Raw genomic sequence first — 56326 nt, 5'->3', positions numbered from 1 at the left:
AAAATACTATAAATCATGATAATTGACAACATAAAATATTTCAAAAATGTTGTATGTGAGTAGTCTTATTGTGCCTTGAATAGCGTCAAAGAAAGTACAGGTTTGTGATAAAAAAACTTATTCCTTTATCCACGCAAACAATCGCTTCAAAAACTCCGTTATTAGCCCCAAAACATACCATTCATATTATTGGGCCCGTGCATAGCACGGGCAACATTATCTAGTAAGTAAATAAATGAGAGATACTCTAAAATTGACATATTCAATAAAGTGAAATCTTACTTTTATATTTAAAAACACTTTTAGAATAATTTTGATAGTTCATGTAACAACTAATTCTATTGAAAAAAAATTCAAAACTATAATCAATAAGAGAGATTTAAACATTTGTGTTGTTAGGTAACGTACAATAATTTGTATATGCTTATATTATCAACTGAAAAATAAAAAATAATTATTAAATTATAATCAATTATAATATATTTTTTTAAAATTTATGAGAGTAATATGTATATATATATATAATTTATATTTTTTAATCCAAAATCAATATAACAAAAGTATTTAAATAGTCTGCAGTACATGGGGCCTATTTGATCAGATGAAATGGCCCATTATTGGGCACAAATTGGGGATAAAACATAAAAATACATTTTCAAATCTGGTTATATATATATTGAAATTTCAAATTGAAGCATTAATTTTTGAAAATCAACTCTGCAGATGAAGACGAACAACAAATTAATTCATTTCTGCTCTTTTTTCTAAATCTTGGCGCTTTAGATCACCTATTCACAAACACATAAATTCCAAAAGATTTTATATCTTTAAATTGCAAAAGGGGTTTCGAGGAAACTCATTATCATCTATTTTTTTTACATGAAAAGATCTTTATAAACAAATAAACATAAAAACCATCACAAATGTTTTGGAAACAAGACTATTTTTATAAAGAAACAAACCTAAAACCCATCTTAAATGCTTTGAAAAAAGGATTTAGGAGTCGTCTTCTTTAACAATAAATGAGCAAATAAATAAATAATTTGTGACAAGCTAAATAGTAATTATAGTCCAACAAATAAATATTCTGATTAAACTGTTTCATTCGATAAATCATTTTCACCATCAAACAGAACATGAAAAGCAAAAAAAGAAAAAACTTTACGTGACAAAATGCAGCTAAAAGATAACAAATATTTCAATAAAAGGAGGAACAGAATCGGAACATGGAAAGCAAAAAAAGAAAAAAATCTACGTGACAAAATGCAGCTAAAAGATAACAAACATTTCAATAAAAGGAGGAAAAGAATCAGAGAGTCGAGAGAGAACTACTTTGAGGGTCTAAAACCTAGAACTTGTCAAGTGGTGTTAATTTCATTTTAGTATGACAGTGTAGCTATTTTATTTTCTCTATTTTAAACTTAGATATTTGTTTGGTATGGAAAATAAATCAACCATAAATAAAATCGGAAGAAACAAAAATATTTTATTGATAAATCAATATGGATACAATTATGTTCTTCCCTTGACTATTCTCTCTTAAGATTTATCGATGATTTGAGGGCAGTTAGTGGCGTATTTCTCAACTTTGATGATTTGGACTTTGATCTTCATAATTCAAGGACCGTTAGTAGCATATTTCACGAATTAAGATGATTTGGATTTGATCTCTTTATAAATATTCCATGAATTTGTGAAATATTTGAGATGTCTTTTCAAGGGAATATAGTACCCTTTATATATGCATGAACCAGGGTTTAGGGTTGAGTAGCCTCCAAGAATCATTATTTGAATTGAATACACCTTGTAGAGTCCCAACTCGAATTCAACATGTCTTGTAGATTCCTACAAATTTTCAATGTCTACAAATGCCCTCGTTTCAAGGCTTATCGGCGTGTAGACTTTTTGAAACTCAAAAACGAGGCTTGAAGTACTCATTCTTCCACCTTTGTGGTTTTGTGACTTCAGATTTGCAGATTTGATATGTGAGAGAAGAGATGAAGTGCAGATTTGGTCCCACTGGGCGTGCCAATTTGTTTGCAACAAATTTTAAACATATAGAAAATAAATCAACCATAAATAAATCTGAAGAAACAAGAATATTTTATTGATAAATCAATGAGTACAATTTTGTTCCTCCATTGATTATTCTTTTTCTTAAGATTTATCGATGATTTGAGGATTGTTAATGGTGTATTTCTCAAACTTCGATGATTTGAACTTGATTTTCATAATTTCAGGGCCATTAGTGGCGTATTTCCCGAACTATGATGGTTTGGACTTGATTTTCATAATTCGAGGGGCGGACCTAGGTTGTGTTTAGGGGATTCACCCAAAAATTATGTTATATATATAGGGCAAGATTCTGATTTTATGTGTACATATATTAAAATGAACCCCCTGAAAATAAGTGAGAAGCTTTAGCTCAATGGATAAGGGGTTCAACAGTGGCTTATACGTCGTGGGTTCGAATCCCATGCGCAACAATTCCTCTTTTTTTTTAACCCTTTTTAATGCATGGAATTGTGCTCAACTTTTGGGCTTGGATCATCTTCTCTTTTTCATTATCTTTTCTCTTTTATGTCATTTTTTTCTAATTTGTTTTTGTTTAAATTTATTAGACACATTTTTTTTTCTTCTTATATCTATTTGTCATTTTATTTCAACATAATTTTATATACAACTCTTTAAAAATGATGAATTATATATATATAAAGATAAATTAGATGTAATTGAATGAAGAAACTAAAAATTGTCAATATCCTTTTAATAATATATATTTAATAGAATTCATGGAATTTCTTTTCTATTTTTCAATTCTATTTTAGAGAGATGAAAACTAAACTTATTTGATTTATTCGTCATTTTTTTTCAACAAGTGATAACTAACCTAGTAAATTAAACTATATGAACTAAAAAAATTGACGATACCATTTATTTATCTTTTGAATATGCATTATAATATTAGTAAATCTATACTTACACACTTTTAGAGAATCTTGAATAATTTTCCTAGTAATATGTGTTTGAATGGATACTAATTATATTTTAAAATATTTAAAATGAAAAATAAAGTAGAACATTACAAAATAAAAGTATAAAAAGTACAAAAAAATTTAAGAATGTTCAATGGAGCAGGGTAAAAGTAGAAAAAAATGCTTAATGCGGTTTGATAAGGTAATATAAATGTAGCGGGTTAAGGTAAATATTTTTCTTCTCCATCTCACTTCCTTTTTCATCCCTTTAATTTTCACGTGTTTTAGGAATTAACTTATGTAATACAACTGATCCACTAATTTTTTTTATATCAACGTAGCTTTGTTCTCAATAACTTTGATTAGTTTGGTGTTAACTTTTATCAACCAATGAGATACCTTGTACAAAAAGCATGTCGAGGTTACTACGCTCACCGCGCACTTACATTACCTCATGAGTTTCTTCTTTAAATTTCGAACCCCTTGAGCTTATTTCCTGGATCCGCCACTAGCCACAATCACAATCACAAAGTACATTCTCATAATCATACAATCAAGTCATGATTCATGGCATTCATCATTCATCTATCCTCATATACAATTAGTGTGATCAATAATGCAACATTCGCATACATACACGTATTATAATGAAGCAAAAACAAACATACATCACTTCATATGAAATCACAACCATCACCTACCTCAAACAAAGCTTGAATCCCATAAGAAACTTAATTCTTCCCTTTTCGGATTCGTTTCACTTGTTCTAGGTCTACAAACAATTAATATAACACGAGAATCAATAAGCAATAACTAATTAGCCGAATTACCAACAATCCTATCAACCCTAGATCAAACCCATGATCCCAATATCAAATTAGGGTTTTTTCCACCTTAATTACTCATTAGATTACGTTCTACGAATCGAAAAACGGATTCGGGGAGTTAAAACCTTACCTTTAGCCTTAATAATGGTGAAAAACCGTCAAGAAAGCACCTGAGGTCATCTCCTAACTCTCAAAGTCGAAAAGTGCAGAATAAAACATTTTTGGAGTTTATTTCCAATTTAATTCGCGACTGTCCCGCCACAGCGGTATACACCCCGCTGCAGCGGCCCCGTCCTGGCGGAAAAATCCCGTCTTAGTGGCTTGCACGGAACAAGTGAGAAAATTTAATAATTCCAATACCCATATAGCACAACACACCTTCGACCAACGACACTCAAAAACTAACCGTTCACGCCAAGATCAGTTTCGGGAGTTCTACTCTCCCGAATTCAATTATGTAAAGTTGTATGGGTCCCTTAATGTCTTAGCTATCTACTCATGTGATCAAAATCAAAATTAAACCACCAATTGTTACTAGATTTCCCTAGACATTACTGACTCCGATTTCGTCCAAATCTGGACTAGGTTGGAAAATCCCAAGTTACTACGAAAAAGTTTTCCGGCCCAATTTTTTTTTCTCCGTTGGCTTTTCTATAACGATTCGAACCAATCGTTACAATAGATACCAATTTACCCATCACTCGTCCCCGAGTGACAAACTTAGGAAAAATAGGCGAAAGAAGGATGAAGTAGTACTTGAATCGACGAACAACTGGGATACTTGTCTCGTATGTCCTTCTCAATTTCCCAAGTAGTTTTCTCAACTGGACGATGCTTCCATTGAACTTTCACGGACTTAATCTCCTTGGTCCTCAGCTTCCATACATCACGATAAAAAATTGCAATTTATTTCCTCCTCATATTGAAGGTCCTTATCTAACACGACTGAGTCCCATTTTATGATGTAATCCTAGTCACCATGATATCTCTTCAACATGGACACATGAAATACCAGATGAACTCTTGATAGGTTCGAATAGACCAAAAGGTCCTTATCTCTTCGGCATGCTCTTCCTCACTTTTCGAATAGACCAAAATGTCATCAATGAACACTTTCACGAATGAATCGAGAAAGGGTTTTAACACCCCATTCATCAAATTCATGAAAGTTGCATGCGCATTAGTCAAACCAAAAGACATAATTAGGAACTCGTAGTGCCCATAACGGGTTTTAAACGCCGTCTTGGGCACATCCCTAGGCCTAATCTTTAACTGATGGTAACCAGACCTTAGATCAATTTTAGAAAAAAATGGATGCACCTTGCAATGGGTAAAAAAGATCATCTATTCGAGGTAAGGGGTACTTATTTCGAATGGTGACCCTATTCAATTGCCGGTAATCTATACACATCCTCATACTACCATCATTTTTCTTAACAAATAAAACTGGAGCACCCCACGGGGAAGCACTAGGACGAATGAATCCTTTATCAAGAAGTTCTTGGATTTGAGCCTTAAGCTCTCTTAATTCTGCCGGAGTCATGCGATATGGAGGGATGGAAATGGGACGAGTACCACGTTCTAAATCAATGCAGAAATTTATATCTCTATCCGGAGGCATACTAGACAAATCATTAGGAAATACTTCTCTAAATTCTGACACAACAGGAATAGACTCAATAGATGGAGACTCAACCTCAACATCCCAAATATGAGCCCAATAATCCAAGCAACCCTACCCTACCAGTTTTCTAGCCCAAATAGAGGATATGATCTTAGCTTGCTTAGGCTTGTGCATCCATTCCCACTCTAACTTTTCCCTTCCCAAAATTTCTAGAGTTACAAACTTAGTATTACAATTAAGCACAACATAATAGGGGGACAACCAAGTCATGCCTAAGATTATATCAAAGTCAGTCATATCCAAAATCACTAAATCAACCCAAGTCTGGAAACCCATAAACAAAATAGGACAAAAACGATAGACATGGGTGACTATGACGGACTTTTCAACTGGGGTAGAAACATGGATGGGGCATCAAGTATATCACAAATCATAGCAAATTCTGAGTCAAATCGCACGGATACATAAGAATAAGTAAAACCCAGATCAAATAACACATTAGTCATCCGGTGACAGACAAAAATAGTACATGTGATCACTGCGTCAGACGCCTCTGCCTCGGTCTTGCCATGAAAGGCATAACACTGAGCTATGTCATCTTGACGGGAGACTTCATTGCCTGGCTGCACCGCACCTCTGCCTGCGTTACCATTTCCCCTACCTCCACGGCCTCGCTGATTTCCTCCTCGCCCACCTTGTGGACGCCCTCGACCATTATTACAATTTCCAGTGGGTACCATTGCCCTAGACTACTGTTGCGTGGAATCCAACATGCGCGGGTGGGGACAATCTCTTCTCATGTGCCCAGGTTCTCCACAGTTATAACATGTACGATCAAAAGATGGTCTGCTACCCGCCGAAGGTACGACTCCCTGACTATCCTGAATCAAATTCTGAGGTAGAGTTCCGGAGTAATTACCTGTAGAAGCGGGTATAACAGACTTAATTGGCTGGGCTACAAGTGTTAGCCTCCCTGAACCTTTGGAGTAAGATCCTTGAAAGTTGCCTGGATTTTTGGCTTTCTTAGCCAATGTTTTAGCCTGACCGTCTTGCCTCACCTTCTCAACTTTCTTCACAAAGTATGTGACCTCATTGAAGCTTTTTCCTGAAGTTCCTCATAAGCAGCCACATATATACCACCTTGCTCCAAAACCATGGATTCATCCTTCTTGTGATCCCTTAAGGTCTGAGGCACATACTTTTCCAAGAACAGAGCATGAAACTGGGTCCAAGTGAGTGGGGGGAAAACTGAAGATCTGCATTCAACATAAGCTCTCCATCACTGCTTAGCCTCACCTTGAAGCTGAAAATTCACAAACTTAACTCCATGTTGATGGACAATTCCCAACTTATGAAGCCTCTCATAGCAATCTAGGATGAACTCATATGCATCTTCACTCTCGGAACCATGGAACACAGGCGGTTTCAATTTCAAGAACTTAATCAACATCTCATGCTCATTACCAGTCATAACAGGACCCAACAAAGGGCGGAAAAACGCATAATTACCTACATTTCCACCCACTTTGGGACAGTGATAGCAATAGGGGGATTGGCGGGAGCTTGAGTTGCTTGAACAGAGGGAAGCACTCCAGGACCAACCAATCCTTTCAAGAACGACATGATCTGTTGAGCTAACACTAAGTCTATGGGAGGAATACTTGTAGTCTCAGTATGCACCTATTCCTCTTGTCCAACAACCTCATTATTCTCAACCTTTATGTTTTCCTCTACCTCTTCATGATGCGCAGGAGGGGACTCATTTCTTAGAGCATCTCCAACCGGTGCTCCATCCCTAGTAGGCGCCACCCTTCTTCGACATCTACTCCTAACTCTTCTTCTACCCCTTCCTCAACCGCGAACTCTCACTGCAGATTCCTCAGCTGGAGCATTGACGGGAGCTATGGGCCTAACGTTGTTGAACCTAGTGTTAACCATCTGCGGACAGAAGAGTGAATGAGGTTAGATACCAATTTGAATCGCCAGATACCAATTGAAATCAAGTTATAGCACGAAAGGAGACAAGAGAAACAAAGAGATTTCCTAAAGTCCTATAGCCTCTTGAAGAAAAAGTATAGACGTCTCTAATAACCGTTCGGCAAGACTCTACTAGACTCGTTCTGGTACATCGAGATCAACGAACCTAGGCTCTGATACTAACTTTGTCACGACCCTGTCACCCACACTAACCCTTCGGTGGGAGAACCACTAATACTAATTAGCTAACTAACGAACCAAACAACTAAGACATTTAAAGATGCAAAAGCAGGTTTAAATGCTAAGGAAAAGATAGAGAGTTCCCATAAACTCCAACAAAAGTCTAACAACCAAACTAACATTGCAGAAATAACGCCTAAAACATGAAAGTCAATGTACCAAAACATCTAAAGTTCAACCATAAGTCTAAACAAGAAGGGTGCAACCCCAAAATAAACATAAGACTAACTAAAGTACTAGTCTAAGTCCGAAATGTGGACGTAGACAGAAAAGAGAACTCATGGCAACCCGGAAGAACTGACTCACCCTTGAATTTGAACGATCACTGATCTTCTAAGCGAGGCATGTCAATAGCCGCCGGAAGATACCCTGTACTCAACAAAGAAAGAGCAAGTGCAGCTGGTAGGATCACGCGGCTATCCCAATAAGTGCAACATACATAAGTCATTACAACACAATAATAACATGCATACACCAAACATATACAATATCAATATCATTTACGAACAACGAACAGTTTCACAATTCTCAAATATCACAGTTATGTCCAATCAATGGTCCTATCATGGAACCCACACCTAAACTGTTAGCGTACCGGTACGTGGTACCCGATCCAATATTTATGCTGAAATGTGGCAACTGATCTCATGTTTATGCCGGAACATGGAAACCGATCCAAGTTAGTGTGTCAGAATGCAATACCCGATCCATTCAACAAGCCACAATCACAATAACAAAGTACATTCTCATAATCATACAATCAAGTCATGATTCATGACATTCATCATTCATCTATCCTTATTTACAATTAGTGTGATCAATAATGCAACATTCACATACATACACGTATTATAATGAAGCAAGAACAAACATGCATCACACCACATGAAATCACAACCATCACCTACCTCAAACAAAGCTTGAATCCCTTAAGAAACTTGATTCTTCCCCTTTTCCCGGATTCGTTCCGCTTGTTCTTGGTCTACAAATAATTAATATAACACGGGAATCAATAAATAATAACTAATTACCCGAATTACCAACAATCCTATCAACCCTAGATCAAACCCATGATCCCAATATCCAAATTAGGGATTTTTTCACCATAATTTCCAGATCAAAACCCTTTCACATCGATAATTATACATTAAATTATGTTCTACGGATCGAAAATGGATTCGAGAAGTTAAAACCTTACCTTTAGCCTTAAGAATGGTGAAAAACAGTCAAGAAAGCACCTGGGGTCGTCTCCTAACTCTCAAAGTCGAAAAGTGCAGAATAAAACATTTTTGGGGTTTATTTCCGATTTAATTCGCGACTGTCCTGCCACAACGGTACTCACCCCGCTGCAGCAGCCCCGCCCTGGCGGAAAAATCCCGCCTTAGTGGCTTGCACGGAACCATTGAACAACTGTAATAATTTCAATACCCCAATTTCACAACACACCTTCGACCAACGACACTCAAAAACTACCCGTTCACACCAAGATCAATTTTGGGAGTTCTATTCACCCGAATTCAATTCCGTAAAGTCGTACGGGTCCCTTAATGTCTTAGCTATCTACTCATGTGATCAAAATCAAAATTAAACCACCCAATTGTTACAAGATTTTCCTAGACCTTACTTACTCCGATTTCGTCCAAATCTGGACTAGATTGAGAAATCCCAAGTTACTACGAAAAAGTTTTTTGGCCCAAATTTTTTTTCCCCGTTGACTTTTCTATAACGACGGAAACCGGTCGTTACAGTTAGTGGCATATTTCTCGAATTAAGATGATTTGTTGGACTTGATTTTCATAATTCGAGGGTCATTAGTGGCGTATTTCTCAAACTAGGATGATTTGGACTTGATCTTCATAATTTGAAGGTCGTTAGTGGCATATTTCTCGAATTAAGATGATTTGAATTTGATCTCTTGATATAAATTCCATGAATTTTGTGAAATATTTGAGATGTCTTTATTTCAAGGGAATATAGTACCCTTTATATAGGTATGAACTAGGGTTTAGGGTTGAGTAGCCTCCAAGAATTTTTATTTGAATTGAATATACCTTGTAAAGTCCAACTCGAATTAAAACGTCTTGTAGAGTCTACAAAATTTCAATGTCTACAATAGTCTTTATGTATCATTTCATAATTTATGTTATATTACTTTAATAAATCAATATTTGGATAAACTGTATTATTTGTCGTTATTGTATAATAACACATATTAATAATTTAAATAATAATTTTTTTATTTAGAAAGAAGTAGCTTACAAGGTAAATATGATTTAGCATATTAATATGTCCTTTCACGACATAAACTACAATAATATATCAAATAAATATGAAATTTTCACCTCATAAAAGTTACCATTATACTCTATTAGAATGTGAGACTTGCACATTTATCTAATATAGAACATGTTTGGATTGTGATTTGAGCTGTCAGCGCCACTGATATCTGAATTTGTTAAAGGAATATATTGATCAATTTACATTTCTACTGCTTGACACTGATCATTTTCATTATAACTTAATAATTTACGATATTTATTTTATATGATTTCATTATTATTATTTGTTAAATATTTTAATGTCATCATTTATCTCATAATTTATGTTATTTTCTTAAGAAACATCTAGATAGTTGTATTTTGGTTGGACTAAAGAAATATTTGAAGCACAAGTTAATTATATGTTTGTATGAATACTTTACTAGAAAAATTTGAAAATCTAAAAAAATCCGAGGTTTATTAGTTTGGTTTGATTTATAAATTTTAAAATTCGACACAAATAGTTTGATTTGATATTTGAAAAACCCAAACCAATCCGAAAAAAATTGAGGTTGAAAAATTCAGAAAAACCCGAATTTGATTAGTTTGATTTGATTTATAAATTGAATGCTCAAACAAACCTGGTCATATACACTTGTAAATGAAAGGATACTTATAAAATTAAGTGAATTCTGATTTTTAATGTAATTCAACAACTTCTTTAGTTATACATATTCAACTTTCGGAGTCAAAAGGACAATAAAATTAATCAAAATTTTCAAAAGGACAAAAATGCAATCCCCAGTCCCTTTCATTTGACGATGTGAACGGAACGGCGTTAACAGATGAAGGAAGACACATGATATCACGTGCCTAATAAGACACATGACGACTTGTGCCTTACAAAGCACATGACATCATATCGTTGTCAAATGAAAGGCATTGGACCCTGCATTTTTGCCTTTTTGATTTCATCTTCAATTTGTTTGTCTTTTTGAAATTTTGATCAATTTTATTATTTTTTTGGCACTGAACTCCTATTTTTTTGTCTTTCGATTGCATGACCCGAGATTCTATACTCTTTTCTCACTCTATCTCAAAATCTCAATAATATCAGGCAGAAGTGTGAAAACAAATTGAACGTTGACTCTAGATATAAAATGAATGCACAATATCTCCTTTTATTTTTCTTTTCTTTAATAATTAGCTACAAATATGGTAAAATTCAAAATAGGAACTGAACACAACTCCATCAAAATAATTAGCATTTTTATTTCTAGCATGTGAAGTTTTGGTGTCGTTTGTTATAAAAAAAATTATTTTTCCCATTGTATCATTTATTTGTAGAAAAATTCCGTCTCATCAATACAGAATATCATGTTTATCCAATTATGCTGGGAGAGTTGCAGTTTATTGTTCTTACATCTTTTTATTTATTTTAATTTTATTTAGATTATCTTTAGAAAAAAAATTGAGAAGTTGACCAATATTGGAAAAAAACGTTTATTTTCATTCTTTTATTTATATTTCTATAAGAACTAATTTATACAAAATATCACATAAACAAAATTAAATATATATATCTTTTCTTTAAACTTGTGTATAATTTATTTTTATTTGAATATTACCTTTTGTTTCGATAGGTAATTTAATGTTTTTGAAAGTGTAAGTGTCAAGATCCTTATTTGCAAATTAGGGTGAAGTTGATATGTGATTATTCTTTAAAAAAAGAAAAGAAAAAAAAAGAGTCAAATGTAATTAGAAACTTGGGGGGAAAGCAAGAATTTTTTTTAAAAAAAATTATATAAACGATTTCCCAATTCCCTATTGGAATCAAATTCCTATAAATATTTTTTCCTATTAATTTCCTATTTTATACTTTCTTTCTTATTAATTAAAACCTGGAAAAAAACAAATTGGGGAGCCAGAAAAGGAAAAAAGAAACATTATAGGAAACTATTTCTCAATTTCCGTTTGGAATCAAATTCCTATAACTATTTTTTTTCCTATAAATGCATTAACATTAACAATAATTTCCCATTCTAAACTTTCTTTTTTTTCTCGTAATCTAACAAAAATCAGTCATTTTTATGTCAAGAAACATGTCTCAACATGATCAAGCTCCCTGGTTTTATAATGTTTCTCTGTTGAATCAACTAGAACAACTGCCTCATATTGATTGTAGTTTCTTGCCTCGTTTGTTGGAGGATTCAAATCTTGGTGATATTGTTCATGAAGTTGAAGAAGAAGAATTTATATTTATAGAAGCAGGGGAGAATGTTGAAGTTGAAAATATGGAAACAGCAATGGAGTATGAAGAAGAAGAAGAGGGGGAAGAACAGGATATTATTGAGATTGCGTATTTCGAAGACGAAGAAGAAGAAGAGGTGGTGGAAGATCAATTTGCTGATGATGAGGAACAAGAAGCATGTGCTATCTGCTTGCTTGAATATAAAGATAAATATGCAATTGCCACACTTCAATGTGGCCATAAATTTCATGCTGAATGCATCAACAAGTGGTTGCAGAGGAAAGATACATGTCCTTTTTGTAGAGCTTCAGTTTATCCCACAACACAAGTGGTTGCAGATACGGGTGTGCATTCGATTTTTCGGTTTGATTTTACACTATTCGGTTTGAATTTTCGGTTTTTGGTTTTGTAAAAGTGTAACCCAATCCGATCCAAAATAAATTTGGTTTGATTTGGTTTGGTTATCCGGTTTAATCCGAATAGTGCACACCCCTAGTTGCAGAGGAAAGATACATGTCCTTTTTGTAGAGCTTCAGTCTACCCCACCACACATGAATGCCTACATTATTCTTAATCTTAACAGTTCAATTAGAGTAGTGATTAGTGTTATTATTTCTGTAATGATTCACATTGAAATAACAATTCACTTTTACTCTATTGTAGTTTTTAGCCATGCAATCTGTGTTTAATGACATCTATAACACATATAATTGAGTTCTGTGGTACATTTTTTGACCATGAACCTGTTTATTCTATAACATAATTTCATAGCTACTGATGTAAACCAAATCGCCCTTTGAAAAAGAAGGGAAGTACTAAGCCAAGCAGTCAATACCCTTGTATGTGAAAAATTAACTCAAACAGAGAGAGTGTGCACGCTATTATCTTCTGTAAAACATGCGAAATTGAAAATATTCATCAGTTCACAATTAATCAAACAATCAATTACAAGGCAGGATAAAATGTGTTCATAGTTTAATACATGTAGCGATTCAGAATCTTTTCGAAACAAATATACCCTATATTGGAGGTCCATAAGCCAGCTAATACTATAAATCATTGACCAATGTAAGCAAAATACAGAAACAAGGATAACAAATGCTGTGAAATCATTTGGATATTCAATCTTGGGTGCTGCACTCAATTCAACAATGCCTAGTTATTTTAAAAAAATAGTATCTGTGCTAGAAAGCCATAGAGAGGAAATGAATCAATATTACCAGAATTTATCATAGTCCTTGCCGTTTCAAGTGTGCACAATCCGGACATGAAGTGTGCCTCTTTTATGCATTTTGTATAGTCACAAGTTTTTCCTTGTTTCTGCATTTTGTATGTCATGCTACTTTCCGGGAGTTTCATTGGGCGCTTCTTCACTTTTGTATCTTTCAAACCTGTTTTTGAAAATGCTTTTCTTGAGACGAAGGTCTATCAGGAACGGCCTCTCTACCTCGCACTAGGTGGCGGTAAGGTCTTCTCTTACTTAGATGGAGAAATAAGTAAGCAAGACTTCCTAACCTGCTTTTCTTTTCTTAAAAAATCGCGAATTACACCAAATTTTGCCTTCAACCAAGCCTTCTCCACACCTTGCTTTGGATTCATTGATTCCCTTTCTTTGAGGGACGGCAGCTGATTTGCCACATCTAAGCTCTTTCGTTGAGATGTTGGTCCATGTTCTCGATTCAGATTCAACTACGGAGGATTGGTCTTGCGTACACTCTACCCTCCTCAGACCTCACTTGTGGGATCACACTAGGTATAATATTGTTCTTGTGATAATGTAACCAATATGTTTCAGTTCTTTCACAAAGAACTCCATATTAGTGTATATCTCTCCTGTCCGGATGTTGCAGGCCTCCGGAAGCAAACTCATGCACCAAAACCCCAACGGCTCAATCCAGGCTGCTTTGTAACACCAATCCCTCTCATTTGCTTCCTAAGAATTAAGATGATCCGTTTCATTGGGCTGAGCAGTATACATTTCACATGAGTACATATCCTCATGACTTTTCTGGATCAAACTCCTTCAACCAAGATCTGTCCAACTCAATCCAGGCTGCTTTGTAACACCAATCCCTCTCATTTGCTTCCTAAGAATTAAGATGATCCGTTTCATTGGGCTGAGCAGTATACATTTCACATGAGTACATATCCTCATGACTTTTCTGGATCAAACTCCTTCAACCAAGATCTGTCCAACTCAATGCAGGCTGCTTTGTAACACCAAGCCCTCTCATTTGATTCCTAAGATGACCTGTTTCATCGCAGCTATGGGCTGAGCAGTATACATTTCACATGAGTACATATCCTCATGACTTTTCTGGATCAAAACTCCTTCAACCAAGATCTGTCCAACTCAATCCAGGCTGCTTTGTAACACCAAGCCCTCTCATTTGCTTCCTAAGATGACCTGCTTCATTGAAGCTATGGTTTGAGCAGTATACATTAGACATGAGTACATATCCTAATGAATTTTCTGGATCTAACTCCTTCAGCTGAGATGCAGCTATTTGGGCGAGCCCAGATTCACGATGTTTGCGGCATGCTCCAAGAAATGCACTCCACACCACATAATCTGGTTGCATGGGCATTTCTTTTATTATTTTCTCCGCCTGAAAAATATGACCTGCTCGGCCAACAATATCAACTATACATGCATAATGCTCAAGTTGAGGAACAATACCGTGTTTTGCAAACATAGCATCAAAAATTTGAATCCCTTCTTGCACCATTCCAGCATGGCTGCAAGCTGAAAGCAGAGCAACAAAAGTGGCTGCATCAGGTTTCACATCCATTTTACCGTAAAGTCCCAATGCTTCATTTGCTTTGCCATGCAATGCATAAGCCTTCAACATGGAATTCCATGTCACTATATCTCTGTACCTCATCTCCTCAAAAACCTGACTGGCCCGAGATATTGAGCCACACCTTGCATATGCATGAATTAATGCATTTCCAAGCACTAGAGCATCCACAAAACCAGATTTAATCACTTTACAGTGCACCATCAAGGCATTTCTATCTGTCAAGAGTCCCGCACAAGCTTTCAGTGCAATAGAAAAAGCATAACTATCTAAACTTAACCCCTCTCGGAGCAACTGACCAAAAAGGAGAATAGCTTTCTCAGGATCCCTTTCTGAAAACGCCACAATTATTTCAGTCCACAACATGAGATCTTGACATCCATTTGTTTCCAGAAACAATTTGTAACAATCACTAACCTCTCCCTGGAGAATCGAATAAGCTTTCACCAAAGCAGTCACAATCCCAACATCTAGTATAAGCCCGGTTTTCACACTAACACAATGCAATTGAAAGCAACTTCGAAGACCCCAGGAAAAATCAATTTCATCCCGTCCTAATAGAGAAGAAAGTACACTAACAAGAGTAGCTCGATCAAACCCCAAACAACTATCACGATGCATCAAGGAGAAAAATCTCATAGCCTTATCACCTTGTCCACATATTTGAAACAACGCTATCATTGTATTCCACGAAACAATATTCCGAAACTCCATATCATTAAAAACCTTCCAAGCCTCCGTACTTCCACTATTCCTCGAGTACATTGCAATCAAAGCATTACACACATAAACACACGTATCAAAACCTGTTTTCATTACAAGCGCGTGTACTTGCCTACCACGCGATGTACTGGTATCACAAACAGATAGAACACTAGCATAAGCAAAATCATTAGGGGTATAATGAGTTAACATTTTGGTAAATAAGCGAAAACATTGATCAGTGTTTCCATATTGAGCGTAGGCGGAAATAAGACAAGTCCAGGAAACAATGTTTCTGTGGAGCATTTGATCAAACAGGTGGTGTGCATATTCTAGATCACCACATTTAGCATACATGTTAAGGAGATGATTGATGGTGTAGAGTTGTTGTTGATGTGGTGGGATTTGGTGATGGGAAAGTGTGTAGTGGTGGTGGAGTTTTTGGCCAATGTCGAGACGATGAAGGCAGGCGCAGGCGTGGAAGAGTGTGGCGTATGTTTGTGAAGAATGTGGATTGTTATTTGTATTGGAGAAATGAGAATGGATGAGTTGTTGTAGGTGGTGGTGTGTGGGTTGCACCTGCAGCTTTTGGAGGGAGGAATTCAATTCATAAATGGCGGGAGTTGTGAATAATCGAAGGAAGGAGGAGTCCATAGTTGTGATTCGTTTAAGACGTAGCATTATTCCTTCGGAACGAAATGTGAACAAATGGATGAAAGCAAGGGCGTAAAATATGAAAGCCAGAAAAATTGGTATCTTGTCAAATTAATTGAGTTGACCCGAACATTAGAATCATCAAATAAAATAACAAAAAAAGAAGAAAAACCTAGAGACTTTGTTGAGCTATTTCTTACTATATTTTCGTATTTTCATGAGCACAACCTAAGAATCACCAGGCAACTCTTTGATTTTATAGGGATTGGGGGCACAAAACCATGTATGCAAGAACAAGTAAGGGATTGCATCATAAAAATGTTATGCAAATAGTGCCCAAAAAAAAGGATGAAACTTGCTAAATTTTGAATACCTCGAGGATGTTTATAGTTTAAGGGTGTGTAGTAAAGCTTGGATATAGTTCAAGATATTTTTATTCAAAAATCTAATAGACTATAATTGGGTTAATTTTGGTTGGTAAAATGATCGAATGATTATTCTCCTGAATTTTTTCTTTTAAATGAGATTAAAAAATCTCAACTCAATTCTATAACTAATGATTTGAGTTGGATCGGTCCAACAATCAACATGCCAAACCTATACTTATGGCTCTATTGTTGACTAAATTTCTTGACCATTAAGTATATAACACGAGTATGATTTATTATAGTTAGAAAAAAATATAATATGTAAGTTACATTTTAAAAAAAATATTAATGCAAGTCAATTTGGTTTTTATGCTCTAAACTATACTACCTATTTTATATCAATAATATAGCTCTATGCAATACCAGTTGACTGGTCTAAAAAGATTAAAAATATGGAATGAGCATTATATCTTACTTCACATTCTATTGTTTTGTTGGTAAAATAAGATTGTGTTACTAATTTCAACGAATTTGGTATTAGTAGATATGTTGCCACTTTTGTGTTAGTGTTGTGAAAATGACCTTTGATGACAAGGACATTGCCCATACGTCATGCAATTTGCAAAAGGAGAGATAAATTATACGATGAGCTCAATTGAGAAAACATACAAAAAAATTTGAATCTTAATCTTTTATTTAAGAGATCACCTGCTCAATCAACTTGATCATCATAATATCACTGTGTATTGTGATCACTCCATAATGTCCTCAATGCTAATGTCTACATTCAATGTATCTACAAAAAAAGTTGGTGGATCTGTCCACATGGGCCACCAAAATTAGTTGGTCGTTTTCATCTAATGCCTTACTTCTCATGTTGGTGGATTTGTGATCTGTCCACGTAAACTACTCATGAATTGTTTTTATTCTTTGTAATTTTTCTATTGAAAATATAAGCACGATAACTAAAATGAACCGAAGGGAGTAGTTATTAGTCTTGTAAATCAAAATTGATAATACTGCCTTAGTGTATCTTTATAGATTTTTCATGCTTCTCGAGGAAAAAAATAATTGATCGTCTTAAATTTTGGAGTAATGTGTCAAAAATGATAGTTTGGGGACTAATTGACCAATTTGCAAAACAGTAGAAAAGCTTCAAATCTCATCATCATCATTCTAAATAGGCCAAACACATATGCAGATTTTGACACTCCAACTCAACTTTGTTTTCAACTCCAATTTTTATGTTTCATTTTGGCACTTCTAAGTGATGTGGCAGAGAGTGTGCATCACAAGTTCTCTAAAAGAGTGAAAGGCAAAAAAAAAAGTATTTTTTAAAAAATAATAAAAGATTACCCTTCAACTCTATTTCTTTTATGTACCATTTAAAACAAAATACTAATTTTATGATTTCTTTATTTCTATATATGTTATTCAACTGCAATTTTGCATTTTAAAAATCGACGATCATCCGTTAATTATTGTAAAAATTAAAACTGACGGATTATCATTGTTTTTTTTATAAAAAAGTAACAATTCTTTTTAAGAGTTTTCCTATATTTTTGCGTGAAAAATAACCGACAAAAGTGCGTCGATTTTCTTTCTTAAAAAAATCAATGACAACCCAACGAAGTCTATTGAGTTTCAACATTTTTTGGTAGTGTTATTAATTAGTAATGAACATGAGTTTTTTTTACTCGTATTTAATTAGTTGAATGAAAAATTAGAAAGCTGATATTTGAGTTAGTCCAAGTAGACTAGATATGAAAAAAATATATATGTGATGCTATTTAAATTAACTAATTGTTTTTAAAAAAAAAATCAACACACTTTCACATATTATTTTTTCACACAATAATGTACAGAAACTCTAAAAAAAAATAAAAAAATTTAAAAAAACAATGTACATCCATTATTTTTTAACACAATAATGGCATGTGAAGTACACACATCTCACTTTGTTGGTTCTTTGGAAAGAAGTGCCAAAATGGAACATAAAAATTGGAGTTGAAGGGTTAAAATGGAACAAGGTTGAGTTGGAGTGCCAAAATAAAATTTAGGGACAAGTTCAAGGGTCTGCATATGTGTTTGGCCTTTTAAATAAGTATGAGTTTCTTCAGACGGCCAAGGGTATTGCGGTCAATGTGACTTTGATCGTCCGGGGTATTTTAGGCATTTCACGTTTTTTTCCCATTCAAAAGACCGGCGTGTGCTGCATCTGCGATACTACTTTGCCGATTTCTTCGTTCTTCTGATACTCAAGCTCTCAGTTTCCTTCTCATACTCCATCTTCACTTGTAATCAGGTGTCTACTTCTTTCGCGGTAATTGTTTTCTCCAATTAATTTCTCTTATTGCACTTGTTTTGTGGGTAAATTTTTAATAGATTCTTACATGAGTATGTTAATGTGACCTTCACATACATATGTACAGACTGATACTCCAACTACTGATTTGGATGATTATTGTTTGGTGCCTCTACTTATTAACTTTCTCATGTATTTTGCTTTGGAAAATCGCTGACCCTAATGGCGTTTTGTTAGTATTATCTTTTGTTACAAACTAATTACAGAATTAGTCCTGTCTTGGAGAAAGTTCTTCTACTAACTGTTGATATGTGTCAACTTCTGCTATTTAGTGATTCCTCAACCCTAAGTTTTTTCCATGAAGAAAAATCGATAATCCTTGCACCACCATCTTCGGATCACCCCACTTGTGGAATTACACTTGATACGTGGTTGTTAGTTGAGGCAATCCTTGATTCTTCGGCGGGAAATTCACTTATTAGATCTATTATAACTTAATCACAAACTTCGTTTCCAAGGGATTGTGTAACTTTGGTTATATTTAGCGAGGAAATCCTTCACTACTTTTCCAGTGTCGATGTTCCTCCATTAGATCCATGCCAAGGATATCTGGCTTGAATCCAACCCCTTTTCCCGTTATCTGATGATGACCTGGTTTTCCACCATTCAGTATATTACTTTCAGTTGGCTCGAATCCATATAAGCACAACGTTAACTATTTTTGACATAGGATTGTTCTCAATTTCTTGACATGGGATTATCTTGGAAGTTTACCGATTCTGTTTCGAGGAATCAAGAGTATTACATTAGAGTATATATTTAACTTGACATTAGGATTTTTGGATTTAAGATGTTGTCCAACATCAGTATTCCCATGAAAAATATGTCAATATTACCTAGAGTTTCTTCCCATATTTCAGGGCATGTTGTGTCAAAATGATCCTGCTTTCGATATGAAGCAATTGAGAATTCTGTAGTAAAACAGAGAATACATTAATTAAGTTAGGTTTCTTAAAATTACCTGAGTGTTTGCAGGGTTGTAGAATTGTTGAAGCATGAAAGCATTAGGTGTAGATTCCAAAAGTTCATAAGCCTTCTTAACAATGCCTGTCATTCCTAGGTTGGATCGATGAGGATTAAATCGGCTCTAAATGCTCTCATTTTCCCTTTCCTCTCTATGCTCGTGTACGAAGGCATTTTCAAAACCATTTTGTAGCCTTTCATTGCTGTCATAAATGCTATACTGATCCCCATATTTCCTGATGTTTGCTCAATCAACATCCTCTAATTATAAATAATAATCAACAAGCATGTCAGAGATCAAAATAATTGTGTGCTCAATCTGTTGCCATTGTTTTGTTTTAATTTCCAGATGTATTAGATTTTAAGACCAAGCTAATCAATTTTCAAATTACACATAAGTAATTACCTGTGAAAATTTCTCCTTCGTTTCAGACTGGTGCAATACCTTTTAGTTTTTTGTTTTCTATCATATGAAGATTATACATTTTTATTCATGTATGAATAGAGGCTTTAGACTGACTGAGTATATAAGTTTATTCTGCATATTTTTTCCATTTACTCATAAGTAGATAATTTTCTTTTGCTAGCTGTTTAATTTACTTTATTGGCCAATTTGCCTTAAAATTATTTGTTTAGTAGCTTTTATATGTCTTTACTTTAGGATAGCCCTCATTTTATCTTATGTTTCTGGTTTTATCTTACGTCTCTGGCTGATGATTGATTCCTTTATATAATTGAGATTTACAAGTGCTAAGTTAGGTATCAGTGCAGTCCTTTAGTGTCGTGTTTTGTATAAAATAGTTGAGGTTTGATATTCGGATAAGCTTAGGTTTAATTGGAATTTGGCCAAGACGGAGTGGACAGTTAATCATCTCCCGTCTCTTTGATCGGAGTTTGAAGTATGGAGAATCAAACAAATTCTCCATGCCATGGACTGTTCTCCAGGCGATTATCAGCATTGTACTACAGAAGAAAGTAGGCCATGAAACATAAGTAAGTGCTAAAAAATTGGTTGATACAAAGAAGGGTCTAAGACCTCAAGATCTTGAGTTAAATCTTTCTAGAAGATTGATAGTCAATATGAACATTTGGAATGTGGCGGTCTTGGATAGTACAACCGGAATGCTGTCAAATGCAAATCTAGAATCCCTTTTTGCAAAAATTATAGTTTGGAGTTACGCTATGAAGTGTTGCTCCAGGAAGGCCATTTAAAGAGGTGTATGCTTCTTTGTCAAGCAAAAACACCTTGCTGCTAGAAAAAGAAATATTTTAGAAGCAAGTTTGTATTAAATGAACTGGAAATGTTAAATCTATAAGACACTTAGATTTAATTTTATACTTCTACTCCCCAGTAGGGGTGTGCACTATTCGTTTAAGTTGGAGTTAACCACTTTTGTCCCTTTTTGGTTATTGCCTTTCATGGTGATTACGTTTATATTTTATGTTTGAATTACATCTATAATAGGTATACTTAAAAGTATTGTGTTTTAAGTTTTACTTATGATTTATATTAGAAAGAATATTTAAGGGATTAAATATTATTACTTTGGTTATATATGTTATTAATTATTGACATAACCGAATAACCAAACCGAAAAAAGCCGAACCGAATAGAGGAAAATCAAACCAAACCAAATTTATTTTGGATCGGATTGGGTTACACTTTTACAAAATCAAAAACCAAAAATTCAAACCGAATAGTGTAAAATCAAACCGAAAAACCGAATGCACACCCCTACTCCCAGTGTCTCAAACTCTTAGTTATGTTGTAAAGTGTCCGTGTTTGCTTCTTAGCTAGATGCATTATGTCAACTCATATGCATGGTTCATTTGATTTGTTACTTTAGTTTCAGAAGTGATTTTTACTGAAGAATAATCTTCATGAGAAATTCTAACGGCTAAACGAAATAGGACACAGGTCCGTGCTTTGCACGGGCACACAATATCTAGTAAATAAATATACGGAAAAGGGCCTAAAATACCCTTGAACTATTAGAAATTGTACAAAATTACCCTCCATCCATCTATTAGCCCTAAAATACCCTTGCTGTCTACCTTTAAGTCCTATATTACCCTTTAGTTTTAACGGTCCCAATTTAAACCCAATTAATAAATTCATTAATGACGTGACAATTTTCTATTGGTCAGATTTTAAATAACCTAAATTAATTTAAAAACCCACCCATTCCCAAATTAGACTCGCCCCAAATTCATTTAACCCATCTTTTATCATCGTCTTCCTCACAGCAAAATGGCAAATCACAGAGCATAAAAGCTACAACCTTTTCTTTTTCTTATTTTCATCCCACCTACATTCTTTGAAAAAGAAATAAAACCTAGATAATTTACATAAAGGAGATTATGATATTTTTTGAGCAAATTTTTGAGTAGAATCTATCTAATGAATCCAAAATAAAGTAATCCAAAAGATTTGGTTTCATTCTCATCAAATATAAGTGGGCAATGGTGATGAGAATTTCGTGTCATTGATTGAATTTGATTTTTTGTTTATTTATGCAATCGTTGCCCAAAAATACAGAATACATACCACTTTCTTAGACTTCCAAAACAAGTAACTAAGATCTGAGCAATGTGCTTAATTAAATAGTTAGAGGTAAACAACAAAACTATATAAAAAATATTGTTATCTGAAAAAGCTAAAACCGAAACTCCCATTTCACAGCATATACAGAGTCTACCATAAATTAGAGTTCCTCCAGACTAGCATAAAAAGAAAATGAAAGAACTCAAAACTTGTTTCAACCTTTTTATGATCAACCAATGTGTGTATCATCACCATGTCTAATAACAGTAACCTTCACAAAATGATCAAGTTATGCATATCTCTTATCAAATATCTCTTTAGATGTTCAAACTCAAGGTCAGGATCCAATTCAGAAAAGCCTGTGAGGAAGATGGGTTTAATGAACTTGGGGCGGGTAGATTTTATTTGGGTCTAATTTGAGAATAAGTAGGTTTTCAATTAGTTTAGATTATTTAAAGCTGGCCAATAGAAAATCATCACGCCATTAATGAATTTATTAATTGGGTTTAAATTGGGACCGTTAAAAATAAAGGTCAATATAGGACCTAAAGGTAGACAACAAGGATATTTTAAGACTAATAGGCGGATGGAGGGTAATTTTATACCATTTTTAATAGTTCTATTTTAGTCCCTTTTCTGATAAATATAAATACAGGCGAGTCAGCCATCATCGGAAGAAGCAGATGGCAGTAATGGAGGAATCAAACCCCAAGTCCACCTTATCCCCACCTAATTCCTACACTTCCGTCGTTCTTGGAGGTACTTTTGATCGTTTACACGAAGGTCACCGACTTTTTCTTAAGGTTTTTCCGATACCCTTTTCCCCTTTAATAATCTCATTCATCAAAAGAAACAATCTTTATTACTAATAAGTGATGTTTTTTTTTTCTGGCAGTCGGCTGCTGAATTGGCGAAGAATCGAATTGTTGTTGGTGTTTGCGATGGTCCAATGTTGACTAAGAAACAGGTAATTATCATGTATATACTCTGTATTTAGTTTGTTGAAATTGAAATATGGAAGCTTTGAATTGCTTGTACAACTTCTTTTACGGTACAAATTGAAGCATAATGGGCCTGCTGGAGACTACATAAACTTGAGAAAGCAAAACAGTGGGCTGGATTGCAGAAGAGAATGAAAAATGACATCTTTTATTTATTCTTTATTTTCCCCCTTTTGCAAATCTAACACGTATAGATAGCGTAAAATTCTTTGACGAAAATTGGAGAGTGGTCTTTTATGTGTGGTTCTGGAAAATTTCACAAATCGATTGGGGAATTTTGGATAGAGCATGATGTAAGATATATGAAAATAGATTACTTGGCTATTTGGGAATCTAAAGAAGATTGGAGATTCTTCATCTCTAAAAATTTTAACTTGGAAATATGACTCAAAATAGATAAGATTATAGTCGGCTCATGTCCTGATGTCCATCTCGGGAGGTTTCTTCCACCTTTTTGGTTTATTGTATTTTCTGGATTTTAAAATTTCATGGTCAGTTCATGCATTCTATGGATATACAGAATTTGACGTATACGAGGAAAATTTCCATACATAAAGAAAAAGGATTAGTCTTGATGACTTCTGAGTTCTAATTAATGATAATAATACTAAAAGTTCTAATAAGCTACTGAGGCAACTGTTGTACCTTCTCTTATGGGGTTTCACATGCTATGTCAGGATAGGGACATATATGTTTATCATGTGTAACTCACTATGCTCATTCTCATTGGCTCTGTTTTCTTGATGCGTTTTTTAATTTCCCACAGTAAAGTGTGGTGTAAGTAGACTCGACATTACTTCCACTGTGAATGCAGTATGTTTCCAGTTTATCACATTTTGATCTCGTACTCCATTGTGTTAGTCGAAGATCTATTGCATATCATGCCAAGTTGTATTTCTCTTTTTCTCTTTGGAATTTTGTAGTCCTTGAATTGTTTTCTTGTTGTTGGGAAACGAGTATCATCTCCCTCCTCCTTTGGTGAGCCCCATTTCAGTTCTGGGCATTCTTCTTATGTATTTAGACTTTTGCCAGTTATTTTGGGTATAGCAGGGATCTTGTACCAGATGAAACTACTTATCAACTTATGATACTTTTGAAGTAAATACGAAAAGATGCTACTGGCTGCAGTACCAAGTTATCCTCTTGATACCATCTTCAATTTTCTTAAATGATATTGCCAGTTAAGAAACAAAAGTATTTCAATAATTTGTTCATTGAATAAGCTACAACTCCTTGTGAAGAAAATGCATGGAATAAGCAAGTGTCAGACATGCAGCCGTACTTGATTTTTCCGATTAGGACGGTTTTTGAGTTTGAAGTATTATATTCTCTTACGTTTTCAGATGAGTCCAATCCTCTTACTCTATCAATGTTAAGTTTCGATGTTCAACTCCATTTGTGACTTTTTGTTCTCTTCCTTCCATCTTATCCTTTTATGCAGTGCTTACGTATTTGTCTTCCTTTGGCAGTATGCTGATCTGATAGAGCCAATTGAGCTGAGAATGAAACATGTTGAAGATTACATCAAGGTACTTTGAAGCTCAAAATTTTATGTTCATGTATTCATCTATCAACTGGTTTGGCAAGTATAATTTGATCTTGAATGTCATAGGAAGAGCCTTCTATACTGGTCCAGCTGAGATTGTGGGTTTGAATGGAGTATGTCCAATCTTTTTCTGTTTCGATGTGAATCTTGCCTAGAGCAACAAATGTTTTTTCTTTCTAAAAGGCTTTGGTTTAGAAAAGTATGCAATAGCTGATGCTTTTACTGTCAGTAGCATACTAAAGTTTGATTCAGAAGCAAATTAGTGCACCATCAAACCCACATCACATCATCCAGCATGCAGAACGCTTTTCCTACTTGTATTGTGATGACAATGACATGTTCCTTGCTGCAAACCGTACATCCAGTCTATAAAACCTGAGCTGATAGTGGAAGTAGAACCAATTGTGGATCCCTATGGTCCGTCAATCGTCGATGAGAATTTGGAGGCCATTGTTGTCAGGTGCGTAAAGAAATCTTTCAATCTCTGCTTCTATTGATTTAGATCTTTTTCTCCTTTTTCGTGCTAAGGTTTAGACATCACTCTCTTATACACAGAGGCTACTATGGGTTGTTGACAGAATTTTACCTAGGCATCTCATCACCAAGTTCTTTCTACAAATTATTGATTTATTGCAGCAATATGAAACTTAAGTTTTGAAATCTTGAATCTTAAAAGCCAAACTCTAGCAGTACTCATTTCGTCATTACCAAATTTAGTGAAGCATATTTTGACGGTAATAGCAAGTTGTAATTTCTCAAAAATACTTCAGTGTTTTTTTTTGTTTAAATGGCTGGTGTATTACTTTAGTGGTTGCTTAAGGTTGCTAATTGAAGTTCTTGTGTGATAGCAAGGAGACATTTCCCGGTGGACTGTCTGTTAATAGGAGGAGGGCTGAAAAGGGACTCTCGCAGCTACAGGTCTGATTCGTGCCTCCAAAGAACAGTGTTCTTTGGGCTACTGTATTCGGCTTTCTATCATTTATATTTTGTTTTGTCCACTATGAAATTGCGTGTTGAAAATGTTGTGCAGATCGAAGTTGTAGATCTTGTCTCTGAAGAATCAAGTGGAGACAAACTGAGTTCTACTGCTTTGAGAAAACTTGAAGCTGAGAAGCTCAGGGACCACAATCCCGAAAGTCAGAGTTAAAACTTTTTCTTGTCTATACGTTCAAAGGAGTTTCACTTTGTTTTATTTCAATTTGCTTTGTTAGGATTAACAAGGACACACTGTAGCCATCATAGATGTGAAATTGTCTTGTAAACTAATAATCTCTTCAGAATCACACTGGAGTTGTTTTCACAGTTACTTGTAAATCTATAAAATGTGTTTAATTGATCCATGCCTACTTGCGTTCTTTCCACTCCTTTTTCTGTTGTACCGAGAGCTAGTTAGAAATGCTGAACAGAAAACTCCTATGCCTAGTTCCTATACTGAACGATAAAATATGTCATTGATCATTATCTTTAGTTATGAAAATTCATAATTCTGACGGGTGTAAAAATACTTTATAGGGGATGTGGATGTTATTCTAAAACGTCTCAAAATTTTGATAATCACAGGAAGATCTTACTCGAGGGTTCGGTTCTTTATCTTATTCAAAAGATGAAAGATATATTGCTTTCTGGTATTATAAGATTAATGTGGTTAACTAGAATTTACAGGATGAACTACTGGATGTGATGTCATGTTAGAAATCTGAATATTGTAGTTTCTTTTCCATCTATGCTTTTATATGTTCATAGAATTCGGATACTACAGTAAGACTTATCAAGTTTCCAGTAGACGATGTAAAGCAATTTAACTCGATAATGCCAGTTCAAGAATAGATGATACAAGAAAACAACCCGTTAAATTACTTGACTGAAATTCCCTTCATTGTTTAGGACATTACCTAAACAAGACTCAAGTGTTTATGGTCCTCAGAGTTGCCTCACTCATTTGTAGCATTACCAGGAATAAAAGTGAATTGTAAACGTGACATGAAATCAATCTGCAGATAAAAGATCGCGTTGTAAAATTAGCATTGTGGAAGATCCTTTGGTGGAGGGAGAACATTGTGATCTGATCCTGGTCCATCTTCCACCACAAATGCTGTTTTAAGTCCCCAGCCAGTGTGCAACTCCAAATGACAGTGGAAAAACCAAACCCCTTCATAGAAAGAAAATTGCAACTACATGTCAGAAGGCATTATGAAAGTTGAAACAACCTTAAACTTAGTAGAAAACTAGGTACCTGGATTATCAGCTCTGAACCGGATAGCAGTCCAACCACCAGTTGGAACACTGACTGTGTTTCTTTCAGGAGGATCGATCAAGTTGTAGTTTGCAGGATCTTTCTTTGGGTCAAAGTTTCCAATGCCAGTTCCAACGACAAAGAAGTTGTAACCGTGGAGATGGAAAGGATGTGATTCTACTGTCAGCAAGTTGGTGTCTTGGATTACTAACTCTACTGTAGAATTGAAGGCAATTTTACCAAGTCTTGTGCCTTGAGTTGTTCTGAGGTTTGCTGTAAGAGGAGCCCCTGTGTAATTGAAAGGAGTAGGAGGTTTGTCGGGGAAATCTGTAGTGTACACACCCTTAATGTTAAAGTAATGAGCTTGAAGAAGTGCAGTTTTTGGCATGACAAAGGATATGTTGTTTAGAGAAGCTGAGAACCGAGTTCCATTTATACAAGTGGGACAAGCATTGATTCCTAGACCGATGGTGTAGAAGAGGTTTCGATCAACTTTTAGTGGAACATTTGCTGGATATTTAGGTGAATTTAGGCTCCTGAGCTTCTTATCATAGCTCAATGCAAATTCTGTGTCATTAGGAGCAGGCAAGTTAGGAAGTTTAGGGATAACAGTTTCTGGGATGCCCTTGTACTGGAATATAGCAGTTGCAGTCTTGTTGTCTACTGGGACCGGAGCGTCCATGAAAGGCCTGGCAGCCATGAAATATCTTCCGGGGATTTGGTTGGCGCGGACCAAAACGTTTGTTGTCTGTCCTGGTGCTATCAGAATGGCTTCTGTGGAAAATGGTTTTGTGTAAACTGCATCAATTTCCACCACTGTTAAAGTATGATTTGCAATGGTGAAAAAGAGCTCATCATTGAGTGCAGCATTGACAATTCTCAACAGGTAACTCTTCCCTTTTTCTACTTCCATGGCAAAGGTATCTGCCAAAGAAATTTGAAACTTACAGTCAGTACCTGGTGCATCGCGCATATAGTATGATATCAAATTGATAAGCTGAAGAAATATCAATCTCTTACATTTCTCGGAACATGGAAAAAGTGGTCCTGGCTTTCCGTTGATTGTATGAGCATCAGACATATTAGGAGGTATACCTAGTGCATTTCCTTGGTTCTCCACTTGTTCAACATCTGCATTCCACCATTCTCCTGCATCATAATGAACAGAAATATTACCATCTCGATTCATGCTTTGGCAGAGGAAATCTTCAGAATAAAGTACATTTCAATGCTTGAAATTTTCTGTATATATTTACGAGTACTAAAACTGACCTAGTACAATTACTTCTTCCCTATCAGGTTGAGGGAAAGGAAAGGGGGTTCCTTGCGATGGAAGTATCACAATGGCGCCATATACAGTTGCCCTTAGCCAAAGAATATGTGCATGCCACCACAAGGTACCTCTTTGTCCTGTTACATTAAAGTCATAGACATAGCTATTTCCTGTCTTGATAGGGCATTGAGTTATATAAGCCGGTCCATCTGCCCAACCATTACGATATTGTTTCAATCCATGCCTGCAATGGTTAACATGTATATACATTTGCTTGAGAACCTGAAATTAAACAGATTTTGAAGAGTTTTAAGTTCTCACCAGTGGATGGACATGTTATATTGAGCATGGTTAGTCACATTTATTTGAACTCTATCTCCTTCTCTAGCGTAGATTGTAGGCCCTGGAAATCTCCCATTAACTGTGACCATTGGCTTTGCATGACACAATCTGCTCACATTTGCCACTTGAATCTACAAAACACAAAAACTTGTACATGATGAATAAAGCCTGAGACAAATACATTAGCTATGAATCAAGGAAAACAGGAACTAGTGTAGGCACTAACGTCAAACTGGTATTTCTTTATGGCAGCCTCAGCAGGTTGACAACTAAACCAAAGAAATCCATAGACAAGGAAGACTAAAAGTTTAACGAAGCTTGTCTGGTTAGCCGCCATTGAGTTGAAACTCTCAAACAACTGTTTGAAAATGGATAAGACATTGATGAAAGTATGGCCTATTTATAGAAGTGAACGTTAATGTTCAGTTTTGTTGAAGGCAGGGTAGGTTGTAACAGAGATTTGGTAGAAAAAGGATTTCAATGGGCAAAACTTGTAAGCAAAATACTGATACTGAAAGAGACATTTTATAAGACCAACCAAATTAATCCACCAGATAGAGCATGGACTTTACCATTTGAGGTAAAGAAGTAATGTTAACTAGTTAGCTTGTATGGTCCTATTGCCAAGAGATGCATGTTAACACTAGCATGTAAAGAGAACAAAGCCTTTTAAGGAACATTTGTCAAAAAAGGTGACTTTCGCGGTCGCCCTCACTGAACCAACTATATATCTAAAGTAAAGATTTTACTTTATGCAAATATTAACAGTTTCTTTATCACCTTTGCACTTAAGCATGCTATTATCATGAATCTTTGGATCCTTTAACAGATCATATTCCGTTAAGGAGTCGTTTAGTTCATGTATTAGTTATGTTTTATGCGATAAATAATAGCATGAGATCATATTGTATACTAAGTACTGTTTTTCTTATACGGACTAACCAAACATTGTATATTTTATGTTGGGATTATTTTTTATTAATACGGTAAATCAAACCACACTTTAGTGTACACCAAGTTATGCAAGAGATGGATTTACTTGTAAGATTTAGTTGCTTTTCTCCTCTTTCATAGTTTTTTTTTTGTTTGGCTTAGGGAAGCCTTAGATTTCACTTATTAATATTTATTTGTTAGGGTATTCCTTTCAGTGAACAACCGTACACAAAAGGAGGGAATAATAATTTATTAAGTTATAGTTATATAAACATTACAAATTTCACGTCTTTAAAGTTATTTTCAACTATCTTATCCTCCATCAAATCGTATTAATCTACTATTATCGAGTGATAAAAAACAAGTTGATGAGATTAGAATAGTTTTTACGTTTGGTATTAACTATAAGAAAGACAGAGGTCACAATTGATAAAATTATTTTGGTTTAATAATTTATTTCCTTAAAAAAAACTATATATTTTTATTAATTATATGCATTCAAAACCACTCATTTTTCCTTTCTAAAGAAATGAAAGTACAGAGTCCTCGAGACACGGCTGCTTATCGGGCAAATAATTTCGCAGTTTGATCGGATATCGGTTTTTAAATTTACTAATCTACTAGTCAATCTATAAGATATCTGTTGGTTCGATAATGAATTAGCACTTATGAGACGGTTATCGGACGGTGTATTGGCTAACCTCTACCTTTTTTTCTCCATGAACGCACCTTTAAAAAATGACTTATTTTCTCTATTTTAAATGCAATTAAATTAAAAAAAATTCTTCTATATTACAAAAAATATAGATTAATAGTAATGTAATAGTTAATAACAGAAAAGTAAATAGGTTTTTAAGTTTTTGGCTTTACGACCTTAAGACTACTAATATATAATTATATATTATGGAAAATATTAAATGATACCAATATACCTAAGTTAAAAGTGTAAGAATAGTAACTCTTAACAGGTTAATGGTTTATCCAATAAGAAAATTGAATAATCCATCCCATACTAATAAGTCATTAATTATAAAATTCTATTCCGTTTACAAACCATTTATTCGATAACCCATACCAATAAATCAATAAGTTAATTCAGTTACGATTCGATTTTTAGCACTCCTACCTCAAGCTCCTTTACAAGTCTCCACTTGGATAACCATTCTTTGTTGTAGTTTCTCCTTTATTTCTCTGACCCAAAAAAAGAAGAAAAATAATAATATTTGGGGGGAGGGGGTAATTTTAATTCGTAGAGACGGATTTTGTTTGAACTCAAATTTTATGGATTCATTTATAACGACCAAATAAATGATAATTTTTTTATTCTATTTTATATGGCTCACTTTATCTTTTAATCCGTCTAAAAATGAATGATATATTACTTAATTTAGTAATAATTTAACCTTAAAAAATATAATTTTACCCTTAATGAACTAATTTATAACGGCACATATATCTATAATTTATTTGAATCCATAAATTTCAAAATGAGTCTTTCTTTCTTAAAACTTTTGGAAAGTCAAACCACATGAATACTCAATTTATGGGGGCTTTTTGAACCACTACATTTTACACATCCTAATTTATATGAAAAAACAGTTTAAATAAAATATTCTATACAAATATTATCTTACAATATACAATTAAATTTACAACTTACAATTCCACTTGAGCTAAATTTTATATTTGAAAAAGGCACTTCCACTATTTCAATTTATATAACGGTTTAAATTTCGAGAGTCAAATTTCTTTAGTTTTAGATCGTAAATTTGGATATACGATCTATACGTTTTTTGAAAAATAATTTATATATTTAAGAATTACATAAAAACGTACTATAACTCACAAGAATTGAAAAATTTAAAGGACATATAAATAAATTGTTGTTTATTTTTTTTATTTGATCCTCAAAATATAAACTATGGAAAAATTCTTTTGGCCAGAATGGTATTTTACCTATGTTATTTTACCTTTTTGAATATTTTTACCCTTTTAATTTTAATACATTTTAATTAAAAATGGAAAAGTGATCAATTTATTTTAAAATAAAAAAGATATTAACTTTTTAAATTTCTGACCAAATTTTCTGGCCATTTAGCATTAGCATATATCATATAAATTTAAATGGAGAAAATATAAAGTTGTTCAAACTTCAAAGCAAGTCATGATTTTGCCATGTTACAACTTACAATACATGCTCCATAATTATTGAGGTCTTTTTCAAATACCAAAATCTAATTAAGAATCTTTATACTTTTTCCCACTATGATAGTCAAAGTTTGTACCTTTATTCCTCCCATTTTAAGTCTTATTATATTCTCTATTAGTAGTTCTTTTTTCTAAAAGAAAAAAAGAAACTTCCATGAAATGTCTAAAAAGGAATAAAATTCATGAATCACCCATTAAAATATGATTGTGAGCTATTAAAAACACTAGAAAAATAGTTAAGATATAAACTAACCTTAGCTTGGTGATTTATAGAAACCAAAACTATAGGAAATATATAATTCTTTTTATTTATTTCAAGTACAAGAAAAAAGAAAACAAAATTTAAATTAACTAGTGGATTAAATTAAAGAGAGTATTAATTTCCTTCAATAATAATAAATCCAACCTGGAGGGGTGGGTAGAGGGGGTTACATATGTATAGTTAAACTGTATCTATCATCTTTGACCCTTTTCTTCTACATTGGTGGCGGAGGAAACGGCGTTGACCGGCGGCGATCTCACAAATGGAACAGACATTGTCCCTCTTTCTTTGATCTCATTTTTCATCTAATTTTCTCAGGTTTTCTCCATTCTCCTTCCTACATTTGTACCGGCGTAACACAAAATTATCCACCATTGTAATGAAATTGAAATCGGTAGGGAAATGGATGTTGACGGTTGATTTATTCACTTTCTTGGATTTGGGGTTTTCTATTGTTTTATTGTTAGGGAAACTGGCATTTTAAATTCATGAATTGGTGTTGTTGCTAAAACACAAATGTCGAACTGGTATTACTTGATTGATCATGTTTTTTTATTTTTCTTCGCAATACAATCTTGATGTTGATTGTTGAGATGGATACCTGTTCAATAGTTTATTGCAAATCCTAATGAGGAGGGGACAGAGATAAATACGTTTTCGGTTTAATTATTTGTTTAAGATATTTAGGTAATCTTTTTTAATTAACATAGAGGGTTAACCACATTGTTAAGATCTGCTAGTTGAAGACATGGTGTATGTAGTAGGTAATGGTATTAGCTACTGGTGATCATGCTTTCGTAAAAGCACCTTTGGGTGGTGGTTCCTCTCCTTCTTCTTGAATCTTGAACATAAAATCGATCTTGCCATCAGCTCGACTAAGTGTTTCGTATTGAAAAAGTAAATTGAACTTTACTAAAGATGATAAAAAGGGGAAATTGTAATTCTTTTCCATAAATGTTTGCTCGAGATAGACAAGGAAAAGGATAGACTAATCGTTAGGATTAATGTTAGAGGTTTGAGTACCAAAAGAGCTAAGTGGGAAGGAGTTAATGTTAGGGGTTTGGGGGAGGTGGCTTTTGTCATTTAGAAAGAATATTCAGTTGATGGTTGAAATGCAGTAATTACGCTGCTTCATTGTTCTAAATCTTTTGCCACTTCATTGAAGGTAAGACTTGGTTGATGCGATCAACAGAAATGTCCTTCAAGAGCATTGTCCGTGAGCTGCGGGAGATGAGAGATGGGATAGGGAATATATCAAGGAGGAGAGTGGAAGGTAGACATTGGCGCAACAGAACCCGGTCTCATATAGCCCCCGATGTGGCCCCTTTTGAACCAAGTGAACAAGGGCAATGGGCAAATTTACCACCAGAGCTACTTTTTGATATAATCAGCAGGGTTGAAGAGAGTGAGACAACTTGGCCTGCTCGTAATGTGGTTATCTTTTGTGCATCTGTTTGCAAGTCATGGAGAGAAGTTACAAAAGAGATTGTCAGGACTCCTGAGGAATGTGGTAGACTTACCTTTCCCATTTCACTGAAGCAGGTAACTGTTCATACTCTGTTTAGTTATCATTTTATTCCTATCACCAATCTGTCAAATAAATTGAAGAAAGTATTTCTTCTATTTCTGCTTTGAACCAGCCTGGTCCCCGTGAATCCCCGATCCATTGCTTTATCAAACGGGACAGTGACAATTCAGTTTATCGCCTCTACTTTGGCTTGACTCCATGTAAGTCACGCTCTTCTTCCAGCCTTTTTCCCCCCTTTTCGACACTGTATTATGAAATTGATTTCCTCTTCGATAATTGTGTGCCTTGTTGCCGGCTTGAAGATGTACGTACCTACCTTGTGTATTTGATTGATAAATCGATTTTCATCACGTAAACCCTGAAATTCTACTTTGATGAATTATGTACATGTGGGTTGATGGGTTTTTAGTGATACTTGTCAAGTTATTGCACCGGAATATAATTACAGTAACTTTTAGAACTTCTGCTTAATGTTTGTGGTATATAATTTTTCATTATAAAAATATTGGCACACATCTGATCTGATTTTTTTAAGGAGATGCACATCTGAAATTCTATTTTGATTGTTAAAGGCATTTTATTGAGTATCCAGCAACAAGAAAGTTCTGTAGAAGTATTTACGGAAAGATTTCCGTTGTTACAAGGGTAAAGAACTCAAAACGTCTAATGGCTTTTATTTCATATGCAATAGATGTGGGTACACCAAAAAATAGTAGAGAGATACATCTATACCTAATGCTAATTAATGATTTACTTTTGCTTTCAAATATTCTTTCATTCCTTTCCTTCCAAATTGTCCATCAGACGACTGATGGGGATTGAGTTGCAAGTTTTCACTTCTGTCTTTCCCAACCATTTAATGCACCAGTACTGTAGCAGTTCCATAGTTGTCTTGAGCATTATCCCATTAACCCCCTAGACATCTGAATTTTTTACTTCATGACAGCTGAGGATGAGAGTGATAAACTATTGCTGGCTGCCAGAAGGATCAGGAGGGCAACAAGCACAGATTTTGTAATTTCATTGGTCGCAGATGATTTTTCTCGAGCAAGCAATACATACCTTGGGAAATTGAGGCAAGCCCTCGCAAACTGCTAACTATCTTCTATTAACTTGTGCTTAACCACCCTTTTGAAAGTACCCTTCGAAGTTCTTGTCCTTTCATTTTGTTAATATATTGTTGAAAACAACTTGAGCAGGTCTAACTTTCTTGGGACCAAGTTCACCATATACGATAGTCAACCCCCCAGTGTTGCATCTATTCAAGAACGTAGTCAACGTAGTAGGAGATTCTGCACAAAGCAGGTATCCGTAACAGGACCTGCATACAACTACAGTATCGCCAACATCTCCTATGAACTCAATGTTCTCCGTACAAGAGGACCTAGGAGAATGCATTGTGTGATGCATTCTGTTCCTTTCTCTTCTATCCAAGGAGGCAGTGCTCCAACACCAACATCATTCCCTCGGTCTTTTGGTGAAAAGGCATCTCCTCCATCAGTTTCAGATTCCAAAGAGACAGCTAAAGATGCCAGTTCACCTAGTATTTCAAGTTCAGCAGTGCCATTGCCTCTTCAAGAGTCACTTGTGCTTAAAAACAAGGCCCCTAGATGGCATGAACAACTGCAGTGCTGGTGCCTAAATTTTAGAGGTCGTGTTACTGTGGCTTCTGTAAAAAATTTCCAGCTGGTAGCAGCGGTGGCTCCTCCTCACAATATACCTGCCGCAGAACAAGAAAAAGTAATTTTACAGTTTGGAAAAATCGGAAAAGACATATTTACCATGGATTACCGCTATCCTCTTTCTGCCTATCAAGCGTTTGCAATCTGCTTGAGCAGCTTTGACACAAAACCAGTCTGTGAATGATTTTGGAATTAATGTTTTCCAGTTTCAGTCATATTTGTAAATTAGAATTTTCGTAGTGCAACGTGCAGCTTCTCTAACAGTAGCTGTGTAGATAGCAGCACCTGTATCAACATGTATTGTACTATTGTTCATCATGCTAAAGCAGCATTAATCTCTAAAGCCACTTGAGTTATGGTAGTGTGGTAGAAATAGTGATTAACCTACTATTACAAGTTAAGTTTCTGGATATTCTATGTACATATCGTATTTTCAAAAGTCTAAAAAAGTGCAAATTCCATTCCAACTCTGCTGAATGGCTGAATAATTCATAATCGATTCTCTTAATTCCCTAAAGTTCGATTTGGTAAAGCTTACTTGCAGTGAACTTTAGTTAATTTGATGGTCTTTTTATTTTCATTCTGTCTTAACTAATTATTTAATAATCCTATTTTACTTTTTTATAATAGCTTTACCTCGTTTTTTTCTACTCTTTTTGTGAGCTTATTCTACCATACGACACAATAAGGTGTAAATATTTAGTTCTCTGTAGGGGCAGTTTCTGTTTTGGTCCTTTGATTCATAAATAATTTGACTAAAAATATTAACCTTCAACTTGAAATATGCAATTTGGTCTTCTTCCCACAAAATGTTTTTTAAATGAAAGACCTACTTATGTTATGGAATAACTTGAAAGTTTAGCATGACCACGAGAAGATGATGATTCTTTCACAAGCACGTTTTGATTGGATAAGGCTAGACGATTTTACATCTAACACTGATAATAATTTATCAATTTTTTTCCGAAGTTAGATTATGTGGGTGAAGCTGGTAAGTTAAACCAGTCCCAGAGGCATATACATAGAGCTTGGAAGCTAGTTATCTAGTTTATCATAAATTTCTACTACCAGATGAAATAATGATAATAAGTTGCCTGCATATAAATGATAGATTTCAGACCTTGACTAGTATAAACTTACTGTCTTGGGGGTATAATTTGTATGGTTACCAAAGTCATGTCTAGCAACATTGCTACACAACCAACATAACATCATACTACAATTTCTCAAAATGCAACTTCAACAGGGCATTGTAGTTCCAGTAGCTGCGTAGAAACATCATTCTTCAACTTCCATGAAGAGTTCAGGGTATAATTTGTATGGTTACCAAGGTCATGTCTAGCAACATTGCTACACAACCAGCATAACATCATCCTACAATTTCACAAAATGCTAATAATTGATAACACTTAAAAAGGGAGTCGTAGTTCCAAAGCTACGTAGCAAGATCATTCTTCAACTTTCATGGCAAAATCATGGTACTTAGTTATGACTACAAATCATCTTAGTACACCATGCTATACATCTCCACATACTACTTGTTTTTTAATTGGCAGCACAAGCACTGGGTCGGGAAGGGTACAATCAGGAATGAAACATGTAGAAAGTAGATCAAACCACGATTTACGAATATTTAGCAATATGCTTTGAAACAAAAACATCTGAAAGAGCAAGAATCCACTCTTCCAGTTCCAGGTATTACAGAAAATTGAGAGAAAATACAAATTAATATAAGACCCTACCATGGTTGCTAGTGACAGGGTTTATATGAAGCCAAATAGGACTTGTAAACAGGAATTTTCTAGAATACCACAAACCAACCATGGACATCCAATAGGCCTATGACTTAACAATATCATAAAGAAGAAAAGCAAGTAGTCAGCAGTATGCCTGGTTCATGAGGTTTTACCATTGTAGGACCCAATTTCCATTATCCTATTACTCAAGTCATCCAAGGACAGGATCTCAGATTTGTTAATGGGAGGATTGGTCTGTTTCAAGAGAAAAAGGGACTTTTTTTGTATCCCCTGTTTGCATTTTAATATCAATAAATATTGTTGGCATCTTTCCTCTTGGGATAGTCCCTTGAGCTTCATCTCACAGCAGAATAAGTAATAAACTCTGTAGAAGTGAACTGAAATGGCTGAAGAGGGATAGGGTTCCTGCATAAGCCATCTATCAGATTCTTTGCACAATTACTGGAACTGATATTTTACATGAAGAAAAGAGAGAGAAAAAAAAAAAAAAGACAAAGGGTAATGACGCACGGTCTTGGCCCATAGACTTTAATCTGACGGATATGAGTGTCTCTTCCATTAAGATGATTCGAGAGCACAGCTATTTGCAGCATGAAAGTGTTGACAAAAGTTTCACTGTCACATAAATTAGGATATGGTTACTCAATGAATTTGTAATGAAAGAAACAGCTTCCACAGACACATGATAGGTCAACTGATACTTTTCTGTGATAAGGTAGTACATAATTTTATTGGTAATAGGATGATAAGTAAAGATATTGTTTAAAGTTGATGCCCATCCAACAACTTTTCAAACTTAACAAATGAATAAATTGAGATGTGCTTTTGTAAGGAAACTCTAAACAATTTAAACCCAATATGTGGCATGGAAAAGTTTGTCACAGCATGCACAGGAAATTCACTGACAAAAACGGACAGTTCCTCCTTTCCCTCTTTTAGGATGATAACTTTGTTGGATTGTATCTTTTCTATTAAAGAAACAGGGGCAGAAATTCATCTACTCTTCATAGAATAAAACTACGAGAGTTCAAGACCTGAGGATGGCATTCAACACTTACAGAACATGTTTCCACAAGGCAATTGGAGGTCGTCTCAAAAAACAAAGAGAAAATATGTAAAAAGTCGCAATAACAGTTTGTGTTTGCAAGCTATCCAGATATTTGGTAGACGCTTTCTGTCAGTGCAGAACAGAGACCCCAAATCCATAAAAGAGAAAAATGAACAGGATGAGATATTAACAAAATTTGTCCCTCATTATTCTAAATGGACAACAATTAAATCATTCTAGTCTTGGTTGGATTTAATCCTCTATTTATCTCCACAATATCAACGAAAATTTCAATATTTTTTGTAAGGAAATCAACTACTTCACATTAGTTTTATTTAGATTTGGTGTCATTTTGCAGATCAATATTTGGACATCAATTTGCTGAGTAATTCAACTTCTAATTGAAATAGAGACACTGATATTGAAGTGATGGTTTGGTCAATATTTCAGGTGAAATAATGTTTGCCACTCACAAGTTTTCAACATTTGAAACACATTTTCAAGTGAATTTCATGACCATACACAACTTCAACTTTCGAATACTTTTTTCCCAACTTCAACTTCAAATAATCTTCTCTCTTTTTTTCACTTCAACCAAATATTGTCCAAACACCTACTGAGACCTTCATGTATGTTTCAAGAAAGCCGCATTATCTTTCATTGTCAGTTTTTCTCAGAGTTAGTCGCTCGCTTATGCTAAAGAAAGAAATTGAAGTCCTTCATAGTTTTGCTAGTATTTAGTTCTCATCAACATTTTGCGAATATAACCATCAAAATCATTCTTTTTACTAAAAAATGTGTTGGGATAAGTGTGTGACTAAGCATAAACAAACTCGGGTCACATCTAATCATCTATGATTCAAAAGAAAAAGACTGTTCTCAATATATATAAGTTGGTAGAGAAATGAGAAAAATTGTGTCGTTTCTTACTTCTGTTTAACAGCTTCAGATTTTTAGATTAAATACTCCTTTGTATATATGTCCACGTGGTCCACCGGATTAATGAAATTCTAATGATTGGAATGCCTCATAGTGGTTGCATTTTTGTCGAAACACAAGCAAATTTGGTATCATAAATTTTCTAGAAAGATGGAACTGTGTAGAGCTACTGAATAATATGCAGCATAATCTGGCAAAAGAAGTGAAGGAAAACAAGTCAAAAACTTGCCAAATCATGGGACCAAGTCTCAATTTCTTACCGTGGATCATTACCAGATAAAGATATATGCATCCATCCAGTTGGCTTCACAAGTTCCACTGCTTTTATCTCCTTCAAAACAAAAAAAAAAGAACATAAATGTCTCAAGTTTCTGAAACTAAACTGTTATAACTAATTCAATACCTTGACAATTATCTCAGAGTTCCATTATACTATTACCTTCAAGTTGTGAAAGCCATCACCTGCTCGGATAGAGATCTTACCAGGTGTATAGCTTTCGTCAAGCTTGAAATCAACATACAGGACGACTAACTGAGAATAATTAACACAAAACAATAAAAAGATAAGAAAGAAATTAAAACCAGTCTCATGTGATTAGCCATAAAGCATGGCTGCAAAAATTTATTCGCATCCGGTGAATGCACCAAACAAATAAATGCATGACATATGCCATTCTTTTCACCTAAAAACTTAATTGTATAGCCTTAGCTAAGCTCAAGAAAAATTTAAGAGAACTTCATATTATAGTAAATCACTTCTATTCATCACAAAAGTTTATGTACAAAAAAAAAAACGTTAAACCCATAACTCATAGAAGGAAGTGTTAACTGTTAACCATCACATAAAGCAACTTTTTTAAATTAAGAAAGATTGTTCATTTTCGTCCATAAAGATAACATCTTTTAGTTGTTAAGTATTTTTCGACGAGGAGTTCATAATAGCTAAGTATGTGACGAAGGAAAATAGAAATATAGACTTGTACGTAAGATAGAACCTACTTGAAGCTTAACTTTTTTCTGAAATTGAACATTAACAAGATGAGGCTGTGCACCATCTGATCTGAATACACAAAGAAATCAAAACCCAAAAATCAGCATGTAGTGAAACTACGAGTAGAAAGCAGTGACGGATGATCGAGAATATTTACTGCCAATAGGTTTCAAGGTTATCATCGCGAAGTGAAAGAACCCCATTGCCGGGTTTATAAGAGCTGACACTCCAAGCTGCTGTTTTACCCATCTCCCGGAGGTCATCATCTACAACTAACTGCTGGCTTCCTCCTGTTAGTTTCCCTTCTTCCTCACCCTCTGATGAATCCGCCATTGATTAAGCTCTTAATTCAACTAGGTAAAATCCCCAATTGTTTGCAACAACATAAACCCTAGGTTTTCGAGCGCGTACTGTTTTTCAATTTTGAAAAGTGGATTTGGGGAAATGGAGGATGTGTTGCACCATTTTTTTTTTTTCATAAATTCAAATATTCTAATTTATATCTTAAAAAATTATCTAAAAAGGAAATGTTATTTTAAAAAATCAAAGATCCAAATTGACAACTAAACGTTAAAGAAGTAATTTTAAAAAACTATTTAAATAATAAAAATTACTTAATAAATTATATTTTATATTTATTTATTTTTTTAATGGACGGAAAAAGAAGAAGTTAAAAACACAATTAAAATGGGACATAGAAATTAGATGGTATCATAAATCGAACTTTTATATGTTTGATAATATAATGTTTGTCACTTAAGAGACTATTATAAGTTGATAAATTAAAGAAGGGGTGGAGAGCTTGCATCTTAAACTATACTTTCTAATTTTATAAGGGGTTGTTGGGGGTGATAATTTGAAATAATTGATTTCATCATACAACAATAACATATTCAGTAAAATCTTATAATGGGGTATAAAAAGGATATAATGTAGCTAGGATAAAAGGTAAGGTATATGCAGATTTTACCATTACCCCGTGGAGGTAGCTAGAGAGTCTATTTTTGAAAGACCACTGGATACAAATTCAAGTGCAAAAAGAAGGAAATAGTGTAGAGAAATGAACAAGAACAACAAAATAATACAATAGTCGAAACACATTAAACAACAAACCATGATAAATATCCTAAGCAAGAATAACATGGTTAGTACAATGACAAACACCAACAAGCCTAAACTCTCGAAAAAACAAAAACAATCTTTCATTACCTACTAATCTTCTATCGTATATGGTACGTGATCTTCATGCCCTCATATCTAAGGTCATGTCCTCAGTAAACTGAATGCATCATGTTCTGTCTAATCACCTCTCCCCAATACTTTTTCGATCTACATCTCATCGACCAACTTATCGAATAAAATGTTATTTTATGGCGAGTCCTTGTATTGAAAGAGATCTTGATTTGATTAGGGTGCTAATTTTTTGAGATTGATCGCTATCTAAGATTTCACAACACTCTCAAACACGTGAGTTTGGAATTTGCCTTAATAGAATTAAGAAAACCAACTTTAGAAGAATGGGAGGATTTTTTCGTATATCCATCATATAATGAGTTTAAGCTTCATCCTCTTCTACATTTGAAGGAATTATCCATGCCAAATTGTTGGTTTAAGAAAACGTACTTAATAATTAAAAATTGAATAGTTAAAAGTTTTTAAATAAATAAATAAAATTGTTAAGATCTAAATAATTAAAATTAGAATTTTCATTAAGTGTAAACAAAGGAGGTTTAAATTATCTTTAACTATTTTGTAATCATCTAAGTATGTGTTTGGACATGCGATTTGAGATCATGATTTCAAATACTAAATTTTTCAAAAAGTAGGATTTGAGATTTCAAATTGTGAATTCAGTTTTTTAAAAATGTAAAATTTGACGTTTATAATTTAAATAAAAAAATTGTCATTCCAAATTAAAAAAAAAAGACTCATGTTCAGCGTGAAAAGATTGTTCCTACCATGTGAAAGGATTATATTAAGGAATAGTTAGTTACTATTATTGTTGACTAGTGGATCCTTATAAAATTATGTGTATTTGAAGTTTGAAATCACAAATATTTATTTATAAAGGGTTAAAGGACACGTGCAGATATGTGATTTAGAAATTTTAGTAGCTCAGTTTGTTGGCTACTTGAGCTTTTTACCTTGTAGGTGAGGGTTCAATTCTCACATTGTAATCTCTTTCCCTATTTCCCTTTCTCAAACCTCAATTTTGAAAAAAGTAATAGTGTAAATTATCAATGTGGTGCCTTACTATATTTCGATATCTTGTTTATGAACTATAATTTATTCATTTGGTAAAATCGTATAAGAATAAGTGGTGTGTATCGCACTACAAGAAAACTATGAATTACATGGGGATTTTCCTGGGAATTAGTATGAAAATTTGCAGGAAAATAAGTTTCCTGCGAATTTTCATACTAATCCCAAGGAAAATTCCCATGTAATTCCCACTTTTTTTGTAGTGTATCTTGGTCAGTTCGATTCGGTTTTAAGTTTATTGATTCGGTTTATCGATTTTCGATTTTTAACTATGCTAAACCGATAACCGAACCAATAAGATATTTGTTATCGGTATTCGATTATCAATTTTTGGTTTTTAACGGTTCAGTTTTTGGTTTAACAATAAAAATATGTTTTCAAAACAAATATATGACTTGTCCAATAATTTGACGCGAAATAAAAAAGAGAAAAATCAAATTACTCATTAAGTGCAAAAATTCTGCTTAGTGTAGTAAAAGTATAGCACAACCCTAGCAGTTGCATAACCCTTGTCGTCGTCGTTGCAAATCCTACCCATCGTCGTTCTTAGTTCTTTAGGTTTTGACATTGTGAATCTAAATACTTCAATAATACTAAAACTTAAAGGGTAAATGCAGAAAGCAGATTTAAGTAGTGTTAATTGTGTAGGGTCCTTATAGTTATAGTCTAATATAGTGATTATAAGTAATATTTTTTGTTTGATATTTATGTATCTAAAAATTAAAATAGTAAACTATTATATTCTTAATCGGTTATCGGTTAACCCAATAACCTAATAATTTTTTTTATAAAACCATTAAATAATTGTTAATCCAATAACCCAATAACAATAAATCAATAACGCTTTTTTCGGCTCGATTCGATTTATAGGTCGATTCAGTTTTTTGCACACCCCTAATACGAATTGGGGAAATTTTGATAGTTTTTATTTAACTTGTGAAATTTTCATGTTTATGAGAGAAAAAAATACAATTTAAGAAATTTAAATTGCATATTCAAACAAAACTTTAACTTCAAATAAATTAAATTTCAAATCGCTAATTTCAAATCATGTCCAAACGGGACCTTATTCTCAGAGAAAACTTGTCATTTATTTCATTACTTCATTTAGCTGATACACTAGATACACGATGCTCTGAAAACATTCATTGGACAATGGAACAAATTCTCTGTGCTGCTCAAGTAGGTTGAAATCTTCCAATCACGTCACAATACATTTCTTTCTATATTTAGTAAGTTTTTGAATACGAACATTTTATATGACAATTTAAAGATGACGAGATTCAAACGAGTACACACATATATAATTTAAAATCACAAAGATTCAAAAGTTTCACTTTTATTTCTTAAAAAAATTCTATCTAGTCAAAACTAAAACACTTGAATTGAAACGGAAGGAGTCGAAATTTAGTTGCACTGTGAACTTTGAAACACATTGTTGGTTTGTCATGTGCTGTAAGGGAGTAGAAGTCGATTCAGAAGAAACACCAGTTGTTGATTAGGTGATTGTCCCATTTGAACTAGGCCCCTCTTTGTCCCCATTCTAAACAAAGCATAATTCACAAGCAAAGGCAACTAAAAATATGGACCACTCAACCACTGCTCATCAATTTCCACTACTTCTCCTTTTATTTCCTTTTTTCTAAATTATTTAAAATCATCGTGAAATCAATTACTAATATTTGTATTTCGATAGACTGTCTATATCATATTCCCTTAGATTGTGGCCTTCTCCAATCTGAAGTTAACATGCATGAGATATACTTTGTGTACCGAGCTATCTGGTATCCAAAGTTATTAGTCTCAATTTTAATAATTCGTATTCCCATCGAGTATATTCAATGAGGAATAAAATGCTCGCTACCGAAAGGTTCTCTATTTTCACATATCAGTTAAGAGTAGATTATACCAATCATCACAACATATCTTTAGGAATCTTTTTTTATTTTTGTTTATTTCACCTTCTCTCTTCTCCTTTTAAGTTCCTTTTCTCTTCTATAAGGAAACATCACCTATAGGTCATGAGTTCAAGTTGTAAAATCATTCATTAATATTTGTGTCAGAATCTATTCTATGTAATGCACCCCTTGTGTGTGGTTCTTCTCCGGATTCTATGTGAATGCGAGATATTTCATGGACTGAACCACCTTTTATATATTCGGTATCCAATGTCTACTAACCTCAATAATTCGAATTCATGTTGAGTATATTCACCGAACGGATAAGATGTTTTTTACCAAAAGGTTCTCGATTTCCAAGTTGGTTAATAGTAGATTATCCCAATCACACCACATCTTTATGAATAGTCCACCCCCCCCCCCCGCCTAATTTCACCACCGCTTTATGCTTGTCCTCAAATGCTTTAGTGTAGTACCTTTGCCTACTTCTCACTTCATAGTGGTGTTTCTCGAGTTGTGTGCTTACTTATATTGCTTTTGATTTTCGTATCATGGATCTTGGTTCGCACTTTATGGCATTTCCACTAGAAAAAGAATCCAGACATTTCTCGTGTACCTATTATGGAAAGCATTTGGACTATGTCTCTCTTTCTTTCGTTCTCTTTTTTCTTTTATGTTGCTTTCTATGTTCGTTATTATCTCAGAAAATCACTTTCTATATTGAATAACTATTAGTTAAGCGATCATTTGAAAAATCAACCAGATCGTTCATGTAAAATCTTCCATTCTTGACTAACATATTTGTTGTTTACCCTATAATTCAAAGGGTTGTTGTCTTAACCATAAAAGTTGGATCACTCAACAAATTTGCTTTCTTACTGTAATATTCAAACATAAGATGATCAGGGAAAGAATAAAAAAGAGTAGAAAATTCAATCTTTTATTACATATCAGTCAAATAGTGGATGGCTGGATGCAACTTTGGCTATATATATGAACAAATTACAAGATGCCTTATAAATGTGTAAGATGAAAGAATTTCTCTTCATTGTGATTTATGGGGTTGGAGGGGGAGGGATAGGGGTGTTTGCCGTCTAACACAGTTGCTAACTTAAAAAAAAATTGGACTCGAAAGGATGCGAATTTTGTGTACAGGACAGGAGCCATTCGAATGAGATCAATACTAGTTTTGCACTTCAAACTTTGTAGATCAATCTTTTTAAACTAGTTAAATCCAACACTGAAAAGGCTCTGCAAATCAGGTTCAAAAGTTGGTTGTTGCTGTTGTACTACCTGCAATAGAACAGTAACAGATCTACTTAAGATAACGAGAAAATGACTTTATGAGATAATAACTATTAGTTGAGAAATTACCGTAAGAGGTGAAGAACCAAGATAAGTGTCTGGAAATGACATTAAATCTCTTCTTTGGGCGACATCACCGGTACTTCCAGCTTGCTGGTGTTGGATTATGTTATATTCTGAAAGAGTTGGAATTGCTACTGTTGGTGGAAAAGTAGTGGTCATGTAAGAAGGGAAGTCTTTGGCGAAAATGTTATCCGTGTTCAAATCAAGCCTAGGATTCAGAGTAGCAAGTTTCATGGACAGGAATTCGACTTGTTTCTGAAGCGATTGAACATAATTTATGATTTCATCTAGCATTCCAGCTTTGCCTGTCACTTTGTTGCAACCTGGAACTAAATCTTGTAAATATTTCATTTTTTTACTGATTTTCTCCCTTCTAGCCTGCATAAGGCCAAAATTGCTATTAGAAATCACACTCTCTCTAACAGTTTAAGCACTATTCAACAAGTGCACTTACTCTTTCTGCTAAGCTGTGGCTATCAGTAGCTTGGCCACGACGTGCCCTGACATGAATGTAATCAGGTTTTTGAACCTCAGACGTTTTCGAATTCTCCTTCGAATCATTTCCTGGGCATTTTTCACAATCCTCTTCCTCAGAAAACTGCAAAAAAAAACAGAGATGTTCAGATTAATTGAGTGAATTATATACGATCGAGGCATAATTGTATATATACTATTACAAACCTCTGCTTTTCTCTTCTTGGTTGAAACAACATTTTCCCTTGGAGCTATCATTGTACTTAAATCATTTTCTTTCTCCGGAGGCGGAGACACTGTTGTAATCGATGAATTCGATACTGTAGAGAAAGAGGGACGAGCCATTTCTTGACAATTAACAAAATTAGACTCTCTCCCACCAAACATATTGAAGTTGTTAAAATTCCCCTGAAAGCAGCCGGTAAATAAGTGAGCAAGTTCTTGTTGAGGTAGAGAAGAAAGTTGCTGTTTAGAATGGTTATAAAGACGTTCCAACACTGCTCTTTGCCTTTCAAGAACACTCATTTGTAACATGTTTGCACAATTCTAATGAAACTCGCGAAATAGTGATAGCAGATAGATAAATAGAGGAGTAGGACTAAATGTTTGTGGTAAGAGTTGTTTGTGAAAGTGGAAAAAGATAGAGAGGAAGGATTTATAGAGATGAGAAAAGGATTGGTGGTAGTGGATATAAAGAAAAAGGGGGGAAAATGGGCAAATGTCAAATCAAGAATGTGGAGATAAGAAGAAACAGTGGTGGGGTTATGTTCAGTAGTACTCTTTACAAAGGAATCAAAAGCCATTGCAACAGATATTACGGCGTTTATGCCAATAATAGGAGAGAGATAAACATGTTTAACATCTTAAAAGTAGGCGTTTCAATTATAGTAATCAACTCTACCAAGTCCTTTTCATTAGTCCCAGTCTTTTTAACTCTTTGAGGGATGTTTGGTAGCCATGATTTATGAGGATTAAATTTGAATACGACTAAAGCCCTTGACCTCAACCTCTACACTCTCATATCTAAGGTCATGTCTTGGATAATCTGGAGTTGCCACATGTCCTATCTAATTAGCTCTCCTTGATACTTTTTTCGCCTACCTCTACCTCTTTGGGGCATCTACGCATCTCCTCTTCACATGTCCAAACCATCATAATATTGCTTCCCTCATCTTGTCTACCATAAGGTCTAGTCTCTCACCTCGCTCCGGATATCATCATTATTAATCTTATCTTTCCTAGTGTGCCCACACATCCATCTCAACATCCTCAATTTTGCAACTTGCATCGTTAGAACATGAGAGTTCTTGACTGGCCAACACTTCGCATCTACAACAATGTTGGTCTAACCACAACTCTATAGAATTTACCTTTAAGTTTAGATGATACCTTCTTATCACACAAGACTCTGGAAGCAAATTTTCAGTTCATCCACACCGCACCAATGCGATCAGGAGTGACATCATCATCGATGTCCCCACTTTTCTGGATTATTGACCCAAGATACTTGAAATTATCTCTGTTGGGAATAGCATGTGTGTCAAGCCTCACTTCCACGTCTCTCTCATACACTATATCACTAAATTTGTACTCCAAATAATCGGTTTTGGTCCTACTCAATCTAAACCCTTTAGACTCAAGAGTTTGTCTCCACACCTCCAACCTAGCATTAACTTTATTATGTGTCTCATTAATCAATACCATGTAATTCGAAAATATCATAGACCATGACACCTCATAATGAATACACCGTGTCAATTCATCTATCACCAAGGCAAATAGAAATGAAATAAGAACTGATCTCTAGTATAACTCAATCTCAACTGAGAAGTGCTCTGAATCTCCTCCCAGAATCCATCATATATGTTCTTTATCGCGCTAATATAAGTCATCGGTACGACTTGAACCTTTAGATTTCTCCAAAGGACTTCCCTCGAGACTTTCTCGAAAGTCTTTTCAAGATCAATAAACAATATATGTAAGTCCTTATTTCTTTTCCTATATTTCTCAATCAGTTTCCTCACCAAATGTATAACTTGTGTAGTCAATCACCCCGGCATGAATCTGTATTGAATCTCGTAAACGGTCACATCCATCTTCACCCACTTCACTATCCTTTACCAAACTTTCATAGATTGGATGACAGTATAAAAGCATAATGCAAACTCAATTCTTGGATATCACACCTTTTTATCTCATTTAACTAGGAATTATTTTGTCCTAGGGACAAAGCTTTTTTATTAAGAGGGTCTGAAACATAAAAAGTAAATATACGAAAAGGTCAAAACTCTAAAGGGGTTCAACATATACTATATATACGTAAGAAAATTCTTACCATGTGTAAATGGCGTATTTTTTTGTCGAAGCGGGTTTGGATGAACCCCTCAACCCTGGTTAGCTCTGCCCCTGATTTTTTTCATTTGAATAAGTTGGTCCAGGATTTATAAATCTAAAATAATTTAATCTGCATACCAAACGTCTACTAAGAAAGTCTTGCAACGTTCTCAAAAGATCTAATTGCTTAGATCTCGTACTAAATAAGTTTAAGATTTGGCTTAATACATCAACGGATCAACATTTATCAACTGGGCACTTGAATACATGATGAAGTGTTACTATTAGACATTTGTGGTTCAAATTTTGGAGAAAAAAACTTATGGGTGTGTCCTCAAGCATCTATTAGATAGTTAAGTTAACCACATAAAAAAAAATTCATCTCCTTTAATTATATACATCAACCTCAATAGAAATAAACTTAAGGTTTTATAGCTAGTATTGAGGCTCTGCGTCTAAGAACAGTTGCAAAAATTGAAAATTTAATGCAAGACATAAATAAAATGACCAAGGTTAGAAGGTATTCACCAACATAATTCAGAAATAAAACAACTTTTGTCTTCGTATAGAAAAGGAGACAAAAACACTAGACATTATTGGTGGTGGAGGTCATAAGAAAATATACATAAATTGAAACGACTCTAAAATCTCACATGATATGTCTTGTATGTGAAAGAGAAAAAAGTTTTATTTATATATATATAAAGCAACAAAATTGGGATTAAATAATTAAGAGATCCTACCAGAAATCTATCCAAAACAGTAACATTGAGGTTTTAAGACAAGGTGAAACATCTAAAAGAGTTTTTATTTTTATTTTTATACACTATAAAAGTTAATTATTGATTCAAATCTAATAGTATGTAAAATTGATGGACACTTTTACTTTTGTCAGTATGAAATAAGCGCAAAGTGACAATCATGGGTCAATTAAATGATCAAAGTATATGTTGCTATTATATAATCTTCTTATCAGGATTATCAAATCACTGTTGTTAGAGATAAAGTGAGAATTCGTGGTCCGAAGTCAGTGAAAAATTCGTGTATCGAAAGCACATAATAAAAGACACAGGACAGATATATCATATATATATCCATACAACTATATTACAAGATCCCGTAAATTATAAAGGAATATTAATTGGCATGCATAATGATATTTCCCGGTGGGGCATTTCTATTAAACATAGTATTTTAGGACTCGATCGAATGGAGCTTTTCTATTGGTTAGTGTCTCACTTATAGTCTTTTCATACTTGTAAAGGGTTAAATTCTTGACATTTATTGATGAGAGTTCGACTCTCAACCTTGTAATTTCCGAAGTAAGTAAGGGATGTAGGTTAAAAACTAGAGAGAGCCAAATAAAAGAGGCAGTAGGCAGCTAGAGACAAATTGTGCAAAATTATCATGGTATTCTCTTTTTTTGGCCACTCAAAAAACAAGACTTCAAATTATGAGGAAGACTCACTTCTCTTTTAATTCTTCAACTAAATTTCAACTTATCATTCTATCCCCACAATTTTAATCATTTAAAAGATAAGTTGTGGTCACACCTACAAACGTGCTATGAAATATACAAAAAAGTGTGCTACTAACATTTATATACATTTATTATTTATATTCGACTCTAAGATTCAAGATCACTATAGTATAATCTTTCATCGGGTGCAGCAATAATGCTCTTGACTTATCTCTTCAAGTGGTATGACCCAAACAATTTCAGCCTAGCTATCGATCGAGTCCAAATCTTTACCATAAAAAAATTTCCCTTCAACATATTTTTTTATATATGTAATAAATAAGTTGGAGTTAGAGAATATATTTGTTTCTCTCAGCTCTATTTCCTACACACCTACTTCACTTTTATCACGAACACTACAATATTTTTTTACACATTTCTTATACATAATATAATATTTTTTATATAGAAATTTGTGGAAGAAACACCTTAGTATATACGACTATACGTATAGGAATTCTTTAATAGAGTGAATTAAAGAATAGTGAGATATTAAGTGAAGACATGTGATAATGGCTACAATATTTAAGTCGTAGGGAGGTAATTAATGGTGAAGCATATATATCATAGTAATTATATAAGTTGCACTAAAAATATTGCACACTTTTATCACCATTAACTCATGCAAATTAATATTATTATTTTAATATTAAAATATTATTTTTTTTATTTAAAAAAAATTATATTGTCTAAATTGAGGAAAAAAATATTTTTCTCATATATATGATTGCTAATTTTCCACTGATTCAAATTTCAAGTGTGACATTATTATAACTTCTTTTTCCTTTTCAATTTCCTTTATAGAAATTTCTAGTTCCGCTATTATAAAGCATATATGATATAAGTAATAAAGTTGTTAATTACATTTTGAATTTTCTTTTGTATATTTAGAAAAATCATAATTTCTATTGTTTTAGAAATTTTATTGTCTACATAGATTTGGGAAAATTAAAGATATATATATTGTCTTCTTTTTTTTTTTCCTCCCTAGGAGCTCCCACCCCACTCCCTTGGTGACTCGAACTCGCAACCTTCGGGTTGGAAGTGAGGGGTGCTTACCATCCGAGCAACTCCCTCTCCTCAAATATATATTGTCTTTATAGGATTGAGGTGTTTTTTTTTCTTATAAGTTTGAAACTATTTATGAAATCTAAATATAAGGTTGTAGTTAGGGGATTCATAGAGGATCTCGAGACATTGTATAAAAAAAGATAGTTAACGTGAATAATGTATTGATAATCGATCTGACATATATATTATGATCAAAGATAATTTCGATCAATAAATTTAAGCATTGCCTAGACTTGATTGGTAAGTCAGTATTCAATTGAGCCCTTTTGAGGGTTAAGAAAGCAAGACAAAAAGTCGTTGTTTCTATTGGTGATGAAGAGAAATCAAGTCAAAGGGATGATTTGTTAATTATGTCTTGAATATTTTTTTGTATATTTAGGAAATTAATTTCATAATCCCTATTGGTTTAGGAAACTCATTGACTTAATAGATTTGAAAAAAGAAAATATATTATTCTTTAGGATTGAGAAAACTTTTCTTTTATAGGTTTGAGATGATTGCTTGAGATCTAAAAATTGGATTTATAGTTGAGGATTCATAAATCATTGTACATTTCTTCTCTTTCCTAATGAAAAATTCTCTCTACTTTTAGTTGGAGTCAAACTTCGTTAAATCATTATGTTATATTTCTTATCTATTTATTTTGTATGTGATTGGGTGCTCGTTAAACTATAATTTTTCCGCAACAAAAAAACAAGAAATGAAAAGATTTCATACTCTCTGAATTCAACAAATGATGAAAAAAAGCATATCGTGATCGGAAGGTGCTAACTACTTCCAAACATGGCATATCTAAGGGGTGTTTTCCGGGTGCACATGAACACATGTTTTCTCCTGAGAATCTAGATCACATATAACAGTATTATATATTTTTAAAATACTTAAATATAGACGTGTGAATCCAGGCTTGAAGTATCGTATAATGTGATGACTGGATACACCTCTCTAAGTGAGGTTAGAAAGCTAAATTTTATATCTATCTTTTTTTTCTTTCTAAAATTGAGTAATAAAACCCCTCGAAGTGATTCTTGATAGCACTTTTGGTGTTTTAAATCATTTTTTTCTTTAGTCTTTCAAAGTTTTCAAGTTTGTCACATTCGAAAGTCCTAAAAAAAAAACTAGTGTAAATTTTTTATATAATTAAACTAACTATGTAAATTGAACATATAACATACCGTCAATGGGTTCAATTGATCTCAATACTTACTATACAAAATACATATATATCCATCTTTTTGTAATAATGCACCCATCATTTTGAGGTCCCAGATACACCTTTGCTCTTTTTTTTAAAAAAAAAAAGGTGAAAAAGGAAAATTCTAAATGGACAAAAACAGTACTATAACAAGATAGATGATTATTATTAAAACTAACGTACGAAAGCCTTTAGTTATCCTTAGTACTAAATAAGTTTTGTTGCTAAATTAGGTAGGCGTTTGGTGGTATAGTTTTAAAATATTTTCTAGTTTTTCTGAAATTTGTGATGTTGGAATTAAAGATGGAGTAATTATGTTTCGTTATACTTTTTGAAAAAGAATATTTAAGATTATATTCATGCTTGAATTTATTTAATTTCAACTTTAATAGTGATAAGTGAGTTGAAAAACAAGTTATCAATTATTTTTCAAATTTGAAATACAACCAACTTCAAATTGAATTTTTATAATTAAACACTAATTTTTAAATAGAGTAAAATATTACTCCCAAAAATAAATAAATAATTTTCATGATAAAGGCAATTTGGGTTACTATTTCCAAATGCTGTTTCTTATCCCTTTATTTGTTAAATATGTGTTGGACATTACTAAAATAATTTTGATTAGTCAAATAATAGAGATAAGAGACACATACATATTATATGAAGAGGAAGAGAGACAAGATCACATTAGCATGATAAAGTTTGAAGATTTAAGGGACCCAATATTTGTAAAGAATATATAATACAACAATAATAAGATAAAACAGCTTTAGAATGATTGTGATTGAGCATGGCCATGACTAGTAGTAGTGTTGCTCAATGAATCTTCACTACCATTAGAAGTTGTCGTGAGATGATTGAGATTTTTTTTAATTTTAATTAAAAAATTTGATTTCTGATTATGCAAAATAAAAAAAAGATTTCTTAATACATATAACATTTTATTCGGCCTCTTAATATATAGGTCTATTCAATATGAGTTTAAATTACTCAAATGTATATTAATTTGATATATCATATCCTTAAGGGTGTGTTTCGTATAAATGATTTTTCAATATTTAATTAATTAAAAATTTAAGAAAAAACACTTTTTTTAGAAAAAAAAATAAGTTTTTTTTAAATGAGAAAATGATTTCTCTTATGAGAGTAGAGATTTTTTTTTTTTCCATAAATGACATTTCACATTAATTATCTGCAACACACCCCAACCCTATCGTCATACTTCTACGGTTCACCCACACACATTCTATAGTATTTCTCTAGATTAATATATAAAATAACTTTTAGATAATATTTTTTTTACTTATTAAATATTTGAATTTTTTTTTCGTGAAAAACATTTTTGTTCATATCAAACCCACCCTAAAGCAATAATGATTAAAAAAAAATTGATCCCATCTCTTTCATATGGGTGTGACCCCCATTGGCTAATCAAGGACCCCTCAACTAATTGTTTACCTAACGCTTTTGTTGCAACCCCACACCCCTCCATTTGCACAACAACCGAACCAATGCGAGCATATTGTTTCTTCAACTAAATAATTAATCGTATAAATCTAGTTGGATTACAATAAAAATAGTCGTGAGATAAATATGTACTTAATAAAGAGTGCTAAATTTTTTATCAGTATTGTTAATAACTTGCCACTAAAAATAAAAGAAACTTTTGTTGATGGTGAGGTTCAAATCCACAATACTAGTGTGAAAAGACATTTTCACTATCCCTTACTTATTACCACTGAACTATCAATTAATTTTATTAGGAGTTTCACAAGCTAAGTTAATATACATATATTTATTTAATTTTCTAATATAAATACAAAATCTATGAAAAACTAGTACGTTCGTTCAAATCCATGAACCCCACCTAGGTCCGCGATTGGTATCAAGTGTCCCCTCACTTGCTATAGATCATAGGGAAAATCATTATTTTTTTTCTGTCTACTTTCTTTTTCTTAAAGATTTGAAGGAAATAATTAGTCAAGTAAAGTATAAGTTGAATAGCTGGAAGCCAAGAAATAAGTGCAATTCACTTTTCCAAAGAAATTTTGATTTGATTTCCACTTTCCAGTTAGTTTCTTTGTAGTCTTTTAATGGCATAGCCCTTCTAGTTTCATTTTCTTTCTTCTTGTTATAAATTTTATGCATGGAAATACAAGGAAAAAAATATTTTTAATGAGAAGGTCATTTCCCTAAGAAAAACATTTTTCATCTAAAAGGAAAAAAATAATTCCTTCATTTATAAAATGAAAACATTTTTAACAGCTTTTACGTCGTATTACTTGCTCCAACTAAGTCATAGATATAATTATTATCAGTAATTGATCTTCAAGATTCAAAAATTGCATCAAACGCTATCTGACTTTCTTCTTTTCTTTTTGCCCCTTCCTAAGAGTTTTTGCTTTTTTTGCTTCATTGGTCTTCCCAAACTCACAATCCTTATTGAAAGTGAGGATTGCTTACCATGCGATTTGTTAATAATATTCATTTTTTTAAAAAAAAAAAATTCAATTGCCAACCTAGCACCATACATGGAAAATATGTATATATTTTTATAAAGGTTTTCTATGAAAACCAACTTCCTTCATGCTAAACACACTTAAATGTATTTTGGAGAGATAAATGTGATTGGTTTAAATTTCAACCACCTCAATTCAATTGAGTACATCAATATGTAGAAAGGGAACTAACAGGACCCTACAAATTGGTTTTACCAAATTGAGTGGATGCCAACAAAAAGTTGAGAGCAAATGAGGGACATATCATACTTGACATTTTCCTGAATCAGTAATCAGAAATCTCAAATTCGAAAATAAAGTATTATTTTTTTGATATTTTTTTTTCACATTTTCAACGAAAACCTTTTTGTAAAGTATTTGAACACCTCAAAGCTCACTAGCTAGCCATAGAGGAAACTACCTAACCTAAATGAGTTATATATGGCCTGAACTCCAGAAGAAAATGCAAGAAGTTCAATTAGAGGTAGTGTCAGCCTTATGAATTTATATTAAAAAAATTAACAAAAATATTCATATGTATAGGTAATCTATCGATATTGTATGATCGTACATATATGATGTATAACTATGTATATAAAATATATATTAGGTATAGTGGTATACTATTCATACAATATTTACATATATATATATGATGTATAACTATGTATCACAAATGTATATACATATATATACACTGTTAATATAAATATATGTACATATAAATATATTTTTTCAATTTCAACCAACTCAAATCTCCTTTAAATAACCCCAAATTTTAGATATGAACTTATCTCGATGTTTCGAGGCTTTTTTGTATATATTCATTCAAAACGATTCACGATTGCAGCACACCGAATTTTAAAATCGAACTTTAAAGAAGCTTTAATGGCTGAACATGGAATCTTTCAAATCCGATCAACTCAAATCTCCTTTAAACAGTCTCACATTTTAGAAATGAGCTCCTCTCAATTTTCAAGTCCTTTGATATATTTATTCAATCAAAACAATTCACATTTACATTGAGTTGTTTTGGATAAGAAATTTCGACTTATATGAATTTTTGTCTCATTTTCTCTTGTCCTATTATTTTGGGCTGCATTCAAACACTTACCAATTTGGCCCAAACCCGGTTACTCCCTTCACAAGAAATGTTCGACAAAAGGCGGCACCAAAATTACAGCAATATCCCCAATCTAACTGGTCAATTAATCGATCCTCTTAAACCCTAGTTTTGACCACGCCATAGTTGCAGGGTTTAAGCTCGTTCGTACCAGACATTGAAGAACTCTGATTAGCTTCACGTTAATGTTGTATTCAATCTTCTGTTGATTCGAGCAAGAAATTGCTTTGTTAATAATGGCAGCTTCGAAGTTGTCTTCAATGGCAGCAATGGCAGCTGCAGCTGCCA

General features: G+C 33.6%; 9 protein-coding genes across 11 annotated transcripts in view; 4 read left to right on the top strand and 5 right to left on the bottom strand.

The window, feature by feature from the left end:
* Positions 1–12003: 12003 nt before the first annotated feature.
* LOC102579203 (RING finger protein 44-like) lies at positions 12004–12564 on the top strand. Its single transcript, XM_006346940.1, has one exon. The coding sequence runs from the start codon at positions 12004–12006 to the stop codon at positions 12562–12564; it is 561 nt and encodes a 186-aa protein (XP_006347002.1).
* Positions 12565–14485: 1921 nt separating this feature from the next.
* LOC102578871 (pentatricopeptide repeat-containing protein At1g71420) lies at positions 14486–15868 on the bottom strand. The gene has a single exon (XM_006346939.2). It carries the CDS (start codon positions 15866–15868, stop codon positions 14486–14488), a length of 1383 nt encoding a protein of 460 aa, XP_006347001.2.
* Positions 15869–17826: 1958 nt separating this feature from the next.
* LOC102590092 (phosphopantetheine adenylyltransferase) lies at positions 17827–26437 on the top strand. Its single transcript, XM_006346894.2, has 7 exons — positions 17827–17838; positions 23194–23353; positions 23446–23517; positions 25021–25080; positions 25463–25557; positions 25946–26015; positions 26128–26437. The coding sequence occupies exons 2-7, from the start codon at positions 23234–23236 to the stop codon at positions 26242–26244; spliced, it is 534 nt and encodes a 177-aa protein (XP_006346956.1). The 5' UTR covers positions 17827–17838; positions 23194–23233; the 3' UTR covers positions 26245–26437.
* On the bottom strand, positions 19524–20096 carry LOC102590408 (bifunctional L-3-cyanoalanine synthase/cysteine synthase 2, mitochondrial-like). The gene is made up of 2 exons (XM_015308588.1): positions 20004–20096; positions 19524–19697 (listed from the first exon to the last, which is right to left on the bottom strand). The coding sequence occupies exons 1-2, from the start codon at positions 20094–20096 to the stop codon at positions 19524–19526; spliced, it is 267 nt and encodes an 88-aa protein (XP_015164074.1).
* A 491-nt stretch (positions 26438–26928) lies between the features above and the next one.
* On the bottom strand, positions 26929–29301 carry LOC102578526 (laccase-11-like). The gene is made up of 6 exons (XM_006346938.2): positions 29172–29301; positions 28925–29076; positions 28603–28847; positions 28351–28479; positions 27331–28254; positions 26929–27246 (listed from the first exon to the last, which is right to left on the bottom strand). Exons 1-6 carry the CDS (start codon positions 29280–29282, stop codon positions 27116–27118), a joined length of 1692 nt encoding a protein of 563 aa, XP_006347000.1. The 5' UTR covers positions 29283–29301; the 3' UTR covers positions 26929–27115.
* Positions 29302–32492: 3191 nt separating this feature from the next.
* On the top strand, positions 32493–35901 carry LOC102589538 (tubby-like F-box protein 5). 3 transcript variants are annotated; one of them, XM_015308616.1, is made up of 5 exons: positions 32493–32666; positions 33519–33890; positions 33989–34076; positions 34823–34952; positions 35076–35901. In XM_015308616.1, the coding sequence occupies exons 2-5, from the start codon at positions 33528–33530 to the stop codon at positions 35740–35742; spliced, it is 1248 nt and encodes a 415-aa protein (XP_015164102.1). In that variant the 5' UTR covers positions 32493–32666; positions 33519–33527; the 3' UTR covers positions 35743–35901. The 3 variants fall into 3 exon arrangements, with proteins under 3 accessions (XP_015164102.1, XP_006346954.1, XP_006346955.1); XM_006346892.2 differs by having other exon boundaries at positions 33514–33890; XM_006346893.2 differs by having other exon boundaries at positions 32493–32742; positions 33514–33890.
* Positions 35902–37165: 1264 nt separating this feature from the next.
* On the bottom strand, positions 37166–40776 carry LOC102589213 (anaphase-promoting complex subunit 10). Its single transcript, XM_006346891.2, has 6 exons — positions 40451–40776; positions 40302–40362; positions 39742–39834; positions 39563–39633; positions 37826–37930; positions 37166–37720 (listed from the first exon to the last, which is right to left on the bottom strand). Exons 1-6 carry the CDS (start codon positions 40624–40626, stop codon positions 37651–37653), a joined length of 576 nt encoding a protein of 191 aa, XP_006346953.1. The 5' UTR covers positions 40627–40776; the 3' UTR covers positions 37166–37650.
* Positions 40777–45373: 4597 nt separating this feature from the next.
* On the bottom strand, positions 45374–46955 carry LOC102588889 (transcription factor HBI1). The gene is made up of 4 exons (XM_006346890.2): positions 46503–46955; positions 46276–46419; positions 45828–46199; positions 45374–45746 (listed from the first exon to the last, which is right to left on the bottom strand). The coding sequence occupies exons 1-4, from the start codon at positions 46827–46829 to the stop codon at positions 45678–45680; spliced, it is 912 nt and encodes a 303-aa protein (XP_006346952.1). The 5' UTR covers positions 46830–46955; the 3' UTR covers positions 45374–45677.
* Positions 46956–56096: 9141 nt separating this feature from the next.
* LOC102578202 (ATPase family AAA domain-containing protein 3C) overlaps positions 56097–56326 on the top strand; it is an 8332-nt gene continuing 8102 nt past the window's right edge. Inside the window, exon 1 of the mRNA XM_015308615.1 lies at positions 56097–56320. Coding sequence (XP_015164101.1) covers positions 56275–56320 — 46 coding nt within the window. The 5' untranslated portion in view covers positions 56097–56274. The remainder of the gene's footprint in view (positions 56321–56326) is intronic.

This window comes from Solanum tuberosum, unplaced genomic scaffold, assembly GCF_000226075.1.
Source record: "Solanum tuberosum cultivar DM 1-3 516 R44 unplaced genomic scaffold, SolTub_3.0 scf00085, whole genome shotgun sequence".
Taxonomy (NCBI): domain Eukaryota; kingdom Viridiplantae; phylum Streptophyta; class Magnoliopsida; order Solanales; family Solanaceae; genus Solanum; species Solanum tuberosum.
Note: the sequence above shows the minus strand (reverse complement) of the source record. Positions and strands in the feature narration are given on the sequence as shown.

What these genes read in the sequence shown, in the direction of transcription:
- LOC102579203 (XM_006346940.1), top strand. Translation starts at nt 12,004, where the DNA reads ATGTCTCAACATGATCAAGCTCCCTGGTTTTATAATGTTTCTCTGTTG.
- LOC102578871 (XM_006346939.2), bottom strand. Translation starts at nt 15,868, where the DNA reads ATGTTAACTCATTATACCCCTAATGATTTTGCTTATGCTAGTGTTCTA.
- LOC102590408 (XM_015308588.1), bottom strand. Translation starts at nt 20,096, where the DNA reads ATGACAGGCATTGTTAAGAAGGCTTATGAACTTTTGGAATCTACACCT. An exon ending in ACAACCCTGCAAACACTCAG is followed by an intron (nt 19,698 to 20,003) that starts GTAATTTTAAGA and finishes TGTCAAAAATAG; the next exon opens with TTAACGTTGTGCTTATATGG.
- LOC102590092 (XM_006346894.2), top strand. Translation starts at nt 23,234, where the DNA reads ATGGCAGTAATGGAGGAATCAAACCCCAAGTCCACCTTATCCCCACCT. An exon ending in CAATGTTGACTAAGAAACAG is followed by an intron (nt 23,518 to 25,020) that starts GTAATTATCATG and finishes TTCCTTTGGCAG; the next exon opens with TATGCTGATCTGATAGAGCC. An exon ending in ATGTTGAAGATTACATCAAG is followed by an intron (nt 25,081 to 25,462) that starts GTACTTTGAAGC and finishes CCGTACATCCAG; the next exon opens with TCTATAAAACCTGAGCTGAT.
- LOC102578526 (XM_006346938.2), bottom strand. Translation starts at nt 29,282, where the DNA reads ATGGCGGCTAACCAGACAAGCTTCGTTAAACTTTTAGTCTTCCTTGTC. An exon ending in TATAACATGTCCATCCACTG is followed by an intron (nt 28,848 to 28,924) that starts GTGAGAACTTAA and finishes TAACCATTGCAG; the next exon opens with GCATGGATTGAAACAATATC. An exon ending in GGAAGAAGTAATTGTACTAG is followed by an intron (nt 28,480 to 28,602) that starts GTCAGTTTTAGT and finishes ATTATGATGCAG; the next exon opens with GAGAATGGTGGAATGCAGAT.
- LOC102589538 (XM_015308616.1), top strand. Translation starts at nt 33,528, where the DNA reads ATGCGATCAACAGAAATGTCCTTCAAGAGCATTGTCCGTGAGCTGCGG. An exon ending in TTCCCATTTCACTGAAGCAG is followed by an intron (nt 33,891 to 33,988) that starts GTAACTGTTCAT and finishes GCTTTGAACCAG; the next exon opens with CCTGGTCCCCGTGAATCCCC. An exon ending in CTACTTTGGCTTGACTCCAT is followed by an intron (nt 34,077 to 34,822) that starts GTAAGTCACGCT and finishes ACTTCATGACAG; the next exon opens with CTGAGGATGAGAGTGATAAA.
- LOC102589213 (XM_006346891.2), bottom strand. Translation starts at nt 40,626, where the DNA reads ATGGCGGATTCATCAGAGGGTGAGGAAGAAGGGAAACTAACAGGAGGA. An exon ending in TTATCTGGTAATGATCCACG is followed by an intron (nt 37,931 to 39,562) that starts GTAAGAAATTGA and finishes TTTATGTGACAG; the next exon opens with TGAAACTTTTGTCAACACTT. An exon ending in AAAGTCTATGGGCCAAGACC is followed by an intron (nt 37,721 to 37,825) that starts GTGCGTCATTAC and finishes TGGCTTATGCAG; the next exon opens with GAACCCTATCCCTCTTCAGC.
- LOC102588889 (XM_006346890.2), bottom strand. Translation starts at nt 46,829, where the DNA reads ATGTTACAAATGAGTGTTCTTGAAAGGCAAAGAGCAGTGTTGGAACGT. An exon ending in CCAAGAAGAGAAAAGCAGAG is followed by an intron (nt 46,420 to 46,502) that starts GTTTGTAATAGT and finishes TTTTTTTTGCAG; the next exon opens with TTTTCTGAGGAAGAGGATTG. An exon ending in TTGGTTCTTCACCTCTTACG is followed by an intron (nt 45,747 to 45,827) that starts GTAATTTCTCAA and finishes GTTCTATTGCAG; the next exon opens with GTAGTACAACAGCAACAACC.